Genomic DNA, 71,842 nt, shown 5'->3' with positions numbered 1-71,842 from the left:
TATAAGGGGGTTTAATGAACACAACAGTCTTAAAGAAGCACAAGGAAACAAACAACAGAGGGGTTAATGTATTTTCATCTGATACTGTGTTCCATAACAAAAAGACGAAGTTTAAAAGAAGTTTAAAACTGTTATGTGCATAGTGTGATATTTACTAAACCTATTCCAGATTACTGAGTAAAATACTGTAAAAAATGCTTTAAAAATAAATAAATAAATAATGATGTAGTTAATTGTCTGCTTGGACTGGAACTGTTAGAAGCCATTAATAGTCAGGGAAGCTGAAGCTGAAGGACACTTGGAAAAAGTGACAAAAAAAGTGTGAAAATATCAAGCTGCAGCTTCTTTGTCTGTGGTGCTGAATGGACAGCTCCTCTGCTCCCGTACTGCATCCTCACCAAAAATACATTGAAATGTTCCTGAACACAGACCAAAGCTGTAAAAATGTCTTCAAAAGAAGGTGTATTTACATTGTAGCAGGTATAGTTTATCAGTATTTAATACAAATACATAAAAACAGTTTCTTCTACATCTTGTTTCAGTTGCTGTGTCTCTGCATGTGTCATATCATATAATATGCTGTGTTTCTCTACTTACCAAAATTAATCTATCCTCGTTCATGGTTGTGGCCCCTCTCTACTGGTTAGGATATTTATTGTAGTAGCTCATTGTATTTTGAAAATCGACCAGATTCTCTCTGGTGATTTCATGTCTGACTTCTTGCTGCTTGGTTTGGTTGGTGGTAGTAGGGTCACTTCTTGGATGCTTCTGAAATGCACTGCTGTATGTCTGGTGGGTCCACACTGATGTCAGTAGAATGGCAGCCATCAACAGCAGGTGTCACTATGCAACGCACCCAGTGGGACTCCAGGGTTAGGCATTAGTAGGAGGATGAGGCTGAAAAAACTGAGAGGCATGCATTGATAGTCATTGAGGAGAGCAATGCAGAGCTGCTTAGCACTGGCCAGGGGTAGCTGGTGAAGTCACTGTCTGTAGCAGCCATTTTCCTTTGGATGACAAACATTTGTAACATTACAGAAAAGCTTTGGGCCACATATGGACAGTTTGAAACAATTATTAAAAAAAAAAAGAAAGTTGTCTTACGCTGAAGAATGAGGAAACATAATCCATTTTAATCCATTTAATGAAATCCAAAACAGTTTACAATCCTCAGAACAACAGGTAGAAAATCTGTGTGCTCCCATACCAGGCATAGCTCACAACTGAACAGGCCAATGTCATGACATCACATGCTTTAATATAAAGGGAGCGACTCTAACAATAGATTTACAGATTTTAACCCATTACATTTGAACAGTTTTAAACTTTTTTTTTAGGTTTCAAACATTCTGTGGAATCCACAGTGCAAAGGACCTAGTGTATGTTTGTGTATGAAAAAGCAAATAGCTGTAAATAAATATCATTTGCTGAGGGTGGAGTTGGAGAATTTGCAGGTACAGACAGAAATATACCAAAGTTCTGAATAAAGGCATTCTCTTTGACATCATTATCAAAATGCTTCAACTGATCTTTATCATCACAATCTGATCACACATTAAAACAGATTATCTTCAGTAAGACCTTTCAGAGTTTGTAAACATATTACTATATTGGCAGCATTGTATTGGCAGCCTTTAGCATCGCTCAGACTGTGTGTGTCTGCAGTGTTTCCCTTTACTGGTGATGTCACGTTGAAGCAGGCCCTACTGTAATCGGGAAAACCTGCCAAGTCATTTTAGAAAGCCACAGCTTTGAAAAGATTAAGAGGATTAAAAACAGAACACAGTTTTGCCCAAACAGCAGAGCTTCAAATGGATAGTCCTGTTCTGACAGCGTTTGGACAATGTCCCCTGGGGGCTGAAATCAGCGCTGCCTGTCTCTTCTCTTTCAAACAAGCAACACAGGCAAAGCAGGCTTTTTAGTTTCTCTCAGACTCATCTCCAGGCTGCTGCTCTTTGTTGTGGATCTGACTCAAAATGCAGCACCTTGAGGCTGTGTTTGTCATCCTGCACTTAAAACACACAGCACTTAGACTTCACCGCTGGGAGGCTGACTGTAGGACTTCCAGGCCTGAGTTAATTCAATCAGAGCATCAGGGTATAGATTCATTCAGAACAATTATTGACTCTGCTGCTTTCTGAATGAGGGTTCTTGATCCTGAGGTGAATAGTAAAAATCATCTCTCCTTCACTCAATTCAATTAATGAGTCTTTGAATTGTATACAGTCTCCAATACGCGCAGATGTGTGTGTACTTACCATGGCAGGGGCTACATGGAATCCATCACCATAGTGACATGGCAGACTTTTTCCTCATCCTGTTGCTATGACAACCTTACAGACACAGAGCGTTTATTTAAAAGAGAGGGAATCCTCCCCGGGACTCTGTCAAGGTGTTTTACTGTAAATACACACACAATTAAAGCAGACATACACACACACTTGTTTAAGACATAGCTTATATAATTCCCCAGTTGCATTAGGATCACCTTCTCCTCACTACTTTTCTCCTCTGGTCCTTCTCATGCCTACCGACGTCTGCCTGCCGTCATCAACTGCAGCTAATTGAAGCATTTGCGTTGAAAGACCTGGGGAAAGTTCTGAGGGGGTTCTTCTTTAATAGGATCTGATCTCATTAAAAGATACAGCGTCCAGTGTGAGCGCTGTGAGGGAAAACATGGCGGGACAAAGGAGGAGAGGCCAGCGAGAACATCAGCAGCTTGTTCTCCACATAATGAAACACCTCTATTAACAACGTGTGAATTGACAGATAATATGAACTGAATTGGCATTCTCATGTCCAAATGTATGCTGTCTACTTTATGATGATGTTTTGATGCAAACAGGAGACGCGATGTATGTATGAAAGCCTGCGGCATCTAGCAAGGGTGTAATTTGTAGGAGGAAACAAGTCCTCCACCTTCTGCAGATTGTTCATAAAAATGCTGATATGTTCACATGGGTGGCTTTCAGTTACAACCACACACTGACAGAGATGGAGACCCACTGTCAGTAATGGAGTGGTAAGAGCAGCCAACACCTGCCACTTGGTGAGAATATACTGAAAGTCTCTAAAAAAACTTTACAGTTTTACCCTCGGTTTTGTCTGTCAGGCTGTCACTCTGTTAAAGTGCATGACAAGCTGCTGACTGCTGTTTGAAAGCTAGCGAAATATCATGACTAACATTTTCTGCTATCTTAGATAAGATATAAAAGTTACTTCTCACTGTTGTCACCATAGGCTTTCATCACACCTAAAACACACCCATAGTGATTTGTCATAGTGTCTATTCCACCCCACAAGGTGATGTCTGATTGGACATCCACCAACTTTATTTAAATGCTTCATTAAAGTGAACTTTATTATGGTTTTCATGCGGACTCTGGTAGCCCTTTCTCATCACAGTGTCATTGATAATGTAAGTATAGCTTGCTTTTACAGTATTGTACAGATAGTCAGTATGATTTTTAATGTTGTTTGAACTGAACTGAATTACATACTGAATATGGCTGGTGCAGGCTCATTAGGACTCTATCAACATGGGAGGATAGAAGGGAAATAATGAAAGACCAAATAAGGCAGAATCAGGGAAAGAAAGCTTGACACATTCACATTTATCCAATCAGCCTCAACAGAAGTGAAGGTTTCCACCTGGTGGCAAAGTGACCATTTGTTTTAAATCCTTCCTCCATGTCTGCAATGAAACCTGTCACCACCAACACTACCTCCCTATCCCTGTTTTTTACCAAGCACACACACATTCCATCCTTCACATGTCAACGGGCTGACACTTGATCCTAATTGGCCACTACTGCAGTGAGGGCGTCTAGTCTCCCAGGCAGAAGTGTTTAAATTCCGCCTGTGAAACCTGAGCTCGCCCACGGGGTCATTTCTCCTTGGGTGGGGAATCAAGAACTGACAAACAAAAACAACAAGAGTTCCCATTTTGGCCCAGGCCATCAGGCATCATGCCCTTATGGTTGACACATCAAACAGGATCTCCCGACTGTCTTGCTCCAGTTGGACCGGACCCAATTCCTGACAGGTCACAGGAGAAGCTCACTCCATTCCATCATACACACCGACATCCTAGCCTGTCAACAAATTGGGTGAACAGAGACCAGTTTATGTTCCTACACACACATACACACACACAGGGCAAGGGTGGTTAAACACAGTCCTCCCTTATTCTTGATAATTGTGCGATTATGAGTGTCTAGGGAAATCTGTGATAACCTGTGACTGGCAGATGTTGAAAGGTGCTGGGAGTTCAGTTTCATAGTTTTCTATTCCTAACTTTTGGAGTGGAACAGTCAGCTACACTGATACCTTCACAGTGAAAAAGCATCTGACTATTGCGCATTTTAAAGTTAGCAGGTGGCTGTCCTTGGTTGGTGTTTAAAACCCTAGCTTCTCCACATGTTGATGTGTTCTCGGGCCAGCACATACTGAACCTTATCCCAGGGACAGTCACCACAGACCTTGTTAAAAAGTCCAAAGCAGAAATAAACACGTTTACAGCCTGGTATGAAATCTCATCTAATGGTGTATCAGCATTGGATGACTGCTCTATTAAATTAGCCTATATTTTGAATATTCTTACTATATTAACAAATCATTCAGTGTTGATTTAAAATACAGCATCCTTTAATGATTTGGATGTCAACCTGACCAGAGATCAGATTGCAAAATGCAACAATTGACCAACCAAAATAGAGGATTTAATACAGCTGTGTAATAAAGCCAATCTGAAGTTTTTAAGACTTCCTTCATTCTGCAGTTCAACTGGTAAGATAAACTTCAGAGCAATTTAAACAATAATAAGAGCTGTCACAGCAATACTCACACTACACACGGAGTGTGATAAAACATCTTTGTTTAAGACCAGAGGAGAACAGCAGGAAGTGCTGCTGACCTTGTGGTGGCCTACAATAATGTGGGTGCAAATTGCCATACATTACATGTGGCAGCTGGTAATTTGTAACTCACAGAAAAACAGGTTGGATCTGGACATAAACAAGGACAAGATGCCTAAGAGCATCCAGAGAGCTGCTCAAGCTGGACCCAGAAGCAAACACACTGTTATAACAGTCAGATTGTCCAAATAATTATACTTCTAGCCTGTCACTTTAGAGAAAGCCTATCCAAAGTACTTTGAGGCAGGAGATAACTGACTTTCCTCAGTCTATTTTACAAGTTAAAGGTAGGGTAGGAGATCTCATTCTGATGCACTTTTTGTTAAATTAGTGTAACTTCTCTTTACAATCCGATAGCAACCAGTTCGGCAGTTTCGCTTTAAAACGAAGAATATTAATCATCTGTGGAAGCTATAAAACGCTAAAAACATCAGCCAATCCTACGAGGCGCACATGCGCGGAGTATTGGCTGGTTGTCACTTTCTTCCTGCTCTGCGTGCACCAGAGAGATACGTGTATGATGGCCGAAGTCACAGACTGGTTGGGAGGCGTGGCTTCGGGGTGAGCTCCGAGAGAAAGGGGCGTGTGTTTACTTTCAAAATCTGGCTGACTCTCTTTCAAAATCTCCTACCCTACCTTTAAAATCAAGTTTATCATTGTTAGTTAGATATCTGAATTGACAGCCAGAACAAAACACTAAATGATATTTGAATTGCTCTGACTTTTAAATCCACCCTACAGCCTTTTATATTCTGCACTGCCTTTGACTCATCATGGTATCTTTTAGATCCTATGATACGACTTGCAGCAACCATACTGATACGCTTTACTGACTCACTTGGGGATCTACAGGGTTGAAAAGGTGAAGTGTTCAAGGCTGTGTTTTGACTGGACCCAAAAGCAGAGCTGTAGAATTGTAACAAGGAGCTTGAGGCTTGAAGGGAGATGATTCAGTGGGTCAGACAGGCAGTGAAACATGAATGAATCCACAGAGTTGACTGGCATGCAGGTGAGCTGGGATGATGTGGGAACCTGTAAACATTCCGTTGGTCAAAACAGGAGTCATGAGTCAGATGCGACTTTCAATCAGCAAATCATAGTATAGATGGCTCAAGAGCCATCGCCATGGTAACCAATCCCCAAACTATAACCTTTTTTCAACCCTAAACCTAATTCGTTCTAATAGACAGCTGAAGAGCATCAAAGGGTCTCCTGGATGAAAGTCCAGCTTCTCTACATTCCTAACACTGTAACCTTTGAATGTTCACTTACGACGAAAGAAGCACTACCAGGATCATCAAAAAAGGGAAAATAGAGCACCTGGTCATCAAACTTTAAGGATGAAGCCCACCTGATCAGGCATCCAGACATGGTTAGAATGTGAGAATGTGTTGTCTGAAATTGATTTGACCTGTGGTGTCCTTGAATTTGGGCTGGTTGACCCACAGTTACCTACGAGAGATGGCAGTGATGAATGAAATTAAAAAATGGGTTAAAAGTCACCCTCTTCACCAGACAACCCTCTGATATATGACTGATGGTACTAATAGCACATTCTTCCTGTTATTTCCCTTTACACAGGCGTATTGTAAGTGGAGAGTGTCCCTAAGTCATACTCGCTGTGACAAGGACGAATTAAACATTTACCCTAATGGAAGAGGAATAAAAGCGGGATGATGGGTGACTATAATGCCATCCAAGTCGATCTCACACAGTCTTTAAAGAAAGCAACCATAAAAAGATGATTATGAGATGATGAGTGGGAACCAGATGGGATCGTTGCCTGGATAAAGACTTTGGAAAAAACAATCCACCCACCTCGGCCATTACCTCTTTTTTTAAAAGCTCGGTGCTGGTGGTGTGCAGCATAAAATCACCCGAGAACAGCAGTAGTTACAGGACGAGTCAACAGTATCCATTCAAGAAAATCTACCACTGATGAATAATGTAATGGGATGAATAATTAAATAATTTGTCCTGGTTTTGGGGCTTTTTGAAAGTGTGCTCCTCACATGGGGACATTCCCTAAAGTCCGAATGACTTTCAAGCCTGACTGAGAGGTACCGGTGAGCATGTATATATATCTGCTCATCTATATTTTATTTGTATGACATTCATATGTAGTTCTGCTGCCCCATGCAACCTGCAGAATAATGCTCTTTTCCCCTGACCTATATCCCTTAACCCCAATGTGTACCATCTCTATCATTGTTTTTAGGGACTGCATGAAAATTGTTAGAAAAGGAAGTTGAAAAAAGCTGGTGTTATGTGAAATGTAAACAAATGCTAGCACAAACACAAAAACACACAAAAACAATAATTTTAGTCAAAATGTTGTTGATTAATGTACTGGATGCAGAGATATACACATACAGTATATATATATATATATATATATATATGGGAGCTACATTTTATTTAGGCCGCAATTAATTAAGAAAAAACAAATATATGTTAGAATTTTTAATATATACATATATTAACATACTGGTGCATCAAATTAGCAATGAGTTAGTTAAATTCCACTAAATCTGCTTCAGTATTTCGAGATACTAGGTTTTTAAAGAGAACTATGAACCAAACTTTCTTTTTGTGTCCAAACCATTCACCACCAAATACATAAATAAATAGATGATTAATTTTCATACTGTCCCTTATCTTTCTTTCTTTGAATGACAGTGACTGTTACTCAGAAGGGACCGGAGGCCACAGAACTGGAACAGTGAAATGGGTCACCTACTCCTTGCTCATGAGTAATTTAGACGAGCTGTGCTCCACACTGAGGACTGACAAGCAAACAGAAGACATATTCTTCTCTGAACAAGACTTGGATATGAGAACATGCGCATATACTTGCACACATACTGTATATTTAAATACTGAAGCAGCATTATTTTGTTGCCTTCACCCATGGATGACAAATTATTGTCTGTATTCGTGCTGGGTTACATTTGTTGTTAGGGTGAAGCATTGCACCCATACTAATTCAGCTGGAGAAAGTTCAAGTTTCCTAAGTGGGCCTCAAAAAATAAATGTGGTGAATTAGCCTTCAGTTTCTCCCTGGCATTGCAGTCACATTATGGGGTGTTTGAGACAGCTCAACATGTTTTGAGGTGAACATCAAAGTCCTCTCTATAGCAACATGGTCAGCTGTCACCAGTCTAATTAAAATGCAATGTTTGCTTTGGAGAGAAAGGCGCATACATCAAGTGAAACCGTTAGGAACAACCAAAAAATACAGAGGTGCCGAGCATATATTTGTTCAGCTCTGCGCCTCAGCCAAAATAAACTCTCCAAGGCCAACTCCTTTCTCCGAACATCTCTGCAGCTTTTTGCTCAGGCTGCTGCAGCTGCATAATGACATCAGATTACTCAAAGCCATGTCGCACAGCATGCTGCTTCAGATGTTGTGTGCAAAGGAAACACTGGAAAATAAAGAAAAATATATTCAGAGTCGTTTTAGTGTTAACTGTTTTTACCAAGGTAGTTTGTAATAAAATGGTTCTCAAGACGAAGAACGAACGTTGTCCACTTTATGTCAGTCAAATAATTGTCCGTTTGATAGTCGTTAAATCTCAATAATATCAGCTAAAAAGTCACACTCCTCCAGGACCTCCAGCTATGACTGAGTGCTCACTTTCTTGTGAATGTCATTAGTCTGCCTTCCTTCCCATCCTTCCTTGATGCCCCTACTTTATCTTAATGGTGCCTGGCGCTCTAATACCCAGAGTGTGATTGGATTATTAGCCACAATTAGGTACAGGCCAGCAAATAGCTTCCAATGAGGCATTAACTATCAGAGGAGAGTCTGTGTGAGAGGACATTTTTAGGATGTGCCAGTCTGGACGATATCCGCACATGGCTCCCTGTACACCTGGGAAAACACACTCCAATTGAACATTGACACTAGATATGCTGACGAGTGTAGCCAAGCACATGCACAAGCTGTCACAGATCCATGCGAGTGCACCAAGATGGATGCTAGCATCAATCATATTATAGCATAGCATCTATCATAGCATTTTGCTCCACTCTTGCATCATATTGTTTTATTCATCTCTTTATCCATTCTGTAACATGCATGATGCAGCTATCCACGTGAACAGCTTACAACTGATGTACGGCACGCCCTTGAGTGACTTACACAAAGAAATAAAATGTTCCACACTGTTACCAAGCCAGCAGGCAACCAGAGTAGCATGATCATTAAGGTTACATCCTATATGGGCTGCTGCAGTCTTTTTTATGGTGCATTAGGGAGGACACATTTGTGGCTTCAAAGAATAGGAAGACACTGAAATTAAAAATCGTATTTCAAGAGGATGATGGACTGGATAGATTTTTGCCAGGTCTACACTAGGGTTATGAAACATACATGCTGACACAGACACTGAGCATGGGTCAGCTTCATCGTTGTACAGCTGGTTTAATGTGTGTCTGAAGAAGAAACAGTACTTAGTCCTCTGTTCCCTTCAGTTAAGACAATAGAAACATGGGGACCTTGTTACCAACAGGTAACCCCATTTTCCATAGTATGGATCTATACATCAGGTCTTTATCGGATGCTGGCAATGATTATGAAATATATGCATTTAATGAATGTTTTAACCTAAGGCTATAGACTATAGCAACTGGAAATTACGTGACTGATCACTGATCACAAGGAAAACTTGAACTTAAGGGAAACCAACAAACACACTTGAGAAACACTTTACTATTTAAATGGAAATATCTACACTTTGTATTCCAAGAGCATTGTTTATGTTTAGATGCACATTTAAACAACTACATTTCCAATTCTAACCCCTGCCTACAAATCTAGATGCTGCAAACCCTAATAAGGGCTGCATTAAATTGTTCAATTGTTGTTCACTCAGCAGGTGACTGTGTATTTTTTCTGCTGTGTAACTCTCAGAATCTAAACACCTCATTGTGAGTCACACAATACAGTCTTTGTGCTGCAGGTGCTTTTGAAAGGCAAAGAGTGGTGATGGAAGTGAGTGACACCAGAGTGTTGTGTCCCCTGGGATGAACGGGTACTGAGAGTGGTGTGGCTGTCTGGGAGGGGCAGTGGAAGCAGCTGATTGACAGAATGAAAGGAAGATAAAAACAGAGACAGCAGTAAGAGTCCGAATACCTTAGCAGCTGCATTTGCATTTGACATTTCAGGCTCCCGCAGATGTTCATAAGAACTAAAAATGATTGCAGCAGTAGAAAAAGCCAAGCTGTGCAAGGGAAATTTTATAGCTTAAAAAACCCTTATTAACGGTCTAAACCACAAATGAATTGGCACCACAGCAGAAAAGAGCATCCCATAACTCCAGACTGAGATGTTACAGATTCATCGATTTTGCCAAAACCTATTTCAGAAGTCAGCAATCATTGTTAACGGGAAATTTCTCAGCACAGAGAAAGTGATGCATGAAAGCTTAAGAGGAAAAATACAAAACAGTCTCTTTACAAGCTGCAAATGAACGCTCCGTCCATCCAGAGGAAGATGGATGCAGCAACAATGACACAGGCTACCTGCTGAGGAAGCTTTTTTCTCACACAGTCTGAGCTTCCCATCCAAGAAGTGTGCAGTTTATGTCACAGTACATGAGTGCAGCTAATTAAATTCCTTTAAACTTTAAAAAAAATTAAGTTATCTCTTGCTGACAGTCAGTGCCACCAAATGTGCCAAGTGCAGCCGTGAATTTATAACTACTGCAATGCGAGAGAAAGGAGGGTGCTGTAGACACACTGCATTAATATAATCTGCTCCGAGGACGAGATTGAAAGGATGAAAAGGAGGCAGTGATAATTGGGAGTTGCATCAGGTTAGTGATTCTGGATGGATCAGTTCCAGCTTTATTAGCTTGAGTTTATCTAATGTCAACCTGACTCATTAACTTTCATCAAGAGCTTTACTTCTGTAAAATGCCACCTATTAATGTGTCAGCACAAAAACATGGGATATATATATAAATGTTTACATTACATTCTGCATGACATGAAAAACAGGCTACAGAAATGTACCCAACAAATACTCAACAATACTCATTTATATGAGTATATATTGCAGCTCTGATACTACTTTCATATTGCATATTTTTGTATTTCACCTTTTTAAAACATGGACTGAGATACCACAGCTCTGTGGGTGTGTGTTCTTTATGCTGCCATGAGTCTGTCAGACTCATCCTGCAGCTCAGGAGACACTAGCTGGTCCATCACCATGTTTATGTGCATTTTGACAGATCACAACACAAAAGTAGAATGAAAATGCACATATTTGAGAAGATTTGATGCATAAAATAGGAGATTGAAAAGATTGGGAGCTGCCACCTGCCATCATAGTGAGAGAAACAGTACCACCTCTATACATACACAGTATAACAAAGTCAGGCAGCCATTTTTAATTGTTAAAGCTTACTTTATACTTCTGCATTACACTTACACAAAGAATCTGCCTCAGACTGCACAAGCAACCTGCTCCTGTTGTTTATACTCGTGTGCACAGAATGGCAGTTACTGTGTGCTGCGTTAGTGCTTGTTTACTTCTTTCACTTCCGACAGAACAGAAGCTATGCCAATGATGTTGGAGCTGATAAATGTTGAAGGGATTCTTCTTACTGCAGTGCAGGGTTGTTGAAAGAGATGGTATGGAGGGTGAATTTTATTTGTCTGACTACCGACAGAAAGGAATGAGGAAATACTTGTCCAATATTTTCAGATCAGATCATGATCTTCTATTCACTCCAAATACAACAGCAAATGTGCATGAACCAATCAGGCAACAGGCTATTGCTGTTTATCATGTCTACCAGAGATATACTATGGATTGCAAAATTATCAATGAACTAGTTTGGTTGGAGTAAGGATGTTCACATTGTGTATGTGAAGTCAGAGCATATATCACTGCTTGTCATCTGTGTCATCTTTGTATGTATGTTTTTACAAAAGCTCTTGAGAGTGGAGAGCGTTTATTTTATTGTTTCCTTTCTCCAAACTGCAGTGACTTTTGTTCTGAGAGACAGATTGAATGTCTGTTGAGTTTTCTTTTCTCCTCTTGGCTTTTGGTTCTTCTCCAGCCGTGTGTTGGCAAGAGAAAGTGGCAGGAACCATTAGGATGAGAAATGGCAGTGAAGTCTGGGCCAACCTTCAGGGCTCACACAGAGGAGAGTCTTAACAACCACATGCACTCAAACACACACACACAGGGCAGAGTACACACATCTGCACACTCTGCATACAGCACCAAACGTCATGTCCTTCCTCACTTCACCGGTGTTTTAACTGTGCTAAAAAAAGCAGATTTCACCAAACCAGTGGCAGTCAAACTCCTCCCTAAACAGTTAAGAGAAAAAGTTGACCTTTATACGTCTGGACTTTTATCTGCAGAGCCTGTGTGATCCAAAGTGAGCCAAGTCATCCAGACAAAAGGAGAGAAGCACTTAGGGATAACAACCACAGCAGACTTACTTCACAGCTGTTTCAGTGCTGTGATGAATTATTTCCAGGCCATGGTGATTCACCATAAAGCAGACAATGAATCCACTCTGACAGGCCTCTTCAAGTCTGCGCACTATAAGCCCTTTATACTGTCGGCTGGAACTCCCTCACTCATTATGGAAATTGAAAGCATCGTTGCAAATCAGTGTTCAAATTGCAAATGAGTGCTTTGAGAAGAATCATTTGGAACTATGATTCGGGGTAAAAAGTTAACAGTACAGCTTGTATGTTAGAGGTACAGGAAATATGAATGTGGCCCAAAAATTACCACATCAGTGTGCTGAGTTGTTTGGAAATGTCTGTGTGTGGATGTCACAGATGAGCTGGGTTCATGTAATGTTCTCAGAAACTTACATTCTGTTCCAGACCAGTTGGCATAACATCATCAAGTGGAAGATGGATATTTTTATGAGTGGCTCACAGAGATAGACATCCAGCCAAGTTAATATCTGTGGAAGATCTTATGGCCTTGCTATGCACTGCTGCCAAAGTGGATGATGGAGCATATCATATATCCATCGCAACTGCCATCATTTTCACTTAGTGTGTGTCTTCCTGCAGAAACCACAGTGTCTTCAAGTGAATGTGGTATAACAGGCCATCTGACAGCACGGCGCGCACGACTTTTGGCTTTTACATTGAACTCTGAAGCTCACACTCACCTCACATTGTGATTAGGTCACTGCCCAGAGGAAGAGCTAGGTTCTTGCTCTCTCATTTATGATCATGTAATGGCCTCTCTGAGGACTCTCCGAAGGCCGCAGGTGCAGGTAGAGGCAGGGGTCCCCGGTAGTTCAACCCCCCTACACACACACACACAGTGCTGCGGTCTCAGGGACTCTGGGATACTGGATCAGATGGCCTTGGCAGCTTTACTGTAGTTGAGGGACAGTATGAGGATGTGATGGAGAGCAAGCTGAGCTCCAGCAGCTCTGCTCCGACATTGTCCTGGTGGAGTTACGCACCGCTTCACATGGCGACATGGACAAACACCACCACCTCTACATGTGTGTTTGGATTTCATCATCTCAGTACATGTGTGAACACAGTTTTAAATTCCAATAGAAAATGTGCACTTTTTTCCCAGAAGTGGCTTCAGCCTAAGCCTTTGACATTAAGATGGTTACATCAATTTGTAGTGTTTAGATATCGAATTTTGATAATACAGCATTATTTCATGTAGTATAAAATGATATTATACAAAAGTTTGATATTTCTGTTGAGGCACAGTCAATAACACACAAACACACATACAGTATACATTACCCTGTAATGATTAATGAACTAGAACCAACCTCCATTCATCTTCCTCCCCCCTTCTCTCTTTCTCCATGGCTTGTCTGTGTCCTGTTCCTGACCTGTCCTCCCCTTGACCCCTTCTTGAAACCCTGTCCATGTCTGTTCACAGTCCACGGACAGGAAGTCACAATGATCTATGTTTCTTTGTGTGTTACAGCGTATTACCACAAAGTACGGGAATAACTCTGGCTGAGTTGCAGCCAGTTCCAAAAATGCCAGCATGACGCTAACTGGAGCATAGACACCTAAAATGAAGTTTCTGCTGGGTCTTGTACTCAGCTGCACTTTTACTGTGGTGCACTACTTGAGAAAGTGACTGATTGAGAACCACTTTGTCTCTACTAGCAGACTGACTTGTGGTTAAAATACTTTCTTAATTGACTTTGATATGTGGAAAGTGCCACAGTACAGTCTTCGTCAACAACACAGCTTCAGTATATCTAGCTGAAAGAAGACAGAAGTGGAGGCTGGTTTTAAAATAATCTAAACACCACCATCAATACCAAACAATGCTGCATAGTTAATGCCTGACTTTAGCCAAATAATCAGTCATTTAGTTTCTGTTATGCATCATGACAGAGAGCTTTAGTCACATCATCAGTTGGAAAATTCAGTCTTATAACAGCAACACGGCGTACAAGTGTGCATGTGTGCATGCGTATGTGCCCCTGCCAAGGTTGTTAACTTTTCCATCCAGTGTAATTAATGGGAAACACTGAGTGTCTGTTATCACCAGCAACTTTACCTGATAAAATATTTTTGCAATATTGCAGGCTGAACCCCAGGAGGTGAATGTCTGTTATCCAGACTACTTTTAATGCAGTTTGCTTGCCAGCTAGCTGTAACTTAGCCAAACTGTGGTTATCTTCTTCGGTAGGTGATAAGCCAGCCAATTTAGTGGCAAAATCAGTCCTGAAAGTTTCAATGAATTTATTTATGTAGTGTTTTATTACATCAAGTAGCATGCATCCTAAGCAATCATAAACTTTTTGAAGCGCTGAGAATCGTTAACATTTTTTTTCATTAGAATATTGATATATATTTATAATTAAATTATAGATATTTAATATCCCCCTAATTAGGTGGAAATGGGAACCTAGGTAGCCTCACCCTAATGTTGACCCTGTATCTGTAAATTAAACACACCCAAAGACAGAACTACTGTCAAATCATAACAAACATAATTACCAAGCTCATAAATCAATATAAATATGTCCATACAGTATAATTTTGATGTGGTTTGGTGCTGTCAGTGGCATTGCCCCCTTTTGGCCATTTGAATGAATGCAGGATTGGAATTACTTCATCAACATCAGTTTTCAGAGCCAGAGGCTGATTTTACAGTTTGTTAAAAGCACAAAGGCAACACTGAGGACAAAACACTGAGAAGGAAGCAGAGAAGACAATAAATGATTTGCTCATGAACACTGATGACCTGTCCAGAGTATGCTCCACCTCTTGCCTATTGACAGCTGGGATAGGCTCCAGCCCCCCAAGTCACCCTACACAGAACAAAGCAGGTTAAGAAGATGGATGGATGGATGGATGGATGGATTTCCTAATGAGTTTTTAAATGGTTTTTAATATTTGATCATTGTGACACAAATCAGACTTGTGTGGGCAAATGAAAGGTCAAAACCAAGTATAGATTTTACAGGTGACTGCAACCAGTAATCCTCCTTTCTGTTCTTTTGTCTGAGAAAAAAATCTAAGACCAAGATGTACATGCACTTGAAAAGCTTCATACATGTAAACACAACATAAACTATAACAGCTATTTCCTGCCTTGAACCTCGGTGGTCTGCTGTAAGGAGTCTCAGGTTCATTTGTGGCATTGAAATTTCATTATTGTCAAAGCCTGTTAGACATGATTTCCACTGATGCTTAGCATCCATTTGTACTTCAGAATAATGTCATTTTTTAATATCCTTGCCAGGAAGTACAAGAGAAAAAAAGTACAACGGTAAGTTAATTAAATCTGGAACATTCCAGATTTTAATCTTTGACTTGAGAGGTAACAGAATGGAGAGACATGCTAAACAGTGATTTTCTGCCCAAGTCCATCTAAATAGAATAAGAGAAGTGTGTGTGTGTGTGTGTGTGTGTGTGTGTGTGTGTGTGTGTGTGTGTGTCATTTACGAGAAAGATCTTTTTCCATGAGCTTCAAAGAAAAGCGGAGGCATTTTAAATTAGGCACGGGCCCTGTACTTCATGACTAGTTTTATCAGTAATTACATTACTCATCTCTAAATCACACCTTCAACATGCTTAATCGAGCAAAAATTGAAGACATAAGAAAAAAATAATTAAGGTGCCCTTTTCCATCAAAGAAATTCATTACTAATATATATTGAGACATTTTCCAGGATTTTGCACTGAGAGCACTGCTTATTTCAAACAATTTTAGACTTTTTCTTACAAGGTCTCACACAATTATACTCAACACGTAACCTTTAATAAGAGGCTTTTTGGTGGCCAGCTACAGGCACCACTTAAAGTATTCTATGCAGACTTTACAGCTTGTTGTAATGAAACCTTTAGTTCTTCAGCTGTTGTACACACACACAAGGGAAACTTGGAAATTACATTCTGATGGTGTGTTATTAAAAGACCCTACACAAAAAGAGGAAGCTGTTCCTCCAGTGATAGGTTCTATGTGACAAAGTTTCTGTGGTCTGGAAGCACCTTATAAAAGTAGAGAGAAATTCAGAAAACAACATGCTTAGGAGTGTCTGTCTGTAAATACACCAGGGGGACAAGAGTGCAGTACTGTTTCCATGGCAATGGGTAGCCAACGGGAGTCAGCCAAGTGACCATTGGAGCACACTTCCTGGGCAGAGGGACAATTACAGTGGCTGTTAGAGCAGCAAAGGCCATTATAAAACTGTCTATGTAACCCTTACAAGCAGAGGAGCGAGGGAGGACAGGGCTGTAGCAAATTCACATCTGCTGTCTTTGAGGAAAGGTGGATAACATGTAAGAGAAAAGAAAACACCGTTTCAATTTAACAGCTTTGAGCACATCTAATAATTAGTTCTCTTTTTACAGGCAGCATTAGTGTCTTTCATCTCACAAACACAGCTTCTATATGAGGTTTTTATCATCCTTTTTTGTTTTTTTATTAATTAGTAGACCTTCATCCTCACACGCTTGGGTTGGAAGAGCATTGTAGTCTATTAATTCAACCCTGACATTAATTCTTCCACTCCTGCCTGCCCTCAAAGCCACCGAATCCTATTCATTATTCACTTCTCGCCCTCTGAAGCAGTGGGCACAGTGTCACTCTGAAACCTACAGTACAGACAGACGTCAGGAAAACCACAACTTTCTCCAGACTCTGGTCATATTTAAGTATCTTGACTTTCAAAGTAATTTCAGCGTGATTTTTAAAAGTGGATTTTTAATGTGTTTTTAGTGTCTGGAGGTCCTACACAGATCCTAGCAACTGATGAGACCCTGAGCAGCCTGAGCAAGCCATGACAAAAAAAAAAACAATTTGACTGCTAACCTCCAGGTAATTTCAGAGAGTATTTGCCAGATAAAGTTGTGTTGTTTTACCGGGGTCCTCTTATCAACAGACAATAATCTTCCCTCCTGCTAAATTACTCCTCCTGTCGTTCTGTATCTGTTTCACTGAGTGGGATGACTTTTAGGTTGTGACAGGAGCACAAGCTGCCTCTCCTCCCTAAAGGAACTCATCTTCCTCCATTTACTTTGAATTATAAAGCGAGGAGCACCTAACGGCCCTAATCTGTTCTTTGGCAGGGTTTAATGTTTCAGTGCAGAGTACAAAACTACTTATAAATAAATAACTGTGAACAGAACTGGTTTCTAAAACAAAAGCAGATTTTGTGTTACCTTGTGAGGCAGCTGGATTCTCATGAGAATCACCATATCAAACAAATCCACACAAAATCCATTCAAGTTATGTTCTTGTGGTGATCCATGAGTGGTTTGGACCAATCAGCATCCTGTGAAAGTTGTAGGTGTGTTTAGTGTGTGACAGGTTGGAGGTAGCCCTCATAGATGGTGACTGACAAATGTTTTATCCAGTCACATGCCCAGGTGATCAACTGTGAGACATACAGTGTATATCCTGTCATCAGATACTGTGTCTTATGATGTAGTTGTGGGTTTCTAAAAGTTTGTTTTTCTGCACTAAAAACTTCAGTGAAAACTGGATGGAGTACAGAAGCCTGGTTTTGCAATGCCCTTATCTTGAACTTGAGCAAAAAAAAAACTGTTCTTGGTGGCTGTTCAATGCTGGTTCAGTTAAATTAAATTTTAGGTCACTGGGTCATCTTTTCAACTTTTTCCCCTCGAGTCAAATCAAGTCTTCAGGCATTCAAGACTTTTTATGGCCTTGTTCTCTCACAATCTGACAAGAACAGCTGTGACATGGTTTTCACATTTTATATGTACTTTTCTTAGCGTGTACAGTAACTGACATCTCGGGAATGTACATGTGTGGGCTGTTGATGCAGGATGTTTAAATTTTTGGTTATAATTCTTTAAAAATCGAAACAGCAGATAAAATACAGGGTTAAATAATTTCTCTTAACTCCTTAAAGTTTCATTTCGCTGATCAAACACTGTCGTCATGCTAATATGATGGTGACACATGCGCTGTTCCCATTTGTGGGTGCTGGCAGCCTTGTCTCAGCACCACAATTAGGATGAAAAGCAGCCTGATGCTGGGGAGAAGGAGTGACGAGTGAGCGAAGTAGAGGCGTACCAGGAGGAGATGATGACAAGGTCCCTAGCCACATTCTGACTCACGCCCCCACCTCCTGTGGGAACTAACTTCTTGGAGACACAGTTCTCCACCTCAAAAGGCCCCAGACTCTCTGTGTTGACGGATATCCAGGTGGTTGACCATGAGGGAGGAAGGGCCCATTAACAGATGGACAGTGGACCCCAGAGCTGACAGGGTTAGTGTGAGATGCAGCACAGCTGAAGAGGGCAGCAGGGCTGTCATCAACACAGTCAGGCCAAAATGGACCCTGTTCCCATGCTAATTATCTGAATCATAATGATTAGATGCTGCTTGTACTGGCGATTTGCCTTTGTAACAAATCTAGTTTTTTAAATCATTTCTTTCAAAAGTTTTTGGGTATATATACACACTGCAAAGTCTCTCTTTACTGACTACTAAGTGATGTTTATCCATAGCATGTCACAGAGTCCAGACTGACTGTAAACATGTTTGACAGCAGGACCCCCTGTCAGTAACACGATACCAACAACATGGAGCGTCCCCTAAAGCCCTTAAGTCTTCCTGTGGGGACCTTTTCACACCTGCAGGCCATGAGCACCACCAGCCCAGTCACAATCCATCCACTCCTTTCCTAGGCCAAGGTCAGGAAAGGAAGCCAGAGCTCCTGGGATTATTACTCAGCTCCCTCCCTGAAGGATGTTCCTCCAGTTTGGCTAATGCTTTAAACACCTGCCTCTGTACTGTGGGGAGAGACGAGCCAGGTTTAGACAGAAAAGCACAGCGGCTGACTCTATGTGTCACACAGGGCTTGGTAAGGATATGTTGGCTGAGGCTGACTCAGACAGTAACAAAACTTTAAAATTTACTTTCATGTTAAAAAACTTAAAGTCCATCCTGCAGCTCAGGTGCTAGCAATGTGACCGTAAGAACATCACTAGCACCTGTGTGGAAATAAAAGACTTTTAAAATGTCAATCTTTAGAAATTACTGAAGAGAATTAGGGCCACTGAAAAAAAGTTTGTGGCTTTTTCTGAGAATGAAATCAGAATTCAGACTATTCTCAGAAAAAGCTATGCCTTTTCTTCTGTAATGTCTTTTTAATTTGGTAAACAAAATCATAATGATTTAATAATGTTTAAATTATTTCTGTTCACATGAGCTAATGTGTCTTTTTTAAAAAGGTAAGCTTGTACTAAAATAAAATATGCTGTACTGTATTAATTATGGGCATTTATACACCTTTAGCATTATTGCTGTGGGTTTAAGTTTTGAAGTTTTTATTTATTTATTTTCTGGCTAAATCAGAAAAATACACACTTTGATTCTGGTGTTTTGTCTCAGCTCAGATGGTTCTAGTAAAATACACAGGATTATATCCCAGCTAAGCCCTGGATCATATTCTCAAAGAGGCTTTATGTGAAATATACAGCATTTTAATTTAAACATTGTAGGGAATAAAGCTATTGTTGATGGTGCAGGATACTTTTAAGATGTAATCTTTCCTTACAAATTATGCCAGAGGCTGGTTGCCATGGAAATAAGATTAACTCATTTTTTCATGTCAACACAAAAGAAAAAAACAAGCAAGTAAAGGAGCCTCCATCAGATATGGCTCTCCAGCCATTTATATGTTTCATTATCGACCAAGTGTTCAACAAAAGCTTAAAGAATCCAGAGGTCCCTCTGTCGCACAAAAAAGGCAGGAAAAAAAAAACATGCCAAACAACTTAGTACAGATACAGAACAAAACGGCACTTCATTTTGCCTCTAATTACACTAATGGAAGTCCCTTTGTAGGCCCCAGTGCTTCCAAACCATGGAGCTAAAAGAGGATAGGCACTCTGCTAAAGGTTCCCATTGTGCTGGGTAAGCCCCTGGCTTAGACAGAGAGGGAGACAGGGCCAGCTGTAATTAGTTTAGCTCCCTTGCTGCTTCACATCTTGCCAGGAGAGGGCTTTGCCCAGTGAAAGGTGTCTCCACAGGGCTCTGTGGCTAAAATGAGGGCGGATTGTCTACTAACGGTCCTATAGAAAGGGGTAGGGGATCCCTAACCTCCGATCTGACATGCTGTGACTAAATTGGACGAGTGGTTAGATGAGTGAAGGGACCTAATTATGAACGTAGTAAAAGAGGATAGTGGGGTGTTCACACAGCCGCTGAGAGCAGCAACCTACTTGTATAACTCTTGAAATAAAGGTCAAGAATCCATTAAACAGAGCCTGGTTGCACAGGACTCTGGCATGTGGTAACTAAAAAGCAATAATGAGCCCAGATGAATAAGATTAGGCACATCAGGACAACTCAGTGTTACAAACATTTTCTATCTGGAGTCACACACACTGTAAATTCTCCTATGTGACTTTCAGAACCATGTGACACACATTTGATTAATCCATTAAGGAAATCCATCTCATCTGGAGCTCTAATGCACTGATACCAAACATAAACATATCTGATATTACTGTTACAATATACAATGCTGACTGTTGTCCATAAGGGAAAAGGATTCATGGAAAACTGTGTAGGAAACCATGAAATCCTGCCACAGTTTTATTGGATAGGCTGCTGGTTCCCAGTGTTTGTCTTAACCCTGCCATTTTTATTTAGATTTTTTTTCCCACTGTGTATGTTGTCTTTGGGAGGTGGGTTGTTACACCTCAGTGAGCAGCCTGAATGGTTCCCAACCCAAAGTCGGCCATTTTTCCCAGCCCTTTGCCCTGTGTGAATGGATACCCTCTCCCCTCATTTACTCTTGCCATGAAAGAAAAGGGCCTAAATAATCCCCCTTTGCTCTAATCAGCAGAGCTCAGGAGGATTGTACAGAACCGGGGGGGTTCGTGTCTTTGTGCTGGCCTTGACCGTCTTGATTTCGTTGGCATTTTCTGGCAAGGTCTGCCACCTGGGGGCTTTTTAATTTGCTCTCTATTGACTCTGTGTTAATTGGGTTGGGGAAGAGATGCATCCAGATTTCAACCCTGAGTTCAGTCATCTTAAACCTTTATTGTGTTTTTCACACATTTCACAAAAGATTCACAGCCTGCTGTGACGCAAACTCTGTGAAGGAACGGGATGAGTGGGAGGACACAGGAGGGGAGGCACTGCACAAACAGGAGGACTGATCGTGAGTTTGAACACATGTTTGACCAAATTGAGAGAGATCAGACTACCGGATCTTTGACACGTTCCTTAACACAGTTTTCTTGTTGTTGCCATTATTGTGACAATAATTTTGATATTTGGATTCATTTGCAAGGCAGTGAACATCACACAGTGACGACACTGAAGAGAAGATCTAAACTCCTTAGATGGCCCTCTTTAAATTGAGTGGCAGCACAGACCGTGTGCTAAATGTGCAGTTTGAAAAAAGCAGCCTCATGTATCATTTGTCTCGTCATTAATTCAACACCATATCTCATCGACTGTCTCTAACACTGGCCAAGCATACCATCCTGGGTGGCATTTAATTCATTGACACTTGTCAGAAGGCATTCATTTCATGCAATTTGTCGTCCAGTGCATAATTCAGTACCATCTGTCATTGGCATATTGCTAGACAAGCGCACCACAATCCATGCATTGGCAAGATCTTTTCAGGATGCTGGTATTCAAAGGGTGATATAGTTTGTGCATTGTCATGCATGTACTTTTTTAACCCTTCGAATAAGGTTATAATCATTTTCTCTCTTCAGGTTCATCATGGATTCCTGCCCTGTTCCACTCCACTTTGGATAACAAAGCTATAGGTCCAGTGCAGCAGTGACCATCAGTAAGGTTTGGTTGAAGTACATGCTACAGTGTATGTAAGTCAGGTTTAGGTAAGGTTGCATCACGTTAGGTCAAGTCATGTAAAGTCAAAGAATGTTATAGTCTGTAGATTTTGTAAACTGTCTCCACCTTGAGCTTGCTTGTAGCAGCACTCCCTGATCTCTTCATTATGTTTGATGGCAACTATCTTCCTTTATTCTGCAAACCTATCTATGTATCTCTACCTGTGTTTCTGTTGTAGAAAGCAAAGAGCCTGCCTATTGCTGGCTTTGTCTCCTCAGTGGCGGGAGCACTGGGATAGCAGGGTTGGGGTTTGGAGGTTTGACTGTAACAAATGAAGTGCCCTGGTAAGAGCACTGGGGTGTTTAAGTGTGTAATCATTTGTTGCCTCCCTGTAGACCCACTAGCCAGACGGAAAGAAGTCAGCACTGGAAGACTCATGAAATCTTTGCAATTCGAGAATGCACCCCAAGGAATCTCATTAAGGAGCTCCACACGTCGATGGTGCAGCCTCACACTGCTGTTTTTCTTACTGAGCAGGAGCAATCCATGGTGGATTTAACTGGATAATGGTATTGGTTTCACATCAGCACAGGAGCAGGAAGACAACAGTGGATAAGCTGTGAGGACAGTCTCTTGCTCTCCCTCCCTCTCTCCCTTGTCTCCTGTTTCTTGACTGAGTAATTATTCCTTAAGCCCACCTACCCAGGCAACAAAAATAGAATTGATTTCCCATTATGTGAAGCATCGCTCCTGCTGGGGAGGTCCTGTCAGGGTGACCAGGCAGTGAGCAGACATGTCTAACCCAGAGGTCTGGGGCTGGCTATGTGCTGCAGCATGGGGTTATCCTCTGTTTCATTCCACAAAACAAAGCCAACACACTGGTACACCTTTTTGCCCCAAACGGCGATCACAGCCAGGCTGAGATAGAGGAAGGCCGACCCACACCAGCGCACTCTGTGGGGTTTATAACAACTGCTACTGCTAATGCAAACACAGCCTTTTCTGATGCTGCTGCTGCTTCACAGTAAAAACATCCACTGTGAAGTCTGTACAGGTAAAAGAACACAATGAATCTGATATGATTCATGTATGTTTCTGGTTGGTGAATCAGTTTTTATATACTATAAATAACTAACCTTGGTGAGTGCCATTGTCACTTACTATGTAATGAAGCATGTGGTGTTCAGCATGTGCAACCTCTCTGAACTGGGGCTGCAGTTAAAAGGCGTGTCAGTGTTAAAATGGAAAAGAAATGATGGATAGCACTGAAGTTTTCCAGAGAATATTTTAGTTTTTTGCCATCCTGGATTTTTGTGACCACTGGTCCAGATGTTGAATCTTTAAATATTCTGAAGGGATTTTTGTCAAGTCTCTGCCACTTAGTTAGAGTGACTGAATGTTCCTGTTGCTAATAAACAGTGTGAAAGTCAGTAATCCAGACCAACAGCTAAATGTGAGAGAGTGAGATTTTCACCAAAGCACTGCTGGTGGTTCAGGGTCTGGATGTGTGAGGATGATGTGATGGTGGTGCACTTTGTGGTATGTGGAAAAATTGCCCATCATTGATGATGGGCTGCACATTAAGTGCTTTACAATATAGGGACTGTTTTTGTTTTCACTGAATCCTGGAGTCCTCACCCAACTGGACACAATAATACATGTCTGCAAGACAAATGTAATTTCTAAAAAAGTAATTTCCTCAAACAGCAGGATACTGCACTTTTTAAGTGAATTGACAACAGAGGACCAGAAGGACAGTGTATGTGGGATCCAGCAAAAACAATGTGTTTTTTCATGATAATGATAGGACATGTCTGCTACAAGCATGGCTCATGATGTGTTGGTAATAGTTTTTGGACAACAATAGAGCTCTGTGGCTCAGAAGAGCAAGATGTGTCACACAATACTTGAAGGATGAAATTTTCATGAACAGATTTGATCATCATCGTCCTCTATTTGTCATTGTGACACACATACAGACACATAGTAGACTGCATCGAGTATGTAGCTGCAAGAGCTATAAATAGGTTTGTCTTGTGTCCTCACTTTGTCATTTCACTTTTGCTGGACTGTCTCTAAACTCCACATCCTCCTGCTTTACAGCCACATTGTCCTCTTGAGCAGGTGCCAATCACAGCAGGCTAACTTGCCCAGAGCTCAGAGCAGCTGGAACTCATTAGAAAACACAGGGCAGGTTTTTGGTGGCGGCACAGCCCATATTCACCCAGGAAACCCAATGTGTGACATTCCTTGGGGCGGAGATGGTTTAATCAGCAGGGCAAAAACAATGAGCTCAGGTCTTGCAGGTAGGGGAGGGGTGGAGAGGAGGAGAAGGAAGAAGAGGAGGCGGTGTCCGAAGGAAAGCGAAGGACGGCGAGGCGGGTCGACTGTGAAATGAGGGAATGCATCAGGAAATGCACAAGGACACCTGGGATGTTGCACATTTCTGTGTATGCAGCAGATTTCTAAAGCATACAAAGTCACAGGAAGTCTGCTGTGGATTTGGAAAGAGTTTCAACTCGACGTCTGGGACAAAGTGAGGGATTTTGTTTGAGTTCGGTTCAAGTAGAGACTTGATGAAATCGAGGAAATGTGCAGCTAGGTCATTTTTACTTTGCTCCATTTTTAATACGAGGTTGCATTCATATAATGTGAGAGCAGATCTAAAATATAACAGAGAGTGGATGGAGCTCACAGTTGGATCCGCGCACCACAGCCCATTTGAACCACTAATGGCGTGGGCCTTGAGTCAGTTCGCGGCCAGTCCAGCTGTAAGACTCACTGCGGTCTGCTTTTTATGAGGTGCCCTTGGCCCCGGCCCATACCAGGCTGACCACACTGCCACTCACATGAGACAAAAATACAGTGCACTGACCAGCAAACACAGTTATGAAAAAGAATGATTCAAATGAGACAGCAGGGAATAATCAACACAGCTTCTTTTTCATAGCTCCAGGGAAGATAATTTATTTTTTAAGAGATAACATCAGGTGAGGGAATGAGAGATAAATGTCAGGACAATCTCACTCTCCACCCCCAAGGATTTTGAAAAGTTGTTGATAGCACCCACCTACCTTTCTCTTGTTCACCTGCTGCTGCTGCTGCTGCTGCTGGACACATTCATTAGCATATCTGGTCATTTTCCCTCGTTAACATGCTCCATTCTTATGCCTCACTTATCAGCCTGCACCATATGCTGTGTAGGTGTTAGCAGAGAGAGTCTAGACAGATCCTTTGCCAGCTCTATCTACAGCCCCCTGAGACTTTCCTCTTAGTTTGACTGCTTCACGACACAAGTTTATTCATCCCCTTCTATGTTTGATAACCTTCCCCTCCTGGCCCTGTGCATGCACATGCAAATGTGTTTGTGTATGAAGGTGCCCGCATGTGTAGGAAAAGGCCAATGATGCACAGCCCTCCTCTACAGGCATTAATCATTTTTTGGCAAACGTGCAGTGTCTGAACTGCATTTGCTTGTGTTCGGGGCTTCGGTTATCTCACCTCTTGTAGAGCTGAATGAACACGTTAAATGTTTGTCCAGCACTGTCCCTCTGACTCTGTGGATTTCAGTTTGACTTTTTGTTGTATCTGAAATTGTCTGTCTGACTCTTCCTGCTGTCTGACTGTCTAACCTAAGGTGTCACCTTATTGAAATGACTTTGTGAACATGCTACAGCATGCTATTAGTGTCGATGGCTATCATGTACACTTGTTATTCAAAGTGAAAGGTGGACTTCCTTTAATTTTATTCAACATCCAATAACATTATTTACATTTGATAGCATGTGTTGACTTCAAATTGCAATGTAGTGCACCACTCAGAACTGGAAAAAAGTGTCCCACAAACAGCCTAATGCTCCCAAAGTTTGCATGTTTGACAGCTTTGGACCTGCAGAAATGAATTATAGGACCTCTGAGGCCATTTCTCTGTTTATGTATGCACAGTGTGTTTTAGTTGAAACATGTTTCTGTCACTCATCCTAATGTCCTGGCTTGCAGTTCCATTGTAACCCCTTCATGAATCCATGAACTTCACACATATGTCATTTTACAACAAATAAATATGTGCACAGGTCATTTAGCGTAAGTCATAGTGACCTTATATTTTTAATAATTACTGATTTGGTTGCTTTTCACTAGAGTGTTATGATAAAAGCCTAACTGGAGCTTAGCTATGGGAGGTAACGATAGATTGACAGCAATTCCTTGCTAAAAAAAAACAACATACAGTGGATATAAGCTTAATAAACACTTGTGGTCAGATCAGTGTTCCCAATAATTCATCAAAATGTTATACAGCTAGTGCAATACTTGATTTTCTGACTGCAGTGCGGTGGTGGGACTTTCCTCTGTGTGAGTGCAGATGTAAGTAATTATATGACCACACATGTCCAGTTTTCACACCCCCCCTCCTCATCTGTAGGGGGCAGCAGCTGGAAGTCGCCCACCACCAGCAGCAGCAGAGAAGTTACCAACGTGACATCAAATCTGACCTACAGTGGCGCCGTGATCTTCAGCCAGATTTCAGGAAGAGGGGACGAGTTGCCCAGACAGGCTGCTTGGGCATGAGCCAACCCGCGCAAGCTGTGAAAAGGTCCTGCGGCCTCCCTCACATTTCACCAGCGTTACATTTGTTCTAGCTCCTCTCCACTTCCCCTGCCATCTGTGGTCTTAATGAAGCTGTCAAGAAGTTGTCATTCACGAGTGGCTGTGCCTCACAGCATGACGGATAACATTTAGCCAACAGGGACCCAAGGAAGTCTTGAGCTGCGGTGAAAATATCCAGAATCACTGTGTGAAGAACTTTTTACCACATCACAAAGTGAGGTGTTTACCTGTGACGACTCAAGCAGTCTGTACTTCTAACAGAATGAGCAATAACATATCACAGTATGCCATAAAAAGTCTTGGATCACAGTGAGATGGAAGAAGAAGAACAAAAGAAAAAAGTCCTATTAGGAGAGGAGCCATGGCAACAGCAGACCACTGGGAGGCTGATGAATGACAGAAGGGATTCTGATTCTGGTTCACATGGTGTTGCACATGGCGACAACCGCAAGCTTTGTGTTGCTGTGAGTGCCCACACCCTCCTGGTTACTCACTGCCAACATCCATTGTTTTACAGACAAAGTGCCTTCTGCCTGAAGGTGTAACAACAATCAGGAGGTATTGAGCAGAGGAGGGTATGGCATCTCACTTTATTTAGCCATATATTCACTTCCATTCTCAAATTACCACAACGTGGTTTCTCCGGGGGAAAGAGGCGATAATCCCGAATCCATGCACTGAAATGTCAGGAGCTGAAAATAAAAGCTATTTCACAGAGCAAACAGGATTGCTGTGATTTTCCATCAGAGTTTGACTCATATCAACTAAATATAATCAGAGGAATCAGCTGAGGAGGGTGTAATAAAAACACCCTCATGGTCATGATTATTGATTTTTACCAATGGTAAATGGCAAAATGTTCATTCTGAATCATAAAGGAAAACAATTTAATTTTTAATAAGTGAGGTCAGCTATGACATATGCTTCTATATATTGTTATAATGCCAAACAGCTAGCCATAGGCTGTAGCTGTCAGGCTCCCATGGTTTGATTATGTATTTTATTTTGAAAGGTTTCTGGTTTCCTGTTTTATTTTGGTTTTCCATCGCCCCTCTCAGTTCAGGTGTCTTGTCCTCCTTCCTTCTTGATGCCACTCCCCCTGCTGATTACCAGCTCCGCCCTAATGTGTGTCACCTGTGCCTAACTGTCTCCCCTCCCTCCTGTACTCAGTCTGTTTCCACTCTCCTGTTGCCAGATCGTCTTGAGTGTTTTGGTGAGAGTTCCAGTCTTTAATCTAAGTTACTTCAAGTGTATGACCAGGTCTGTTTTTGGATTCTCTGTCTTTTGCCTAGCCCTTCAATTACCTTTGCCTTGTTTGACCTCCTGCCTGAAGTAACTTGTGATCCTGCCTTGCCCTTTTGGAACTGTTGCTTATTAGACTGACTGACTACCTGTTACTGACCCATTTTTCTGTATTCAAACTTCTGACTTTTTCCATTTTAAATCAGTGTCCAACATTTGAGTCTGCACGCAGCAGTCAAACGCAGTGACATTGTGGACTGTAACCTTATAAAACCTCCAGATGGGCTTGTGAACTATTGTAGCATCCAGGTTTCCCCTTTAGGCTGACAGCAGCCATCATTGATGAGACAGTGTCTGATGTCGATGCTGGTTTGGTTATGTCAACTCGATCCTAAAATTGCAACTTTTATACTTGTGCCTGTTAAAAATGAGATAAGATGTGGAGGGGCATCAGGAAAATGGAACCCGATGCTGTTTGTTCAGCTCAGGTTTTGGATCGGGCCTTTTTAAGCCCGTGGGTTGGCAGCTTCATGGATGTAGATTACTAAAAAACAGAGTTCTTTTGACGGTTCTTCTGTGATTCACAGTGAACCTGTCCTTTAACCTGTGGTGACAGTTGCTGTTTTAGATGTGATTAGAGCCTTAATGACAGATCCCAGGTCAGGACGTGTTGGAATTATCAGTTGTTGAGCAGTCACATTGTGGATGGTGGCATGTGTTTAGGAACAGCCTTTATGCAGTTCTAATTCAGTTTTATCTCTCATGACCATAATGTTCACACTGCTGTCGTGATCACCCTCAGGCTGCAGCTGTTCTGTGACGCTGCAAAGGAAAATGACAACAAGATTTGGAAACAACTTCAGTGTGTTCGAGGGGAGAATTTTAACCATGAGAAAGTGTCGCTTTTTCCACCACAGCCTGTTGGGATTGTGAGGGGTGGAAGGGTTGGAGGCTTTTTTGTTCATGCCAAATTGGGATGAGTAAGCAGTCTGATGAGCCAGAGGTTGTTCTGGGCCATAAGGAGTGTGGCCACACTGACGTTAGCCAGCGCTCTCCTTTTATAGAGGAGAAGGGTAGCGGCGAGCCAAAAGAGGCAGACTGAACCGGCCAAAGCTAGCAGCACATCTTAGCGGCTGTGGCCCATTCTCATCCGCAGGCTGCTAAGCCTGGACAGACACCCACAACCGCAGAGCTTGGAGCGAACCACTCGCTCAGTCCCTTTCATTTAGCCAATCACTCTTTCATTTCTCCAGCTCCAGCCCCTCTCTAAACATCTGTCTCTGTCAGTTTCTGCCTCCACCTTTGGCTCCTTCTCTATCCGTCTTTCTCCTTGATCCTTTTTTTTTATTATTATTTTTGGCTCTCAGACTTGTCAATCTGCTAAACCTATTAAGCATTACTAAGGGGGCAAAAATGTGCTGTAATGAAATAACATAGGGAATTACACCCTGTCGTGGGTGAAGATGAATCTGGTCTATTTATGAGTGCAGAACAAATAAACGAGCTCTGAGGGTGCGCCTGGACTGTATCTGCCGCAGCGCAGTGACAGGACTTCTATCCAGTGAGGGAAAATCCATGTCACACACATCGCTGTTGGCCTTTGCTTAGCACTGTTCTTGCCTACTGTGCATCTTGATGCTCTGATGTTTTTAAAACGGGTCTGCTTCTTTTTAACAGTCAGCTTTAATGTCAGGCAGTTAGCAGGTCCCATGTTAGAGCTGCTGAGTGCATCATATAGAAGAGATTTCATCACTGGGCTCTAGATTTTTCAGCCACATACTTATTGCTTTTTTCAAAGAAGAAAAAGCTTTTTAATGTTGACAGTATATGATCACTTTCCACCTGAAAGCAAAGCCAGGCGTGCTCTTGACAGCTGTTGAAAGGAGTTATAAGAGTAACCTGAAATGTGGCTTTACACACAAGTGTGGTTGCCATGGTTGCCTCTAAACACTGGTTGAGAGCTGTGGTTATAGTATGTTTGAAGTGTATTTATGTGCTGGACTCACCTGGGTTAGTGGGACGAGGAGGACAGACACATCAGGAGACAGACACAGTTAGAAGCTCTTCATTTCTAGTAACAGAGATTAAAGCCACTCGGGTTATATTACAGATTAAAATACACACAAAAGCAGTTTCAGCCTCCATTGATGATTTCCTTAAATAACCTGTGTGTATCACTGGAGTGTGTGTGTATGTGTGTGTATGTTCGGTTGGTCCCTCAAATGTTTTTGACATTTTGAGTTTTAAAAAGCTGTATGTGGGTATGTGTTGATGAGTAGGTGTCTTCTCTGTGTAGAAGTTGAGTACACACACTGAGTGCTGTTATGCATAACAACTCCTTTTATGAGGCAAAAATTTGGTGGCTGGGTGCCACACATGTGAATTTGGTCATCATTCTGGTCTAGAAACTTGAATGTACCATGTAAAAATGTTTGTAAATATTTTTACATTTGTCCAATTTGGACAAAGCCAGTCCCAGTGCTCAGCTCAGTACTTCTCCCTCAGACACTATACTGTCCTGTCGTTTGTATTGTAATCTGTCCTCCATTATCTTCCTATGTCGACCTTTAGAAACCTCTGTGTTTCTAAATAGTACCGCCTCCACCTTTGCTGTAGCTTAGTGTGCTAGCACAGGACTCAGGAGATAAAGCTTACAGCTACAGGTCAGATTTATTCCAAAATGGCTGACAGGTACAAGGCCAAACAGGATCCTCATCTCCTCCCAGAGCTCCGCTGTCCTCTGGAGCGGTGAGGACAAAGGAGGGGAACAAGCTCGCAGAGCCTCACTGGCACCAAAGCATGCTTTCAGAGCACAGACCTTCTCCACCAGCTCCGTCTTTCTCATTATACACCTCCCTCACTTTGCTCTGACTCTCTTCCTCTGACAACTTCTTACACATACAAGAAGTGTTAATAAAAGTTTCTTAAGCCAGAATTTAATACATACATACAAAACTTCAAATTTAAATAAATAAATTAAACAAAGAAATTGATTGATCCTGAATCAGTAATACAACCATTCAAATCTGGGGCTGTAATTTTCCAGCATGACATGATGACGTAATGTACATCCAATTGTATTTTTTGATAGGATGTCTTCACGTTTTCTTCCTTCATAGGTTACAATCTAAAAAGTCATATAGGTCAATATTAATCTCAAAGCTAACCATGTTATGAAAAGCAACTGTTTGTGCGCTCAGAAAACCCCTCAGAGATTTCCTCTGTCTGTGTGACTGTAAGAAGAAGAAGTGCATTTTCTGAGAAAACACAGGCAGCTTTTTCACACAGTGGCTTGTTGGCATGTTGGTTGTTTTTTGTTTTTCATTTTGCTTGGCACAGCCCAGAATCCATTAGATTCGATTAAAAAATAATCATAATAATGCTAAGCTATCATTAAAAGGAATTTTGTTTCATGAGGTGTTTTTTTTTTTTCATGAAGACTTAATTTCATCCCACTTCAGTCTTGACCCCAAGATATGTGAGTAAAAAGCTTAGCTTGTCGTGCTGAGAAATGAGGAGATAAATAATAATAAAAAAATATTAATAAAAACTAGGATAAGCTTGAGTAACAAGCATGAGGTCTACCTCCCGTGTCTGGCATCTCCCGGGAACTCTTGCAGAGCAACAGATGGTAAACTCTGAGTGACTCAGCCACAGCTCGTCCATGCGTGGTCCTCTACTGGCACCTGATGGTCGCCTGCAGCAAGGACTCAGAGCACACTGAAAAACAACAGGAAGGGAAATGATTCATAAAGATATTCGCCCTAATGTTTAAATGCCCCTGTTTCAAATCACAACGCTACCCTCACACATGTCTGAGAATAGCGTAATGAATCCATTTATTACTATAACAGAAGTTTAAATGTCTATTGTGAGTGATGATGAAGAGATCTCCACGCAGGCTCGGGCTCTAATGATAAACACATGTGAGTCTTCCCAGTATCTGGGCCAATTATAGGCAGCGGACACTAAACAATCTATCATAGCCATATAGAAAAATGACCCCCCTGATACAAAAGGAGGATGAAAAATGACATGGAATGTGAAGAGGTGAGACCAGATGGATTATGAACTATAAATGTATAACAAATGAACTGAGCAGGGGGCTCAGGACTGCCAGACCCGCTCAATCAATCACCGCCCTAACAAGACAGTGGGCAGCGTTTCAAAGACAAAGACGCAGGCGGCAAATTCCACAATCACACCAGAGTCGCATACATACGTCCAGGCAGACAGACACATTTAGTGGAGATCACATGGAGCGTCTCTTTATGGGATGTTGGTTAGGTTTGGGTTTGTGAGGTTGAGCCCAGCGGCACTGCTTGATTTCTACCTCTCCTACCTCTCCTTCTCCTTCAGTCTGTCGCCATTGTCCTGCTTTTTTTAGCTCTGGCCTTGCAGATGGCCCTACAGATGGCAATTGTTCGGTCCACCACTTCAGACCAAAGTCCAAGATCTGAACAACCGCTTCTGTTAAATGTAGAATTGTTATGCCACACCAGCAGGTGAAATATTTTGACAGATTGACTGCCATGACATTTTGTTACAATCCCCTCAGGGTGGGCTGTAATAACTTTGGTATCCTCCTAAAATTTCATCTATTATTATCTGTGCAACTTTCAATATGTCAACAACAGAAGCAAAGCAAAAGGCTCTGTTTTGTTTCATTTTGCTTAGATCTTTCAACATGCTAAATCTGTAGCATAACCACTTGCATAGCAAACAAGCTGCATTTCAGTCTTTTGAACGTGGTCTGGTTTGATGGTTTCTTCTCGACAGAGTCTATTAGTGTCTTCAGTGTCTTGTGTGACTTATGCACTGCGGTTAGAGGACCTGTACAGGAATACAAGTGAAGGCCAACCACTATATTTAGGTCAGCCCAAAGTCCAAGTCCAGGCCTCTGGGTTTTGCTGATTTTATATGCAGTAGACTATACTTGGATCCATTTTACTCACCGTCCACACAGCCAGTGTCCTTTAGCCTCTCAGTTTGGCCTGTATCATCTCCCCTGCCTCTTTATTGTCCCCACGCAGATGACCTCACCCTCCAGTCCCCCCTTTGGTGTGTGGGCAGGAGTTGGATGGTGAAGCATCACATGCAGCCGTGTCCAATAAACACATTGTGCGTGCTGTCAGAGTCCAGCAAGTCACAATGGGCCAACAGTGCGATCCTGTTGTCAGGATTTTCTTTAGGGAACAGAGCTGTGAAGCCCCACCCTCCACTGCATTAATATCCTCTCATAGAGTCACAAAGGTGTGGTGTCTGATAGCACAAGACACACACAACTACATGACATTTTAAAATCATACTACCTTTAGATTTGTGCTGATGTTTGGTGCTAGAACTACCAACTGTGTTACAAGCAGTTATATGTTTATTTATAAAATGCAAAAAGCAAAAAATGGCTCACCTAAAAATTAACTCTGCTTGTATTTATTATGTGGAAACAACAAAACCTTGCATGGTCTTTTGGGGTTTGGGTCCAAAAATGAGCCAAGTCTACCCTTTCCTTTCCCATTCATGGCAGAAATGTCCACAAAGTGCAATAAAAAACTTTTTTCTGCATTATTTGTTAAACAACTTCAGCCCTGCTCAAAACTACCAAACATTAAATCATTTTGAGGAATTTAACCCTTTAAATACCAGTTTGATTGCTTAATGTCATGGTTATTTTTTATCAAAAAAAGAAGAAAAAATATTATTTTGAACGGCTCCCCTTCACCTGCTTTGCTTCTTGAACATCAACTTTCAACTTTTGAAAAATCCACATCTTTCCAAACAATATGACATCAAATTGATGAGAAGGGGGGGGGGGGCATGCACATACTGTATATGCCTGGCTCTTATAACCAGTCTTGGTTGTGAGAGCCAGGCTGAGAATACCAGGCCTATCAACTGTACACAAATAATGATTTCCAGCATTGCACTGTATTGGAAAGTGGAAATGTCATGGACAGAAACCTGAACAATGGCAGTAGTTAAACTCAGTGCCACACGTACTCACATTGCCTCTTCAGCCTTCTCCTGGCTCAGCTTTTATAAAGACAGCAGTGTGAAACTGAAACAGCCCATTATCTCTCCTGTACCACCCGTCTCCTCCTCCCCTCCACACAACAGGGATGGGAGTCTTATATCTGAATGAAAGGACTGGAACCGCTTTGTGAAAAGATTTTGGTTTAAGGTCACTGGTCGGGACGTGAAGTCATGCAAACACCAGCATGGGTTCAAAGTCAAGTTGGTCTTGGATCAGTGGTCAGGCACTTTGGGAATGTGACCCACACAGACTAAGCATTTCAAGTCATTGTAGGTTTTTTTTTTAATTTTCTTTTAAGATTTTCTTCAAAAAGATCCCATTGATCCTTTGTCTGCATTACCCAATAAATCCCATCCTCCCACCTCCACTCTGTGACCTCCTATAGTTGGAACCACTATCATTTTTGGTTATGAGAGAATGGACCCTCAGGCAGTGGCGCAGGAAGTAGGTACTGCAGCACCCCCTAGTGGCAAAGCTTTAAACCGCATGACAATAAAATTATATATATCTTTTTGTCGGTTGTTTCTGTTCCACAACTTTTTTATGTCATGTTTGGGTTGTGGGATGAAGAGAGGGATCATTTTAGTAAATAATTTCATTATATCATCTTCAATGTGATTTTGGCCAATCAGATTTGTCTTCTTGACACGATTGTGATTCAGCCTAGCATGCGCTCACACTCACCCTAATTTAACCCCCCCATCAAAAATATCTTCCTGTGCGCCTACCCTCAGGTTTCATTATTTTTCGCTACTTATATTTATACCTGGGGGTCAACTATGAATCTTCCTTAGACAATTGCAGCCAAGTGGAAACCTTCCTGCCAGCAGTCGTGTCACCTCCCAAGGCTCCTGTGTTATAACTCAGAGGAGCCTCTGCAGAGGGCCTTGCTTTGCTGCATCACCTTCATTAAGCACCGTGCTGGAAGCTTCTCTGTCATCCCTGGGTCGATGACTCTCCTCTCAACTCTGGCATAGCTTCCCCCAAGTTTATTTTTCCACTTATCTGTTGTGAGGAACAGAGGGAGGTAGAGACGGAGGGGGAGAGAAAGGGGAGATACTCTCGGCTCGGGATGTGTTTTTTAATCTGTTATTCTCCTGTATTGGCACGGGCGTCTCCAGTGGAGGGATTAAGAATCCAGACAGAGTGATGGAGCTCGGCACTGACCCTGAGGGCGGCTGAAGACTGGAGGAGGAGAGGGGAGAAACAAAATAAATCATCTCTGTGGAATGAAAGAGAGACAGACACAAAGAGGATTGTGAGTTTGTGTGAGTGCATGTGTGTGTGTGTGTGTGAAGCGATACAGAGCAGAGAAAGTGAGGTGCTGGCAGTGGTAATGGTCTTGTTGAGGTGTGGAGCAGACTAAATCCTGGAACATGACCTAATAAATCTGAAGGTTACCTCACATAGTTGCACAGTGCAGCGCTGTGCTGATAACCAGCTGAGGGTTGGTGTGTAGGAGTACCACTGTGCTTTCACACTTCATTTCCACACTGACGAATGGATCAGATGAATAAACATGATCATAATTTTCATGGATTCAGGCCTATCAGCACAGAGGCTGTGTACTTCTCCCTTCTACAGCAACAGACAGGCTGGAACGGTGTCCTGTGGTTTTTAATTGGTCTCGGATGCATTCTTTATATGACCCAGTAAGAGACAGACCAACTTGTTGTTTCAGGTGTTATTTATTGTTGGAGCATGTAAACATCAGTTAGACTCCATTTCCTCTTGGCCTGAAATAAAATGTAATGTCAAATGAGCAGATTAAGGCTAATGCCGCTGGAATCTGAACATGAGGTCAACTATAAGGCAGTAGTGGAAACAATGCTTTAAAAAAAGAGCTTAAAAGAATTAGTTGTTACTATAAGGTAGAAAACACTCAGTGTCAGTGCAACAATACCTCAAAGCTTATGTGAGACCAGTCTGTGGGTCATTCTGGGCTATGAAGGTCCAACTATGAAAGAGATCCATCTTAAAACTACAGCTGCATCGTCCTGAAGGTGCACTCTACTGAGGTCTGTGTGTCATAGATTGCAGACGTAGCCCTTGGCTGTTAAATGGGACAGCCTTTATGGTAGTGTGCTGCCTGTGTTGCCTAGTAACTTGCAGATGATATTTAAAGTTTACTTTACAGCCATTCCATCCATTTGTGGAACCTGCTGTAAAAATTATCCCACCATTGCTGGTGCACAATGCTTCTGGGGATGTGGTGAGCTATGCTGGATCCACATACATCCTACAGAAAAAAAGAGGATTTGAAATCATCTGCAGTTCCTCGAGTTGCCACTAGAGGCAGTATAACTGGCTCCTCTCTCACCACAAAAATGGTTGTGACAAGCAAATAGTCTATTTCAGAAAGGTGTTTGGGGGGAAGGGGAAGTTTCTGATGCTATTGGACCAACCATCTGTGTGATGTCTGGTGGGTGAGATGCCCACACCTTCCTGACATCAGAGGAAGGACTGTGTGGGACACTTCATCATTAATCATACATTCTGTGACCTAGAAAGTGTTTCTCTCTTTCTTAATTTTTGAATTTAAGATAAAACCACCGAGCATCAAACTGAAAACAACACTGCATAAAAAATGCAATAGGCTGTGTTTGTGGTGCGCTGTTATGAAAGTTAATACAATGGTGTTTGTGGTAAAGAAAAAAAGTGCACTTTTTTGCATTATGCAATGCCTTGCTTGGGTTTTTTTGGTTGTACAACACTGCATTTTTCATGCAGGACTGGCTTAAAGCACTGAAGAATGAGAGAGCCGCTTTATTCATGCAGCGCTGTTTGTGTTGATCCGTCAGTGGATTTATACTGTCTGTAAGTAAGCAAAGGTTACATAAAGCTCTGCATACACACCGAAATGTATACCTCTGGACACCATGCACATGTGGGTGTGTCTGTTATACTAGTGTTATACTTTTGCCTAAACAGGTGTTTGGGGAGCTATCCTCCTCAGATGTAATTCTTCTTTCTAAATCAATAACAATTGGAATAAAAAGCCTGCTCCAAACATCAAATATTCCAAACACTTGGTGTGTTTTTCCTCCACAGTGTCACGCTTGTCTCTGCACCCTGACATCTTCAGTGTTTTGTTTCCCTGTATTTCCTTCCCCAGGCTTTATTTGTCAAAATTGCTTCCTGGCTCAAGGTCATTTCTCCTCATTCAGACTCCTCTCCTCGACGTATCGATGCCAGTAGAGCCAAGGTTCTTGGCCACTAAAGCAAAATCGATATCCCTGAGCGCTGGGTGCTTGTGCTCTAATATCCTCCAAGCACCACCTGCCAAAATATTTATGCTGTATTCATGGGAGTTGCTTAGAGAGAAACACAGAAAGAACAAGGAAAGACACTGGCGGCGGCTCGCTAGGATCCTGAATAGAACACAGTGCAGCTCATGTAACAGAAGCTCATGATTTATGTTTTTTTTGTTTTTTGCAGTTCTTATTCAATGTTTCAAGGTCAGTGCTGCTAGCTTAGTGCAGTTTCTCAGACTTAGCCCAGGTTTGGTGCCGGCTTTGTGAGTACCACTGATGTGCAGGCCTTTTTTCTTCTCCTTTTTCCACACAAGTGAAGGCAGCCATTCCTCTGATTGTTCTGTTTACTTAACACAGACACTGAGAGTAATGAGAATGGGGAGGGACGTTGTGGGGGGGAGCAAGCTCAGGCGTGATTAAATGATCTAGCTTCCACAAGCAGAGTTGTCTGCGTACTGACCGCTGGTAGATGGAAGATGTTTGCCACAGGTGTTAGGCCTGCCAGATGGGCAGCAGAACAAATACAGCCTGTGTTAATCTCTAGTTTTTTTTTCTTTTGCCCTTGTGGCAAGTGTATGTGACAGCCGAGGGTGTTTGTGTGAGGTGTATTGATGGTTTGACCTCCTGACTTGATAAACTCCTCTACACTTCATCCTCCTCAACAAACAAAAGCAAGGAATGGATGAGGGGGGGGTGCGGCTTCAGTTTTCTGCCGGCGCATGTCCCATTGTGGCCCCGTCACATTGCAGCGGGAGGAATCAGAGGTCAGATGTGGGAGGAGGGAGAGAGGCTGGGATCGGGCCTGGGTAGTTAACATGCAAATGATCTGTTAAATGGGTCTAAAAAAGGTCACAGGGGTCAGGCTCTGCGATAATTGAGTGTGATATTGCGGTGTGTATGTGTGTATGTGTGGGTGTTTGTGGGTGTTTGTGGGTGGCTGGTCAGTGTTGCAGCTGGACATGTTTTCCTCAAACAATATAAAGAATAGCACCAGAGGCATTATGTGGCACATGGCTGGCCTGATGGTGTGCAGGTTATGTGGGGGGACGATCAATTTTATATGATATCTTTTTTGTTGTTGTTTTATTTTATTGATATGCACCCTGGGGAGCTAAATGCCATCATGGCCGCTGCTATAGATGTCTGTTTGGTGAACGATTGATTGGTCTGGCATTTGATCCTGTGGCTCACAGTGAAGGATGAGGGGACGGTCATGAGAGCACCAATGACCGCCCCGCAAACCCCGCCTCTGTCTGTCCCTCTCACCCCCCCACCCCCAATCATTATTCATCTGTTCCTTCTGCTGCTACATATTCTTCAATGTCTTGTTTCCCACAGTAAGTCGTGGCCATGAGAGGTTTTAAATGTTTTGTTCTGGTTTTGTTATGCTAGGCTAAAAAGATGTGCACCTGCTGGTGTTTGCCTCTGCTCTCACCTTTCCGTGAAACAATAAAATTTCTAAAGTAATGCAGCTTTTAATTTGCTAAGTAACATGAGCAGCACGTATCCACGCTCCCTCTTGTTTCATTTGAACATTAATTTAACGATGTGTCGAGGAGCACACGTGTAATAAAGAATTCAATTTCTCATCTTCTGGTTTTTATAATAAGTGTTTGATGCACACGCACCACAAAAAAAATCTCCTTAAATAGGAGATGAATGAGAAAGGCGCAGGAATAACCACATAAATGACTCCGCTGTGAAAGGATGGGGAGAATGAGAGCTGTAACTGTGTATCTGTGAATTAATTTGTTCAGTGAACATACTATGAATCACATCAGGTCATAAAACCCAGATGGAGCAGCAGGAGGACTGGCACAAGGTGATGAAGGCTGATATTTAGCAGCGTTTGAGCGGTCTGCACTGCCACCATGTGGAGAATAATAACATTTGATATAGAATATTTTTAAATAAAAACTATTAATCACAGCTGGGTGAATATTAGATTGTCTTCACAAAAAGGGAAACGTGAAGGATACTCTCATGGGGGAAAGTGTGAGAAGATTGTGTTTAGGTCCATTTCCTCTTCGGAGACTCAGTGTGAAAGAATGCAGAGGGGGGGAGAGACTCTTATCACTGCCACCTCCTATAACCAAATTTATGAAGACGTTTCTCTGGCGTGCTCTACATAAACGTCAGTGTTATAATCCTCAATAATTCCCACCAACGGGGTGACGGAGGATGTACATGACAGCCGGAACACTACTTTTCCCTGTGGATAGAAGAACGGCGCAGGAGTCTTTCTTTATGTTTCTCCAGCCATGCATCAGTGTGAGGAATGTACCTAAATCTAACAGAGAATTCATGCTCATAAATAATGTTTCAATGACATATGTGATATGAGAAACGCACAGGGATGGAGAGGTAATCACCGCACAATGTTTTACCCTTCACTTTTATGTTCTCTAATTTCACAGGAAATTGCAGAGGATGGTGTTTGAATCACACTGTTGACTCAAACACCAACAAGTCTGATGCAGCCCCCTCTGTGTGGCCTTCCCTCTCAGAAGACCAGATGTATGGTAAGTTAACAGTGTGGCACAAAGACCATCCCCTTTTCCATTATGCTTGTTTACAAAATGTTAACATTATGGCTACCATTGACAATCCTGCTTCCCTTAAGCCTGACATAATTGTATCTATATTAAGTTAGGCTACATAGTCAAGATTTCCTTTTTGAAGAAAAACACATTTGATTCGTGCACAGCTGGATCTTTTTTTTTACCTTTTTGGTGTAATTTTTAATTTTAATTCAATAATCTGTAATGGCATTGTGAGCTGGAATTACAGTAAAAACAGTTGTGTACTACAAACATGTGTGAACACTAAAAGTAAAAATTATTGCTACTGTTACTACTACTAGATATAAAAATGGAAGTGTTTAATTTCTGTACAGATGAAACAAGCAAACAAACACAATCACATAGAAAACCGCGAACGCAGCGGAACGTTTAGCAAAGCCACGTTGGTTCAGTCGGGCTCATTTGAGCGCAGTACACAACATGGAGGACAGTGAAAAGTGTGTGTACTGTAGCAAGCACCGCAACGTCTATAATAACACTTTGTCGACAAACCTAGTTTCGTTCTTTGAGAATACGAGCAGAAGATAAGAAGTAGAGGTAAGTCATTAACAGAACCCACATTTGTAAAAGTATATCGTTGGTTTTAAGCGTGTTCTGCTAATGTTTTGCTAGCTTGCTAACATGATCGATTTAGACATTTCAGGTTTGAGAAGGTGAAACTAACAGTTGACACAGTGTATCTTTACGCAATATAAAACAAGTAGTTTGATACTGTCGTGGTGTTCGAACACGGGATTTATCATTGGTCTTTAAGTGCGTCTAAACAAGCCCTCATGATACAACCTTCAGCACCCTACAGCAGATCATTGCAGTCAGTAATCATTGTGTGTCCTGCTCTGCAGACAGGCCTGAAATCAGCAGAGGAAGATGTTTTGTCTCCGGCTGCGTCTGCGGCTTCAGCCTGGGACTGGAGTTTGTGCTGTTACCAGGCAGGCGGTACATAAACTGGCCTCACTCCAGAATGTCACAAGTCTTCCCCCAATGAAGATGCAAAGTGCACTTTACCCTTTCAGTGGCCTGGAGGGTTATCTGGCCAAGTACTGTGGTTTGTATATTGTCTGTTTTATTTATTATAAATTATGCACACAGATCAAGCTTTTATTCAATTGGAACCAATCTTGTAGGTCTGTGGACAAGACGCCGTTTCAGCTCTTTCACCCCAGTTTCAAGGACATGGTTGAAGCAGAGAAGCTGTTCTACTCTTCATCATCTCATAGGATTGATTACTGCAGCTCTGCAGAGAGAATTGACCATGCACCTGCTCTGAAGCAGCCAGAGGTTAGTGAGCAGGCAGCTCATGCTTTCTTAGATAAGTGCTATAAATACTTTTTGAATAGTTTGTGTTTAATAATTTATTAGTAAGTCCCAGTATGTCACAGGATCAATTTAGTTATAAAAGGGCTGGACAAAAAGCTTTATTCTGAACACCACTTTAGCTTCTGCTGTTTGCACAGCTTTCCATTTTTCCAAACTCAAAACACACTTTGTTATGGTGGAATTTTTCCCTAAATGAACTTCCTGCTCCTTTTTATAAAATGAAATAAAAATTTAAGTGGTTAGGGTTTAAATAAATAAAGGGATGATTGTAACAATTCAGTGTTGAAGGACAGTTCAATAATCCCCTTTACTCCCTTTCAGAAAGTATCCAGTGTGCACAGGTAGCTATTCAAGGGGGAGGTTTTTTTTTTTTTTTTTAAACATTTGTGACTTAAATAATGGATCACCTTTTTGACCCAGTAAATGCAGCTGTTGGTGTTTATAGTGCTGTGAGAGGTGTACACTGCAGTGTCTGCCCAGTGCAAAAGTTTAACTGCCCTATATTAAGTAAGGATGGTCTTATCTTTTCTTATTTATTTATATGGAGGTAATGAGCGGATTCATAACCTTACCAACTGTAGTGCTCACCAGAGGGCTCAGAATGGAACATTGTGTTGACATGGCAAGTGGTCATTTTAGCATGCTGCTCTGCTTCTGTCGGAGGACGGTGTATATACAGCTCGGTGGCAGCATGAGCTGGCATCCATCTGTCTCGTGATGAGGAGCAAATTCAGTAAATGAGTCAAACTCTGCAAAAATAGTCAGATCCACCAGCTAAGAAGATCATTTGTTTCTTTGCACAGTGTCATCAATACAACACAACAATGCAGTGTCTGTAGGTGATATCCCTCTGTCTGTGTGTATTTTCAGGTATGCTTCATTGGAAGAAGCAATGTAGGCAAGTCGTCTCTCATCAAAGCTCTCTTTTCTCTGACTCCTGAGGTAGAAGTACGGGTCTCCAAAACTCCAGTAAGTAGCACACGCTGCTTCATGTATGCATGTGTCTTTTCTGGGTTTATAATTGTTTTTTATCACATATATGGATTAATAGTGTAGGCCATATAATCTATTTTCTGTTAATTATTGTGCTAATACACGTCACCATGGTTACTGCTACACCTCGCACAACGCTTGAACTATTGCTTGATGTAGTCTGAGCTTGATCCAGTTCCAGGAAACATATTTATTTCTGTGTTAAAAGTCATTTTGGAGCATGATTGAAGAATTTGATAACAATTACACAATAAATTAATATACATACGGTACATCGTCTTTGTGTGTCTCTTTCAGGGTCACACAAAGAAGATGAACTTCTTTAAAGTAGGCAAATCTTTCACTATTGTGGACATGCCAGGCTATGGACACAGAGCACCCAAAGACTTTGTGGATATGGTGGAACCTTACCTTTACCAGAGGAAAAAGTAAGATATGGGTCTTATGGAGGTGACAATGTAGTTGATTGTGACAGAAACAACACTTTTATTAAATTAGTTGGTTCTTTATTATATCTGCACCTGCTTGTGCTAACCTTGTCCACAAGGTGGTGCTGTTTATCACTATACGCTTTCACACTTAACAAACTTTTTGCATTTTTTAAGTAAGCCAGCCATATTTTGCAAATCACTACCAGACTTTTTTCCCTTCAGTCTCATGAGGACATTCCTGCTGGTTGATGGCAGTGTTGGTCTTCAGAAGGCGGATCTGATCGCCCTGGAGATGTGTGAGGAGACCAGATGTCCGTATGTGGTAAGACATGTCCACACTTCTTTGGAAGCAGCAGCATCTGCAGATTTAATGGCAGTCGTTTCCCAGATTATAAAACAGCTCAACTACCAGTAAGCAGAACATAAAATGAAACATGACGAAGCATAATCTGTTTTTAATATTGACTTTCACCACAATTGAAATTAGTTATTGATCATTCATATGGATATCATACCAACAGATGTTTTACAAAAATGGATCTGAAGTCAGCTCATTTTTCTTAGTTTTCTGGGATTTCGCAAAATATCAAAATTAAAACATATGTATGAATGCTGTTTGCAAAGATACTAACATTACTAAAATACTCTTCATAGCTTTAACCCTCTAAGCCCTTCCTGTGCCTCAAAACAGCACAATCAAGACTTGAAGCAGAGAGTAGTTTCTGAGTAGTAAAGACAAAAATCATATAAAGAAAAAAGTTGAATTTAGAGTAGTAAATAAAGCTGTACCACCATAGTCTGCTCTGAGTGAGACCTCTGCCCAGCACCATCTGTTAAAACAGCTTTACATCATGCAGTCTGCTTGAAGTAAATCTGTCCCTCAGAAACAGCAGAATTCAAACTATCCATGCTGGAACTGCAGCGTTTTACTCACTCCTTTTTACATTTTACTCATTCTTCTTATAAAACCTCATCATTATGTCCACACCAAATTAATGCTGAACGCTCCCACTCAGCTATTTAAAAACTGCTGTTCCCTCTGCCATGCCACCGCTCTGACAGTATAATGAAGCACCCCCACGCACTCTGCAGTCAATTATTCATGCTCTCAACTTATTAAACACTATTATGCATTAAGTCTGTGACAGTACAGCTTGTAACTAAAATAAAAAGAAAGCATGAATGTATAAGCTGAAAACATCAGTTTTAAACCTAAGACAGACTTTTCTTGGAAAACAGTACGGTACGTGACTGAGTTTGGGCAACTACTATATAAATCTTTCCTTTAATTTTGTCTCTGCAAAAACAAAAAGAATGAGGGCATGGGCACACCTTAATAAACATTGAATGCATCTGTATCTACAAATTACTACACCATTTACAAATATTTAGATTCTCTACCCTCAAAAGAATCCCAATTTTTGTTTATATAAAACACTTTGGTTTGATTTTGAAACCTATACTGATAGATTTTTTTTCCATTTTTTTGTTTCCTGGTTGTATTATTTGTTGTGCAGGTGGTGGTGACCAAGATTGATAAATGTGGGACTGGGACACTGCTGAAAAACTTAATGAGTCTTCAGAACTACACCACAACGCAGACCACAAGCTGCTTCCCTCAGCCATTTCTGATTAGGTGACAGTTGCACTTCCTCTTTAAGAAAAAGGCAACCAGTGATGATTGTGTTCTCTATTGTAGATCTGTTTCTTTAGTGTAGCACTCACAGACTGTAGTTCCACAGTTTTATTTCATTTAAATTTCATATACTAGCAATTAATGTGTATTGGTAGGTAAACAATGGGGAGCGATTTGAATTTTGTATTTTTTTTTTTACAGCATCCTGTTTTCACCACACGTCTTGTCAGAATGTTATTATGTTATCGTAACGTATTTTTATCCAGTGAAACTCATCACACGTGATTACCTAGTTTAATGTTTACTTGCAAAATGAAAATAATTGCTTACACTACCAAATTTACAAAATATAGTTGTTGACATGTGATTGGTGATTAATCCATTTTGCATTTTGATTGATTGCCTCAATGTTTTCTGGCTTGTTTCAGCTCTCCAAATTTCTGGGGGATCTACCTACTGAGATGCTTCATTGCACATGTAACAGGATGTATGATGTTAAAGGACACCTCTCAAAGCTGAGGACACTGAAACAGACTCTACAGGTCACCTTATTTGAATGTAAGACAGACTGTAGGACACCAGCTCTGGAGACTATTTTGTAATAAAATTTAAAACACTTCCTTGTTGCCCTTTCCAGAATTCATGTATCCATTTCTTCTTCACAGCAATAACAACATTTGTTGTTGTGTTATAACAATATAAAACTCTCTCACCTCTCACTTCAAGCAAAAGAAGGCCTTTTTAAAGATCCCACTGTGGTTGAACAACAAAATTTAACTGCAAAACTCACTTGACTGCAGATGAGTTACAGGAGTGCAGAAGAAACATTTTGGTTAATTATTGTAAGTCTGCAAACTGTGTCCCTGCTGATTTTTCCACCATTCATATAAGAGTAGGATTGTTCCTAAGACCTCTGACCAGGTGCTGGGAATTGTCTGTACATGATCTTATAAGCATTCTCTGTGAGAGCTCTTACAGTTTTTTCTGATTGCTTAAGCACATTTCTGTAACTATTGGCTATTTGTGCAAAACTCTACACACAAATAAAAAAACCTTACACCAAATCAGCAAAACATTGTAGATCTCTTGCAAAAGCCAATACATCTTGCTTAACTCTTCAAACCTTTGTAAAAATGGTATTTTTGTACCACATAGTTAACACAAACCATCATATTACTAAGCACACAATGTGCCAACTACACACTGATGGTATTAACTGAAAACACATCTGGCTTTTGCTTTCTCTGTGCATAAGGTATGTCCATGTGAGGTCAAACTTTTGTCATAAATAGTTCTAGAAACACACAGGGATTCAAATTTCAAGTATGAATGTTTATTCACACACATCAAAACAAACACAAGAAAACATACAATTTCACTGAAAGAGAGAGAGAGAGAGAAAATCAGTCTCATTGTCTCTCTGGGTCCGGCCACAGAATTTCATCAACATCACATGCAATGTCTTCTAGTCCAAGGCACCGGGGAACATGTCTCCTGGAGTGCCGTATCCAGGCCTGACATGATGCCTGGTCCATATCCTCGCATGCCTCCTTCCAGATGCTGGATGTCTAGCAATTCTATGGAGTAACAGTTTCAGTTTTACATGTACAGTATTGATGTTTTTCTCATTAGAGTATGGTACACCTACAAAACTTAGAGTGAAGGAACTGTACTAACCCATTCTCATCAATATGTCCTTATGATGCTTGCTACAGTGTAGCGGCTCAGGCTGAACCCGTTGTCCAGCTTCCCTCAGGGTCATTCCATGGTTGATCACATGATCCACTATTGTAGCTCCGATGACATCAGTAATTCTATTTCTTCTTACCCTTCCTCCTTCCTCTTCACCTCCTCGTCCTCTTCCTCTAAATTCACCTCCTAGTCTTCGTCCTCCTCCTCTTCCTCATGTTCCTCCTCTAATTCTCACTCTTCTCAGTTTCCTTCTCCCCACTGAAGCTTACCTGTGGCTTATTTACAGAGCTCATGCTGATTGCAAAGTGAACTAATGATGTAAAACAGTTCTCACATGTGACAGTGTAGCCAGACAGTTGGCAAAATAGTGTAAATACCAGCCATAAATGTGTGTAGTTTTAGTTTTATTTGGAAATTGTGTGTAAAGCAGTGAGTTGTGTTGTTGTTGTGCAAAAAGAGTGCTGTGAAGTTGATTATATTTATACATTTGCAAATTGTGTGTTACAAAAGTGCAAATTGAGTGTAAAGCAGTTTTTTTGCTTTTAGTTTTGCAAACTCAGTGAGTGATTTTGCTATAACTATTAATAGTTTTAGAAATTGTGCTATAAGAATCATTGTTAGTGTTTAAGCATTCAGAAAAAACTGTAACTACTGTTCTGTACAATGTAACGGGTATAAGTTCACTGCAGTGTACTCCTAATGTTTGTACTCTAAGTAAGTGATTGTACAATACTATAAAACAATAAGAGTAAAAGCCATTAAGATAAAACATGACAAAGGTTTCCAGTCTGTAAAATATGAGGAAAAAGCAGCACAATTACAGTTTTTTTCTGATTGCTTAAGCACATTTCTGTAACTATTGGCTATTTGTGCAAAACTCTACACACAAATAAAAAAACCTTACACCAAATCAGCAAAACATTGTAGATCTCTTGCAAAAGCTAATACATCTTGCTTAACTCTTCAAACCTTTGTAAAAATGGTATTTTTGTACCACACAGTTAACACAAACCATCATATTACTAAGCACACAATGTGCCAACTACACACTGATGGTATTAACTGAAAACACATCTGGCTTTTGCTTTCTCTGTGCACAAGGTCTGTCTGCATGTGTAACTGAGGAGCACTGCTCAGGTGTAACATTTTCCTCCATAAATTCCTGAGGATAGCAGCCTCTAGCTTTTTGCAGGCATCTGTTTTTTTCTCCTTTTTTGAAGCGCCCATTGTTGAGATTTAATGAGATGCCACGTCCTGTTTTATTGGTGTGACTCCTCCTGCTCTGTGATTGTTACTGACATTCAGGTGCATCATCATAATGGCCTATAAGAACCACACCACTACTGCTCACAACAGTAAAAGCAAGGATCAAGGACATGGGACATTAAATAGCATAAGATAAAACTACGTAACAGTAACGGAACTGCTTAAATAAATATTCTGTAGTAGTTCTACAATAATCTCTAAATTTGTTTGGTTAAGAAAAAAATGAATATAAAATTGAAATATAAGATATATAAGGGTGGAAAACTGTACAACAGATCAGCACGCATTCTGCCATAAACCTTTTATAGAAGCAACTCTCGAAGAGGTCAAGGCCACATTCTGAAAATCTCTTTGAGTCCTCCCTTTTTTTGTTCTCCCAGTCCTCTCGTTACATGAAAGACAAGGGAGCCAGCGGGCTCATTTTACAGCCGAGCAATAAGACGGTGTGAATCAGCTTAGATTATTATCTACTATCAGATCTCTTAAGATAACGGCCATGACGTGACACAAAGCTTGACATGCTCATTCACACAACAGGAGCAAAAGGATCCTTAAAGTTTACTGCAGTCTGAATGAAGGACAAGTCAGATGGAGACCGAACGATAAAAGCTGATGGGACAGATAAAGACTGATAAGCCTCCCTCTCTCACACTATCCCTTTCCTCTTACTGCAGACCTGACTTATACATTTAGACTGACACACACCTTTATGAGATGTGAGTAACATGAGTCAGTGCATGAAGCCTTTACAGAGCGGTGCCATTTTGTTCCTGGACTTGGGCACAGCTCGTGTCTTTGTGCACCTCCCTTAACATCTATAATGTTGAATCAGCAAAGCTGAGCATGACTGTCGGTTAAAACTTTTCTTTCCTTCAAAACACTGGGTAACTATGGTAACGGCTGCACGTGTCATCTTCGCTTTTTACTAGTCTGGCCAAAGTACTGCCTGCATTTGTGTTTTAAATACAGTACAGTACATGTAGACATGTCACTGAGGTCACAATATCATGTAGTAACATGTTCTTATATATTGCTCCCTAATGTGTCAGGTTGATTGTTAAAGCATTTTCGCGGTCACATCTTTGTTGTATGACATACCTACTCATTTAGCTGGTAAATTCAGCATGCATGTAGCTGTGTCTGCTGTGGTGTGAGCTTCTTGTCAATGCCTCCGGCTCCCATCAGCTCATTGAAGACAAAGCACTGCAACAAAATATAATACAGCCACGACTCATTAAATCAATATTTATTATATTATTATATATTTATATTTGAAGTAAATCTGATAAACACTGAAAAAAGTGACACAGACAAACAGACAGGTAGAGTTACCTCACTCATAAATATATATAAATAATATATACTTTGAATTTTGTTAAATCCAACCAATCCAATCCAATTTACAATATTGTGCTTGATGCTTGTACCATTGTTTTGAGTTTCCACATGTATCCACAGAATGAGACTGATGGGGTGGGGGAGCTGTAATGGACCCATGGGGATAGTTATGTCACTAAAAAAGATGAACCTGTCATGAAGGGACTATAGAGTATACAGGCATCTTTTACAGGTGCTATAGGTCCTGAGAAAACAGACAGCAGCAGGCAGACTGCACCAGCTGTTCCTGCTCTAGGTCACGTTTCTTTGTTGTGCTCTTCTACCTACTTATGTCTTATTCCTCTTCTTCAGTAGTAAGCTATGAAGTCCAGGATGAGCATGCAAAAATACACATAAAATACATATGTAAAATCTGTCCACCATACACATAATTCTTCACTCTGCAGATACACATCTATTCTGTATTGTATTTATGTTACACGGTTGCTTGAGTAGCTTTTATTTTGAATAAGCACATTCCTGCATGCTGGCTGCTGTCCTTAAAAATTAAGCCTTAAAGTTAAGCATTACCTCTGGCAGACACAGGCAGACATCCAGGTTTTCAGCAGGAATCGGAAGGTAAGCAATTTCTAATCAATTTGGCTGAATGGGAAATTAAGCAGAACATTTTAAAAGAAACAAATTCATCTGCAAAACAGAATAACAACCTTTTTTAAAAGGTCTCAGCTTCACTTTTCTTTTCTTTGCTTCCTATAATGTCATGTGGAGCACGTTTGAGTTAGGTAACTCATTCACTCCTTCTTGAGTGCAACATTTTACAACATAATATATAATATTTATAAGATTTTCTGATCATTAAAAACTAAATATACTAAAATATCAGTAAGTTAAATGCACAAGTGTCCAAACCTTTCAGTCACTTCAGATTTTTCCGTTTTGTTGATTTTAGTATTTCTGGAAGAAAAGGCCAATGAGGGTGATTTTTATAGGAATTGTGTAAAGAATACGAACATGGTGTTCTTTGTCTTTGAGATTTGTAAGCATCTTCCCTCCATGCTGGCAGTGAGGGGTGATGATGCTGTCTATTAAAGTTTTACCAGCCAAAGAGCTATAAAAGCTGGAGCCAGGGTGCAATCACACTTCAGACATGTCAGAATGATTCTCTTTTTATATGCATGCGCTTCTGATCACTGACCCCATAAAACATTAAGCATTGGTTAATTTTTTATTTTTTTCTCCCCCATCTGACATTCCCTCCCAATTTTATTTGGCATAAAGAGCAGTGAGCAGGACCCTTCTTCTCATTGTCATCATCTGGGATATCTGAGAGGAGGCAACGCAGTCACCTGGAATCTAACAGCCGCAAATCTTCCACCATGGCCATGTTTAAAGCACAGACTGTGGTCCCATCTACCTGTGACCCTTCTGCTACAGTCTGCTCAGGCACAAACTGCCTCGTTCCTCCCAGTAACTTCAACGCCATCCTGAGTCTGGTGCTGAGCACGGTGCTCACCATCATGCTTGCAATGGTCATGTTCTCCATGGGTTGCACCGTAGACTCCAAAAAGCTGTGGAGTCACATCAGGAGACCCTGGGGGATCATCATCGGCTTCCTCTGCCAGTTCGGCATCATGCCCTTCACGGCCTTTGCCTTGTCGCTGGCCTTTGATGTGATGCCCGTGCAGGCTATTGTCATCATCATCATGGGCTGCTGTCCCGGAGGCTCCGGCTCCAACATTATCTGCTACTGGCTGGATGGAGACATGGACCTCAGGTTTGGATGACTTGGATATATATTTATATTTTTTATAATATTGTAACATATATGCACCACTCCAGCAACTAAGATGAAACATTAGCCTCTGGACCAAATCTGTCCATGAGAGGGCCCAACAGCTGGGTCACCATTACTCCTAACAGGATTAACTCAAATGTAAAGTATGGAGACTAACAGTGTCCATGTTGTCTGCTCCTCAGTATCAGCATGACTGCCTGTTCCTCGATCCTGGCCTTGGGCATGATGCCCCTCTGTCTGCTCGTTTACACCACCCTCTGGACTTCCAGCAGCACCATCAAGATTCCATATGACAGTATTGGTATGTGACATTTGTTCCACCCTCAGACTATCAGATCCAAAATTTAGGCTGTTTAGCCAAATTTCAGCTTAAAACCCTGATTTGGCATCACTGTTGTATGCTTTGGTTAAAATGCACTCATAATCAGCTTGTTTGCACTAACAAGATTCTGTAAAAACAACAAAAAAGATTTGCTTAAACTGGGAAAACATGATTTGCACTTGTGACCAGCCATCACATGACTTATCTGAAGGTTTTCTGCAATGGATATGAATTTAAAAACTTAGAGGTCTTAAAAATGCATATAACTAATTATATATAGCTACAATGCTTATTTAACATAGGGCCAGCTGGGGACATTCTGAATCCAGTTTATTTACATTTTTGTAAAAAGAATATTAACAAAATTCAGCTGTATTTTCAATGATCTATTCTGATTGTATGTGTGTTCTCAGGTATTACTCTTGCAGCCCTCCTTATCCCAATTGCTGTGGGGATGTATGTTAAACGCAGGTGGCCCAACACAGCAAAAAAGATCCTCAAGGTAGCAAATCTATATTTTTCTTTGTTTAACCAATGAAAACTCCTGGACTGGGTCTCAATAAAGTACTGTGCACAGGTGGGCTCCGTTGCAGGCTTTGGCCTCATTGTCACCACAGCTGTGGTTGGAGGAGTCCTTTACCAGTCCTCCTGGACCATTGCTCCCTCCCTATGGATTATTGGAACTATCTACCCCTTCATTGGATTTGGCCTAGGATTTGTCTTGGCCCGTTTTGTGGGTCAGCCCTGGTACAGGTACGGTGGCAGTATGCCAACTGAGAGAAACCACAAGTCTGATATCAATAAGCCAAAGTGAATCATAACTAACTAACATAATACTTGCAGATGTCGAACCATTGCACTGGAGACAGGTTTCCAGAACTCCCAGCTGTGCAGCACCATTGTCCAGCTGTCCTTCAGCCTAGAGGAGCTGGAAACCATGTTTGCCTTTCCCCTCATCTATAGCATCTTCCAGCTGGTGGTGGCAGTCTTTTCTGTGGGAGGTAAGAGGTTGACAGTCACACAGGCAGCTAATGACAGCTTTCAAATAACAGAAGCTCCCACTTGTTGTCACCTGCAGTTGTGCTGCACTATTAGTGTGTCAGCCTGCAGCACAGCATGCTGGATCAGTGATAGGTTTTCTCTGACAAAAGTTTTCCAGAGTTAATATGTTACCTTCAGTGTTAAGTCAACAAGCCATTTATTCGACCACTTTGCCCTTACTGACCTTTCACACAGAAAACCACACTCTCCAAGTCAGTGGATTGATTTATTTCTATTATCATATATTTAAATGTGTCTAATAGAAAAGAGTGATAAGAATGATACAGAAGGCGAGATGCTGCTTCATAGACAGCTGTCAAGATTAAGAACAATAAAGTATAAGTCATATATGTCAATATGTTGGATGTTGTAGCCTTAGTCATATGTAGTCATATGCTTTTTTGTGCCTCAGGACACAGCCTGAGGTGGCTGCATATACTAAGAGGGGACAAGATTAGCTTTAACCTAGCTGGTTATTACAAGAATGTGAACATTGTTATCTAATCTCATGATTGCAGCCTAAGGAAATGAGTGAGTAGGACTTCTTCTAAAAAGACAACAGTGCAGTATCTCTAAATCTATGTTTTCACCTCCACAGCATATCAGGCATATAAAAGGTCATGCCGCCGTGGATCAGGTGACACAGACAGCGAGGCGCCATCTTCGGAAGGTGGTGAACTATCAAAAGAGAAGGCCTACGCTCTGGAAAACAACGCCTTTGAGTGCGATGAGAAGAGCACAAACAAAAACACCCAGCTCTGAGACTCACTGAGCAGCCCGCTGTGAACACACACTGCACTCTGCAGGCTGGAGGTGTGTGGTGCAGGTCCTGGACCTTCCACTGAAGAAGACTCACAAAGAACACATGACGACCAGGGCCAAGGAGAGCCAACACAGTGCTGATTGTTCTGTGCTTAGGCATGAGGGCCTCTTATCCTTTAATTTATTCAAATATACTATTTAATACTTTCTGTTTTAAAGGCAATCTGCCTGGTGCCGCTTGATCAATATTTTCCTGTACAGTGATTCAAACTGTGTGATGTTTTTTTTAACAATAGAATACATATTAAAAAGTATGAAGCGAATAAGAAAAACAAAGTTACATTTTAGGAAAAAAGTTTGCCCGAGGATCTGGCTGCACCGAGGATGAAGCATGAGAGGGATGTCATCTCTTTCTGAGTGAGCTTGAGGCTTTTGGCGACGAAGTGAATCATGTGCACATGACACAGTGTAACACCTTCAATATGCTGTTGTATTCTTATGTAGGAAATGAACTGTTATAGCAGACCATTTTTTTAAATTCTAAACTTCTACAACCAGACTGTGTTCAGTTCTAAGATTGTAAGGAGTGTGTTCTGAAACACAAGCATGCGGTCTGTCCAAACTGAGGATTTATTTATTGTCTATACTGTATTATTAACAATGTAATAAATAAAAACATATTTAATACTAAACTATTTTTATTCTTCTGATACACTTTTCTTTTATACACAACAGATGAAACTTCTATGCACAATCTGCTTGTGTGTAACTGTCACATCTGAGTTTAATCAAATGACCTAAATGCAGACTAACAAAATCAACCAAAGCCCAACAAGAGGAGAGCTTCATTAACATGAAGCCAAATGGCTAACAAACAAAACCCATGAGAGAAATAAAAGTACCAAAATTAAATGAAAGGAAATACATGAACAAACCTAACACGGGGCGCATGGGCTGGAAACACAGGAATTAACACAAACAAACTGACAAAGACAAAAGAGAGCACAAGACTCAAATACACAAGACGCAGGTGAACACAATCAGGCAATCAACAGGGCAGGAACTACAGGAGGAAGTAAAACAGAAGGACAACAGATTAAAGATGAAATACAAATATACTAAAATAACCAGGAAAGATTTACATGAGAAAAAAACTAAATGAACACAGGATCATCCATCCATTATCTGAACCCGCTTTGTCCTGCAGTGCAGGGTCATGAGAACACAGGATCACGACGTAATAATTCATGTTTTAACGTGAATATGAGTACTTGGATTATTTCAATCATATTTAAAAAATGATTTATTTTAGAATTTAAAAGAGAATTTATTAAATGAATGAAATGGCAATGAACCCTATGCCTTCATAAAAAAGATGCTGAGCTTTTTTTCTTTAATGTCATGTGGTAAAATGTGAGAAACATTTACAGAGCATGTATTCCCTGAATAAAAGAAAGTGGTCCAGCCATAAAATGATCACATGAGATTCCTACTGTGCTTCAAAGTCCAATGCAGTAGTGTGAACAGCACGTTCACATGCACAGACACATATGCAATATATTGTGAGTAGAGAACATGCTCAGCTGTCCTTCACATAACTTTAGAGGATGCTCCTCAGTCTGCTCCACCTTCCATTCAGCACAGCAGTCCCTCCTACTGATGAGCTGCCTTCACTTGCTGTGGGAATTCCGTGTGTCTGGTCAAAACAGAATACAGTCTAACATTTGTAGATTTAACACCTACACCTACTTGTGTTATACAAAAATAAGGTAGGGTAGGAGATTTCATTCTGATGCACTTTTTGAAATTTGTGGGAGGAGATAAACGGCAATCAAACTAATCAGTGATTCTGGACAGTACTAGTTACAGAGTCTATTAATGATTTATATTGAACAAGTATAAGAGGTTATAACATACAGGAATTACTGCATTATGTGCTGCATGTTGATATTTCCTGATATTGCCAGAAATGCAATGCTACTGTTGAAAAGTGAACACATTTGCTCCTCTTATTTATTTGCTTGATTGTTTTATTCACTTTTGTTGTATTTCAGTACTATTTTGAATTTTAGGAAGGAAAGACTTTGACTTAGCACGCGTTACCATTTAATCCCCAGTCGGGAGCATCAGTTTTACGACAGGACCTAAACCCAGCAGAAACCCGGTTACAGAGAGGGTCGACAGGACGTAGAGGCGCGGTGGGTTGCCGTAAGTGATAAACTATACTTTATGTTATTGTTACTTATTTTGTTTTACATGAAATGCGTGTCTTATGGTTTTCAAACTACTTATAAATACGATATGACACACATACGATCATATGACATGATAACGTTAGCATTGAAGCGTCCAAAAAGTTCATCCTCCGTTTTCCTCTTCTTCTCCTGCCTCACCATTCTCACTCTTAGCCTCTTTATTCGTGCTTTTACTTGTCAACAGTAGCTGTATCATATAAGTTATTAATATGGCGTCACTCAAAAAGTCAATATTGTGAAGATAAACTCCGTTTGTTGAAGCTGTTCGGTCACAAACAGGACTCTGAGTTAACGGGTCGCATTCCTGCTGAGTTTGTTGTCACCAGCCTGCAGCTATCACGGACGAACTATCGAGCTAACTACAGGGGCAGATATTAAGATATATGACAAAAAACCCGCGACAACAACTGTAGAACAATGCTGCGAGTCCAACATTCAGCTCATGATAACGAAAGTGACGTTAGATGGGTTAGTAATGGCATGCTATGGTCATGAAATAAGCCTGTAAATATGCTATAGATAGCTATAAAGCTATAGAGGGCTGTGCTGTGTGTGTGAAGTGATGAAAGACGCTGCTGTGTTATTAGTGTAACATTATGACCAACTAACAGTGATCTTACAGTAACAGATCGAATCAGCCCTTATTTATCTGGTGCAACATTTGCCCACACTACAACAGGAAGCCTCAATCAAAGTCTGTTTGCAGCATCATCAGTTTTCTCACAGTGACTCACAGAACAGCCATGGAAACCAATAGCCTTTCTCCTCCATTTAAATAACTCAGTATTATGTCCACATTTTATTATGCGTTATAAACCAGTGCTCAGAAACTGTAGTTTTGAATTGTTGAACAGATCTTCAACTAATGTTAATGTAATGGGTTTTACATTTAAACATGTTCATGAATGAACTTGATGCTACCGCCAGGCAACACATTCTTAATAGTGAGTCGGTAGCTAACATTAATTGCTTAATCATCAGTTTGATTGCTGTTGCTAGGCAATCAAACTATTGTTCTTCACCCTCTTTCTTCTTTTTTATTCTTCAGTAAGTTTTTCAGCGTTATCTTCAGCATACATTGACCGATTTCAGCCATTCAACTATCAAAATGTTCATCTCACAGAGGACACCTTTTCAAATATTAAGCAATTTCGGGATCATTTTTAACATGGGAGTCTATGAGAGACCCCTCTATCGAGGGTCATCTGCCAATCTCCTCCTACAAATTTCAAGCTACAGACTCCATTTTAGTCTTAAAGCGCTCATTAGATGCTGCTCTATCAAACTTGTATTCACGCTGTTACCATGGTGACAGGCTGACACACAGAGGCCTACAAAGCTCTGAATTGCTCTGATTGTCCAGCAATTCAGAGCAATCCTTCACATCAACATTCAAAGCAATGCTTCAGCTGCACCAATCAAACCCTTTTCTAGTTCTAGTTTGGATTATAGATTATAGAAGAAAGTCCTTTTTTAAGTTTGTTGGGAACCAGATGGTTCCAAATGTCTCTTGGAGTCATAACAGCAATATGTTGCCAAAAATGTTCCAGATTGTTCTGATTATCTGTAAAGTGGGAACACAATCATAAATTCTTCCTTTGCTTGCCACATGTTAAGTCGCTGTGCTTTAATTTCCAGAGCAGATCGTCCTTGGGAGGTATTACTGTTAGTATTAGGACATTAGTAAAGCAGCTAGCTGTAACTGCTTTGTTGTGGTTGTGGTTAGTTAAATATTACATTTATTTCTCTAGTAACAAACTGGCCAAAACTGCTTACGATTCAAGAACCAATTTTAGTATAAGGACAAGGCAGCACCAGGTGCTTTACTACATTGACTTGATAGCTCATGTGACAGATACGATGCAGCGATGAGCACACATCAGAGAAAAAAAACTTGTGGCTAGCACCTCTACTGTGTCACAGTCATACATATTGCAGTGTGGAAATTTACTGAGCACATCTACTGATAGCAGAACCTGTTAAACGTCACCTATGTTTGCATAAATATTTTAAAAGGAGGGAGTCATTGTTTATCTCCTTGTATCAGGTTTGAATAGTTAAACCATATAAACCATGTTTTCCTACCAAACAGAACTGATGAAGCTGCTTGGATGAGCAGCGAAACGCCTTCAAGAAAACTCTACGTTTCAATCTTCTCTACGTTTGAATAGTTCTATTTTTCCACCTGCAACAATGTCATTATTTGTTTTAGAAAATCCATAATCAATTGTAAAACTGTTTCCTCAAGTAACTGTGACACAGCAGTTTTCAGCAGTCTACTATATACTGAAGAATTCATAACATTTTAACTGTACGCATCAACCGCAGACCCCTGTCAATACCAAATTCTTGCCATGACAGTATTAACAAATGAACATTTGTGTGAATGATTAAGTGACACCTATCCACTATGCATGCAGATACATAGATCTGTCCCTAAGAACAGCAAATCCATCCATATATCCATGCTAGCCTCTACATCTGTGAGTTTCTGCAACACTGACATTAGACCCATGTTTTAGCTGTGGTGAACACATTTTTGTTCGCTTGCCTTGTACTTCAGTCAGTGTAAGTTTTGTGTTTGTACCTTTAATACAGAATTTCCCCCCTGCACACTGCTACATGAGTAAATCTGTGCACAATTTGCCAGGAAGAATGTCTGTTTGTTTCTCTCTTTGTCTTGTCTCCCACCAGGATAAAAGGCAGACAATGAGGCTTTGTGCTCTTTTGACAGCAACACCAAAGAGAAATCGTGCACATTTTCAACACTATCATGTTGCTTCTTTTAGAAAATGGTCTGGTGATCGAGAGATGAGTCAAAGTAATCCCTGTCTGTGGACCCCGCTCCCCCAGAGCTGTAAATCTCCAAGTGACCGCTACAAGCATGCCTGCTGCAGCTATGGTGGATATGTCTATGTCCTGGGAGGCAGAGAGAACAGCTGTCTGAGAGACTTCTGGAAGTACAGTGTGGGTAAGGGAGCCCCATGTGATTATTTAACTTCAATCTATATATAACAATGGACAGCACAAGTCACAGAAAGAGAAGGAAGAATATTTCAACAATATTTCATTCCCCTGGTGACAGGAGCGATACCTGGAAATATTTGGAAACTGTTGAACTGTTATGTTCCTAAATGGTGTGATTGGTTGCTGCTTTCAATTATTTCTGTAAATGTGTATTAAAGGCTACTAATGTAGCACTTGCAATGCCTAAGTAGAACATTTACAACCACATGAAAAAATTTAAGGACTTTAAAATTGCATATTTACTACATAGACTGTATGTTTTCTAAAAAACAGAGAACAGAAAGGTAAGCTGTGTCACACACAGCTGTGTGACACTATGTGATCATCAGATAACCAAACAATTGTATTCTTTGTTTCAGTGTGCAACGAATGGACACAGTTGAACTGCACCAGCGAAGCTGCACCAGAAGAGTTAGAGGAACATTCGATGGTGGCTCATGAGGTAAAATTGAATTTAAGTTATGCACTTTTTTCATGTGTCGGTCTCTGGAATGATGCTGCAAGTATGTAGCTTTGATCTTTTCAGGGTTTTATATACGTTTTTGGAGGCATGTTGGATTCCGCCTACACAAAGTGCGCCTGTGCTCTCTGGGTATTTGACATTGGTGAGTTGCTGTTGTTGGCATATTCTCAGACCCGTTAGAGAAAACGTGTTGATGCATGTTGATTCCTGTCTCAATCATCCAAGTTATTCACCACCATAGCGTGAAAGGTCTCACACAAGTTTGAATATTAGTTACATGACAGAACTGTGTCACTGTAATTGTTTTCTGGATCTGTGACATAATGATGGGATACAGTGTGCTTCCTGCTTTAAAAATTCCACAACATGTTGGTTCTTGTTTCTTTGTTTGGCTGGCCAGTGTCTGTGCTTCTCACCTTGCTTTAACATGCTCTGTTTTTATTGCTCTTTGGAAATTATTTATTTTTAAAATATTTTAGCTGATCCAATCTGTTTATAACCAACATTGGCATCCCCTCTACTTCTACTGCTGTTATAAAAAAAATGTCAATTCTGGCTAATTGAATTCAACACAAACATAAAACAAAATGTAATTTCAGTTCTGTTTCACTTTCGTCTTTTGTTGTTTGCATCTCAGCAAAGCAGAAGTGGGTGCACTCCCAGGGAAAGACTCAGGTACAGCTTTTCATTTTACAATGATACAATTATGCAGTATGATATTATGAAAACAATTTTCTCTTCACATTCTTTTGTCTGAAGAATGGCATTCCCAAAAAATACTAATCTTAGTAATTTTAAGATCTTTTTTGTAATTGATTGAAAGGCACATACACTGGTTAAAAACATGTTAATCTAAAGGCTATAACCAGCGAATCCTAGTTTTCTAGCTCTTATTCTGTTTTTGAGAAAGCTGGATATGCAGCCTGGAGTATTCTAATAGGAAACAGACCCTTACCAGGTTTCAGAACATTATGGTGATATGAATACTGTCTTTTTATGTTCCATGTAAATATATTCATGGATACTGATTTGCATGTACACAGCAGGGCAGAATCTTGTCTGTTCCCAGTTGTTTCAAATACAGCTAAGCCTAATCTTTTGATAGCTCAGTTGGCTCTTGTCTTAGGCTTCAGAATGTTCATGACTCAAACAATTTCATCAGTCTTATTCATGCTACTGACATCACACACTTATAAGCTGTTCCTGCTCCTCGTCTGTACTCTCAAGTCATAAACACAATGCATATTTTCATCATCCAGCCGCTTATGAAAACATAGAGCAAAAAAAAAAGCTCGATGAATTGCTAGGGATTCTTTCTTGACTGATAATTTATGTTAAATTGACAAACATCTTTGTAATCCGTGGCACAATTTAAACAGGATCACTTATTGACCTCTCTGAAGATATTGCTGAATGGTGGTGCATGTGGTTTTATGTGTCTGTGCAGGATAAAATGCCGACCAACAGAAAAGGACACAGTGCTGTGGTGATTGGCTCTGCCATGCTGATGTACGGAGGATTCATAGACATCAAAGGGTCCTCACAAGACTTTTGGCGTTTGGATTTTGGTAAGTTTAAAATGGCTTCTATTTCAAACTGTAAGCACAGGGCAAGCCCCAGTGTGTGCATTAATTGTTGACAATTGTGTGTCTATCCTCTAAGATACCATGTCTTGGTGCCTGTTGGGTAGTTCTCAGCAAGGTCCAGGCCCTAGACACAGTCACTCATCTGTGGCCTACCAAGGTTGCATGTACCTGTTTGGGGGACTGAAAGGCTTGCGGGAGCAGAGAGACTTCTGGATGTGGAATTCCACTTCGCACATGTGGAGTTCACTTAAAAATATGTGAGTAATGAATAACTGGACAATGAGAATAGAATCATAGTAGAGAACTCTACAAAAAGCGCTTGGTCAGAATATGCCCACACCAATCTGACGTCAAAAGAACTCGATCCACTCAAAATACAAAGGATGTTCCAATGCCTGCTGAAAGGCAGGGATCACTTTTCAGCTGGCACTGCACCATGCTGACATGAAGGCTCCATACAAAGCACAATAAATAATGTAATAATGATTAATCATGATTATAGGCTCCATATTGTAAAGGGACACACTTTTTCAAAGAACAAATTATTCTGCCCCATTCATAAAAGTTCATATATATATATTTTCTTATATTTTCTCAGGTCCGCCCCTCCCAGACTGATGGGACACTCAGCTCTGCTCTATAAGGACTGTATGCTTCTGTTTGGGGGAGGTGAGAGTCAAGATTCTCCAAAGAACTGCCTATGGAAGTACAGCTTCTTCGATCAGACCTGGACACAGGTCGCTACGCTCCCAAACTCCAATCCTCCACACAAGATTCACCACTGCTGTGCTGGGCTGGGTCCCAGCTACAAGTCCAGCACCAGCAGTCCCTGTTCCAGTTTCGAATCCAAACGGACACTGCTGGAAGGGAAACTCAGGCCTTTTAAGAACAAGTGCTTTCCTGCCCCCCTCACTTTCCTGGGGTCAGAGGGTGCTATAGAGCTGGAAACTTTCAGTCCAGATAAGTGCTATGAAAACACAGCACAGAGACACTCTCTAGAACTGAGCAAAGAGATGGGGAAAGATGCACAGTGGATCGGAAGTTGTTTAACCTTTGAGAACAGAGCCGTCAGGACACAATGGAGCTACACAGAGGAGGACCTGCTAAATGAGGAGGATGAAGACATTATGCAGCATCTGCCTGACCAGCTGCTAGTGCTGGGAGGAAGACCCTGCAGCCAACACGGCACCATTTCCATGTGGCAGATGACATTCTAAGACATTTATGAATATTCTCTGTGTTAGAATCATCCAAACAGTGTTATCACCTAATCCTTATGTTAAAGAGTTTACTGACATTCTGTACATAAAAGTTTTACATGAAATATTGGTATATTTTTTTGATTATTTTTTTGATTTTTTTGTTCTTGCATCTATCAAACTTTGGTCAGTAAATGGCATTTAATAAAGCAATACCAGTTGTTTTACACAGCAAGACGAAGACACTGTTCCTACTGAATAAACAACTTATTTTTTTACTCTCTCTAATTCTCTGACTCTAATTTTTCTCTGAATAACTTTTTTTGTATAAACTAATCAGCTCCTATGCAGCAGGTCGATATGCTGTATTCCACTTCTTTTTGTTTGACCTAATGACCTACATACTTGCTTACTGCAGCTACACATCAATTAATGCTGGTATAAAAATCTGTAGTAGGCTGGCCTCCATGGACACCAACCTAGAAGGACCCAACTTCTTCGGCCTAGCAAAAGCTCATCTGGACAAAGAAGAAAGCTTCAGGTCATGGATTCTGTGGCCTGATGAAACAAAACTCGAGTTGTTTGGACACAGGGATGTTGTTTTTGTGTGGATGAAAAGGTATGAAGCATTCACATCAAACTTCTGAAGCTAAACATGAAGACCAGAGCAATGGCGAGGAAGCCTTCTAGCATCAAGAACAAAAGAAGAGAAGTCCACAATCCAGTGGAAATGTGCAAAAAATGTTTATACATTTATAAAAAGCATTTGCCAGCTGTGATAGACAGGTTTGCCACTGATTATTAAACAAGGGTATGAATAATTTTGGACACGGTTCTTTTTGTCAAATGTTGTTGTGACATTTTCTCCCAGAACAGATCCATTAACTGAGTAAAAATTCACTTTTTTATGAATAATATGGATATGAATAATTTTGGGCTTAATGTATCTATGTGCCGTGTGTAATGTGATGCTTATGTCAGTAGATGGCGCCGTTTGTTTGATAATCTGCTCTATTACCAGCCAACAACTCATTTGATTGTGAGTTCTAACTTATGTTAAACCTTCAACACCTTCAACATTTTGTTTTTAAAACGTATTTGTAGTGCTCGTGTGACTGTGTGTTATGAAGCTGAATGTGCTGTGCTTTGGATTTAGATTTTTTAGTTAAATCATCAACTTGTGACTTCACATCCAGTGACACAGCCTCCTTTTTACACGTAAGTTGGGTTGATGTGTCAGGCACAGACTCTACGTCAACTAAGACGTTTAAGTGGAAAAAGAGAATTATGCAACCTCTGCGGGGCAGACGTGTTACCATAATAAAACCTTCCATCAGTCAGGTTGTGGCTGCACAAGACGTAGGCCTAGTAGTTTAATAATCCCTCGCGTCCAGTTGGTGGAAATCCCCACGTGGTTTCGACTCCTGTATAAAAACTTTGGGTGTGCGGAGCCCCTGTTGTCGTGATTGCAAAGAGAGGAAAGGGTCTCAGTGAGCAGCATCTCGCAGGGACGCACGAGAGCCGCGCGCACCGGACACGGTTACCCAGGCGCATATATATATATATATATATATATACACACACAAAAGACACGGGACTTACCGAGCAGCGTTATTCTCCGTGGGACTGCAGCTGTGGACGTGGAGTTTTCTATGTGCTGTTTGAATGGGAGAAAGCGGACTTTGGGGTTTTATTTAGGCTCAGCGGAGAGGCAGCGTCCTCTTTTGTTTTGGCAGGTCTGCTCTGAACGTGGTATGACAGACGCGCGTCAACATTCAAAAGTGCGGCTTACAAATAAAGAGAACTTTTATCTTGTGCAGAGGAGACGCTTTGCTGGATAACAACCTGAATGCACAAAGACTGAAGTATTATCGCTCCAGCTGTTCTCCAGTCCTCTGAGAGAATACAAAGAATTCAGAGGACTTGTTGAGTTGTTTGGATGTTCTACCGGAACTTCCAAATTTGTAAAATAATAGTAGCTTTAAAATCATTTTATTTAATATATCCTCTCCTTTTTTCATTACGTTTGGACTGTAGCTGAAAGTTTACAAAAATGAACTTATACAGCCTGGCTCTGTGCTGTTTAGCTGCGTGCGTTCTGTCCGTGCGCTGCACCTCGGTGACCGGGACGGAGACCCAGAGCTCGCCGCAAGAATCGTGTGCGTCCTGCGGCCTCAGGGCGCCGGATCAGTCGGAGCGGGTGAACATAGACTTTTTGGAGGCGGTGAAGAGGCACATACTGAACAGGCTGCAGATGAGAGACAGACCTAACATCACTCATCCCATCCCGAAGGCTGCGATGGTGACCGCGCTGAGGAGGCTGCACGCCGGCAAAGTGCGAGAGGACGGCCGGGTGGAGATCCCAAGCTTTGATGGACAGGCTGCCTACAACAACGAAGTTCAGGCGGAGACCTCTGAAATTATCAGCTTCGCCGAATCAGGTAATAATCAATAATTCATTGCGCATGTCTAAATCGACCCCTGAGTGAACTCGTGCATCTTTTGACACAGGAGGGCAGGAAGCCCAGTGAGTTATTCATATGAAATCAATCTCTCTGCATTTTATATTGAAGGTTGATGTGTTATCGTCTTATTACATCACATCTCACTCCTGCCTGAAGCCAGTGGCTAGCTGTTCTCCAAATAAAAAAAGAAATGAAACCAAAGAGTCCTTAAATTACCCCTATGTGTTAGGGGATAAAAAGAACCTCTGAATCCAATTTCATCACTAAAGCTGTGCTCACACTCAATACTCCAATGTATAAAGCCCTCTTTTAAATACGGACAAAGTCCCTCAATTGGCCATTTATCCCCTCCTCTAAGAATGTGTATCTAACTAATTCTCAGAAGTCCAAAGAGAACACCCTTTCCTCTCCCTTTCCCTGTCATACACTCCCCTTCCTACACACATACACACACAAACACCTAAAATCAACTGCGCTTGACAGAATCCAATAATTGTTAGTTAGCACTGTGAGAACCACGTCTTTGACACAAACTGTTAGTTTAACAAAAAGAAAACATACAATTAAAGACACTAAAATAGCATGTCTTAAATACACACCATCATGTCTTTTCCCATTGGCCCTACTGCTACAATTAGCCTGAATGGACAGCTAGGTCCTGCCTTCCAATGGGAATGATCTGAGCAGCCTCATGACAAGGGAACAAAAGCCAGGCAATTATTATAAGAGCACTACGTGTTCCTGCTGAACACGACATGTCAACGTTAGGAAGGAGAAAAAAAAAGCAGGGAAAACAAAAGAAATTGCTCAGAATAATGCATGAGACATTTGAGTCCGTGCAGGGTTGGACTAGGGGGGAGTGTGGGTGGAGGGGTATGGTGGTGGGGGGTAATATTGTGTGTATGTGTGCCCATATTGCAGTGTTTTAAAGAATGCTTTTGTAGTTCTAAAGGCTCGCTGGGCTCCTTTGCTTCTTCTTCTTCTTCTACTTCTGTTTTTTTCCCTCCAGCTCTATTCTTTCTCACACCTTTGAGCCTTTGTGTAGCATTGTACCATGGAGCTGGCTTGGGTCCCTGCTCCCTAGACCCCGTCTGCCTCCTGGCCAGCTGGCTCACGCCCCCCTCCCCCTCCCTCCTCCCTCCCCAGATCGGATGCTGCCAGCCGGGGCACGGCTCAGAAGCATGGTCTCCAGAAAGCTCTGAAGCCAGGGGAGCTTGTACCCCAAGCATGAGGGAGCCTGAATTGTTGTTTTAGGACAAGGCGGGTGGGGGGTGGGGGGGTTAGGTTGGCATATGTTTAGCCAACACTGAGCCAGCGAATGGATAGATGTTTTTGTGTATGTGTGAAGCAGGGAGGTCAGCTTGTGTCCCCTGCTTCCCCTCAGCGCAGGGTTAACCGCTGCTCCTTATCTCCGGTTGCGGTAGAGCAGAGGTGAGAGGTCTGCCAAGCAGCCCTGGGCAGGTGAGGGAAATGATGCCAATCTCCCTTCTCCCCTGACATGCTCCCATGGGTCCTTGCTGAGGGATTCGGTGTCCCGTATCCACGGGAGCGAAGCAGGGAACATAGGCAGGGAAGAAGGGAGGGCGAAAGAGAGAGGGGTCGATGGAGAAGTTTAGATCGGCGCTTCTCGATTGCTCACTATAGCGATTTGGACCCGCTGAACTTGTGGCAAGTGGTCCAAGACTCGAGTTAGGACTTCATTATGGGAGGTCATTAACTCCAGCTTGGTTCCTCCAGAGGATCGGGTTGGCAGGTTTACTCCAGGACACAACTCTTTCATGAGGAGCTGTCACTCATGGCAGTCTTGGATATGCTCCAGACATTTTCCACATTCACTCACAAGGGTGTGTTTCAGTCGGTGGGCCTGGCTGCTACTGTATAGCCTGTGATCCTATAAATGATTTATGCAACGTTATTAAACATTCCTCCTTAGCAAAGCTTTAAGTGTCTTTGACCTCTGCTCAAAACCCTAAACCATCATCCTGTCCATCTCCCTCCCACATCTCCTCACCCTCTGTGGAATTCCTTGAGAGCTGAGACCCGGCCTTGCTTGTGTCAAAGCTGTGAACACTCTGTGCCAGGCCCTTGTGCTTCCATGCCGTGTGGTCTTGTTGACAGCAGCTTTGAGTAATGGGCTCTGGAGCTAGCTGTCTGTCTGCCTGCCTGCCTTCCTTGCTTGCTTCCATGGCCTCTTCCCTGACTTGGTGGCGCAGGTGGAGACACGCTGAAGCAGCTCTTTATCCACCCAAGCCCACCCAGGTGTCCTGCCTGCTGATAATCGCTAGTGCAGGGTCAGGTGAGGCGTGTCCAGGCCAGCTCCAAATTGTTTGTAACACTGGATGGAAAGAACAATTCATTCCTTAAAAGGATCTCAGCCTAAATAAATCATGCAACATGGTGACATATGCTCTCAAATGCTCAGAAGTTGTATGATCTGAGTAGTATGCACAGAAGACGATAAATAGGTGAGCAATGCTGACTCTGCCAGTCAATCAATCAATCATATTCACTTGTTTTGGACTTTCAAAGAGGCAGATGATGACACAGTTTCACCTATGGATCCCTGTTCAGGAGCTGTTCATGCAGCAATCTTTATCAGCAGGTTTGTGATTTGATGAAATTGCACACGTTTATAATTATATATTCCAAAGCAGTAGCTCAGAAAACAGAGAAAGGCCATGAGACATGCACAGTTATTTTTGTACAGCAGCTGCAGTGGTTTTATGCATTTGCTACATGACTGTCTTGAACACTCTGTGCTGATCATTTTTTCTATTTTTTTAGGTAGAACAGACCATTGCCATGTATGGCAGTCTGTTGTTATGTGTTGGCCTCTGCTCACTGTGAAGGATAACACCCAATCCACTAAACAAAGTCAAGAACATGTTGTTTTAAATGAATATTCTTTGCTATATTATTGACTTCAAGTAGGATATGGATGTGCAGAAATCCAGTATTTACAGTGAATAATGCTGCAATTATCGAACCTATAACATGACAGTAAACTAAAGAAATCAATACCCTTACACACATTTTGATTTAAAACAATTTATTTCATCCTCTCCAGTGTTCAGAACTGCCTCCATGGTTAGTTCTTCAGAAACAACAGACTGCAGAAGTTTACATAAAAAAATGGTGTGCTGTGAGCTAGTTAATTTGATTTTGAACAGGTTTGTGTAAAAATCTTTTTTGAGTGAGTGGCTGTGTAACAATTTGGACATTTTGCAGTGATCAGGTCATAGTAAATTCAAGCCCTTAGGATGATGAAGAAAATTTGTCACAATATTGCAATTTATGACTTAAATTTTACAATTTACTCTTCTCTCTGAGAACAATCTGTTAGTATGTATAACAAACCTTTGCAATAGTCAGGGTTCTAAACACAATTTTTTATTGTAACCATACATTATCCCGTATTTCTGCTGCTGTCCCTGTATTAGCAGAGGTAGTCAATTAATCAAACAGCTGATTTTTCCCCAGACATTTCTGACTTATAACTTCTCAATTAGAAGGGCCTTTGTCCTTAAAGTCACATGATCTGCCAATTCTATAGATGTGCTACTATTTGTTCTTGTGATACAGTTGTGTGCACATGATTTGGGTATCCTGAGGGAAGCAGTTAGCCAAAAGTCATAAGTAGGGTGTCTGACCAGTTTTATTTTCTGACTCCACTCCCTGCTTGTTTATCACACTGTCACCACTGCTGTTAGGTGGCCCCTTTTTTCTATGCTCAGAGCTGTTGAGGCTTGTAAGACCAAACAGCGCTGAATGAGGCGAGGTTAGTTACTTGTAGCCTTGAGGGGCCTTTACAGCAATCGCAGGCAGGAGCTGCTGTTCAGCTGATTCCTTTCTCTTGTTAGCTTCAGATACATTTCAGCATGTACTCACTTTGCTCACTGTGATACTTCACCCACAGCCCTCTGGTGTGAGAAGGCTGATATTTGATGTATTGCTTACCGTGGGGATGGGTGTGTGCCTGTGCATGGATGGATGCAAATGTGTGTGTGTGTGTGTGTGAAGTGCTTGAGCTCCCAGCTGACATGCTGCAGAGCAGGGAGCTGGTCTGAACAGGTCCCCGCTGTAAAGCTGTGGTTTACAGGAGGAAGAGGCGTGAGGCTCCTTAAAGAGGGGGCCCCGTCTTTGGTGGCCACCTGTTGACACTGACACACACTAATCAGTCGGCAAACAAAGTAATTTAGCCACTTTCAAAGGCGCTGCTCTGCTTGAGCACATTGTACCAAATCTCCTGAAATAGAAACCTTTCAAGTTTCCTCAGGGTAATTTGGAAGACATCATTAGGCTTTGGAAAAAAAGAGAGAAAGGAAAAAAAAATACTGCCAGGGAGAGCCCAGCACCACCTTTAGACACTCGGGATCTCTTCATTGTGCGGCTATAGAAAGTGGCCAGTGTCATGTAAATGGCTTTTATTTTTGCCTCATCATGCTTTTTGCTGGAAAGCCACACGTTTCAATGCCGAGCGGCAGCACGGCTGTCTCCCACTGCCTTACAGGGGGCTTTGTGCTGTCACTCTCAGGGTGCTCCCGCTGGAAGGAGCTAGAGAGGGGTGGGGTCGGGCTGGGCACTAAATGTGAACTCAATGAACCCCCCGCGGGCCTTGGCCATGTCCACCGCCCTCCCACCTTTTCCCCTTGCATCCTTCCTCCTTTCTCCTCTCTCTCTCTCTCTCTTTTTGGGCCTGTCACTTACAAAGCTGGACCCAGTGCCAACTGGGCCTGATCCCAGAACTTGCCTGTCACAGCTGGCCTATCGAGAGCTGCCACTGAGGTCACCTGACACAGTGATTGAGGGTGAACAGAGAAAACAAGAGGGAAACAGATCTTTAAAGACAAAGCTGTGCCCTTCTCAGGGGCTTTCTGCATGACCAAATGTGTGTGAGTGAAGAAGGCAGTTTGGTGAAATCTCAGGTATACATTCAATGTGACAAAAATTTCAGTAGTCAGTGCTGTTTGCTCAGTTGTCATGGAGATGGTCACATGACATGTAAGAACTGGTGGTACTGTCTAAGTGGTATAGGGTTAAGACAAAATTTAACTGAGAATCTGTCAATGTAAACAATAAGCTATAAGTTCCAGAAAATCCTCAGGCTAACCATTTTAAAGGCCAATCCTGACTATATGTGTAGTGTAAATGATGGATTGATCATCTCTGTGTTTTTTTGTCTTCAACAGATGAGCACACATCCTCCAAGTCCAGTCTGTACTTCCTCATCTCCAACGAGGGCAACCAGAACCTGTTCGTGTCCCAGGCCAACCTTTGGCTGTACTTCCGTGTGCTGCCAGCCGGCCCAGAGAAGGGCCTCCGGAGGAAGGTGACAATCAAGATCCACTACCAGGAGGCTGGGGCTCTAAGTGGTGCAGAGGGAAGCCCAGGAGGCGGCGGGGGTGGAGGAACAGGCCGCTGGGCCCTTGTGGAAAAGCGTGTGGATTTGAAGCGCAGCGGCTGGCATACGTTCCCGCTCTCTGAGGCAGTGCGGGCTGTGTTTGGGAAGGGCAGCCGGAGGCAGGACCTGGAGGTCCACTGTGAAGGCTGTGACACAGGCGGTGTGGCTCCGGTGCTGGTGGATCCAGGTGACCCGTCACATCGGCCCTTTCTGGTGGTGCGTGCACGGCAAGTGGACGGAAAGCACCGCATTCGCAAGCGGGGTCTGGAGTGTGACGGCACCAGCGGGGGCTTATGCTGCCGGCAGCAGTTTTACATAGACTTCCGCCTTATTGGCTGGAACGACTGGATCATTGCGCCAGCTGGTTACTATGGTAACTACTGTGAGGGCAGCTGCCCAGCATACATGGCTGGAGTGCCAGGCTCAGCTTCATCATTTCACACCGCAGTAGTTAACCAGTACCGCATGAGAGGGATGAGCCCTGGCTCGGTCAACTCCTGCTGCATCCCCACCAAGCTTAGTACTATGTCCATGCTCTACTTTGACGACGAGTACAACATTGTTAAGAGGGACGTGCCCAACATGATCGTGGAGGAGTGTGGCTGTGCCTGAGCGCGCGGTGACCTTTCACTATCTGAACTTGGAACAGTCAGAAAGGCCTTCTGTACAAAACATTATTGTACGGTACAACATATACAATATATCTAAACCTACTGTATGTGCAAACAGCACACACCGATGTGGTCGCATATAGGTGCTGTGTCCATGTGTGCATGTTGGCGCGAGTGTGTGTATTTAACAGACTGAGTGACATGCTCGCTGTCCGACAGCTGGTCACCGAAGGGATGAGAAGGGAATGATCATCACCAAATGATACTTATCTCTAGTTTGCCATTTCTAGTCAAAAAATAATGGCCCATCATCTCCTCTTGAATGAAGATAAAAAGCGCTTAAGGAAAGTGACAGGATCAGCCAGTGACAAGATTGGCCGCCCACACTCCCAACAACCCTGCTCCTCCAACCCTCTTAAATACTTTAAGCACATGACAGACTTTTGTTTTTACAAAGCACTGACAATTCATCAGCTTATACAATTCAGAACACCAGCACTTCCCTACTATGCAGACAGACACAGTCTGACTGTCCTCTCTGGTGGAATTAGACTGACAGCGCTTAATGCCTTGCAGGATTACAGCCTCCGCGGCAGTGCAGCGGCTAAAGAACGTCCTCCACAGAGCTGCCGCCGTCGCTGCAGCTGTTATAGTCACAGGCCCTGCTAACCATGACAACCAGGTGATAAGTGCACTTCACCTGTGCACTGGGAGTGACAGAAAAAGAGAACTGCTTCCTCCTTCCCCCTGAGGCCTTGCAGATGCAGGGCCTGTGGATGCGGAGACTCTAGTTTCGGCCCAGTGGGTCGCCACAGTGCAGTGCAGCACTTGCAGAAACTGAAATGCACACCATGAATAGCACTTGTATAAATAAATGCCTTCTAAGGGGTACTGAGTGTCCTGTCCCATTGCTAAATAAGTGCCACATGAGCTATGCAATGTATAGTAAACTATACCCATACTCAACACACTCTATTAGACTGAACTCTCTTCCTCTCTCCTTTCTTTAGTCCTCAACTCTTTATCAATACTTGAAATGTAATCTTTCGCTTCCTTTCCAAAGCGAATGATTGTTGTGATGTTTGCACTGAAAAGTTGCGGGATTAGCGAAACAAAAAACTGCCATTGAAAAGTTATTTTTATAGAAGAAAATTGAATTTTGTTTCAGATGTATTTTACCTAATTAATGGAACCAAAGAGGCCAAGATTTGAGATATTGTACTGAGATGGCAAGGCCATTGAGTTACTGTGTACAATACCGTTTTTGATCATTTGCAAAAAAAAAGAAAAAAAAGGCCTACCACTGTATCAGGGTACAATATTATGATTTTCATTTCTTAGCTCTATTTTCATTCTCTGTTTTGTACAATAAGCAACATTTCATTTTTCATCTTTAATTCTATTTTTGTTTCAGTTTTCTATTTAATAAAGTTATTTTTTAGTTCATGTCTAAGAATCATTTAGTCAAATACATGTATGTAATATCTGTACAGTTTATGTAAAATAAAACGTTTTCTTAAATATTTTGTAACTTTAAAAGTCTTTTTTTGTGTGTTTTTCTTCTGGTAAAAATTGGGTGGGGCCACCTAAACAAAAGGGTAGGGCAAAAATACCTAGAAAAATACAGTGCGGTCTTCGTCTACACTGGTTGAAACATAAAACATCTCTCCTGTCGCCTGTCAGGACTGAGTGTCTCCCATAAGCTGGAGCTGCAGAGCAGTAATTACAACTATGATTAACAGCTGCAGTGGCATTCACAGTCAGTGCCAGCTGAACAGGCCTTCGCATACCTGCTGGATTGTCTCTCGGCTGTAGGTGATGTATGTTTGCATGTGCATGCAGATAGTGATATTTGCATCTGTGCACATGCATTAGGACACACACAAGTCTATTACATCAGAGCTCCTGCAACCCAATGTTTTTGTTTCCCAAGCCAGGTTTACAGTTGCCATAATTTTAGGAACGGTGTGTCAACACTTTATGCAACAGTGCAAGGCTTGCCCCGCCGAATGTCTGTCTATCTCTGTCTGCCAACACCTACCAACGGCTGGATTTCACACAGTGTTTCTGCAAGGCTCCATCAAAACACACCACATTTTCCCTGTAAAATATCTTCCAGATAATTGCTCCAAATGCGTCTATTAGGATCTGCCAAGCAGTGCACAGAGATTTGTTCGCCCAGGGCAAATAGCATGTTAGGGAGGGATCAGTGTAAATAACTCTTTACCTGTAGGAGGACGGATGAGTCAGCAGGAGCAAGCAGAATGTGTCTCTGTGAAGAAAAACGGGAGAAAACAAATCAATATTATGGTGTGTTTCAGTGGCAGG

The 71,842-nt window shown here is 41.6% G+C and overlaps 4 protein-coding genes across 4 annotated transcripts; all 4 read left to right on the top strand.

The window, feature by feature from the left end:
- The first annotated feature begins 40,323 nt into the window (after positions 1–40,323).
- gtpbp8 (GTP binding protein 8) lies at positions 40,324–45,325 on the top strand. The gene is made up of 8 exons (XM_028393794.1): positions 40,324–40,451; positions 40,757–40,951; positions 41,039–41,192; positions 42,102–42,200; positions 42,522–42,652; positions 42,878–42,977; positions 44,173–44,291; positions 44,720–45,325. The coding sequence occupies exons 2-8, from the start codon at positions 40,782–40,784 to the stop codon at positions 44,808–44,810; spliced, it is 864 nt and encodes a 287-aa protein (XP_028249595.1). The 5' UTR covers positions 40,324–40,451; positions 40,757–40,781; the 3' UTR covers positions 44,811–45,325.
- A 3,834-nt stretch (positions 45,326–49,159) lies between these two features.
- On the top strand, positions 49,160–52,599 carry slc10a2 (solute carrier family 10 member 2). The gene is made up of 7 exons (XM_028394128.1): positions 49,160–49,205; positions 49,866–50,361; positions 50,565–50,683; positions 51,118–51,206; positions 51,282–51,457; positions 51,548–51,705; positions 52,344–52,599. Exons 2-7 carry the CDS (start codon positions 49,964–49,966, stop codon positions 52,505–52,507), a joined length of 1,104 nt encoding a protein of 367 aa, XP_028249929.1. The 5' UTR covers positions 49,160–49,205; positions 49,866–49,963; the 3' UTR covers positions 52,508–52,599.
- A 2,056-nt stretch (positions 52,600–54,655) lies between these two features.
- klhdc3l (kelch domain containing 3-like) lies at positions 54,656–61,320 on the top strand. The gene is made up of 8 exons (XM_028393865.1): positions 54,656–54,715; positions 57,552–57,733; positions 58,149–58,231; positions 58,316–58,394; positions 58,890–58,927; positions 59,700–59,820; positions 59,915–60,095; positions 60,437–61,320. The coding sequence occupies exons 2-8, from the start codon at positions 57,574–57,576 to the stop codon at positions 61,053–61,055; spliced, it is 1,281 nt and encodes a 426-aa protein (XP_028249666.1). The 5' UTR covers positions 54,656–54,715; positions 57,552–57,573; the 3' UTR covers positions 61,056–61,320.
- Positions 61,321–62,512: 1,192 nt separating this feature from the next.
- On the top strand, positions 62,513–70,802 carry LOC114426740 (inhibin beta B chain-like). The gene is made up of 2 exons (XM_028394327.1): positions 62,513–63,478; positions 68,692–70,802. The coding sequence occupies exons 1-2, from the start codon at positions 63,091–63,093 to the stop codon at positions 69,513–69,515; spliced, it is 1,212 nt and encodes a 403-aa protein (XP_028250128.1). The 5' UTR covers positions 62,513–63,090; the 3' UTR covers positions 69,516–70,802.
- The last annotated feature ends 1,040 nt before the right edge of the window (positions 70,803–71,842 follow it).

This window comes from Parambassis ranga, chromosome 21, assembly GCF_900634625.1.
Source record: "Parambassis ranga chromosome 21, fParRan2.1, whole genome shotgun sequence".
NCBI lineage: Eukaryota > Metazoa > Chordata > Actinopteri > Ambassidae > Parambassis > Parambassis ranga.
This window is presented reverse-complemented; position numbering and strand designations above follow the sequence as displayed.

Coding starts and splice junctions, on each gene's coding strand:
- klhdc3l (XM_028393865.1), top strand. CDS start 57,574: ATGAGTCAAAGTAATCCCTGTCTGTGGACCCCGCTCCCCCAGAGCTGT. Junction 57,734..58,148: donor CTTCTGGAAGTACAGTGTGG/GTAAGGGAGCCC, acceptor TCTTTGTTTCAG/TGTGCAACGAATGGACACAG. Junction 58,395..58,889: donor TCTCTGGGTATTTGACATTG/GTGAGTTGCTGT, acceptor TTTGCATCTCAG/CAAAGCAGAAGTGGGTGCAC.
- gtpbp8 (XM_028393794.1), top strand. CDS start 40,782: ATGTTTTGTCTCCGGCTGCGTCTGCGGCTTCAGCCTGGGACTGGAGTT. Junction 40,952..41,038: donor CTGGAGGGTTATCTGGCCAA/GTACTGTGGTTT, acceptor CCAATCTTGTAG/GTCTGTGGACAAGACGCCGT. Junction 42,978..44,172: donor AGACCAGATGTCCGTATGTG/GTAAGACATGTC, acceptor TTTGTTGTGCAG/GTGGTGGTGACCAAGATTGA.
- slc10a2 (XM_028394128.1), top strand. CDS start 49,964: ATGGCCATGTTTAAAGCACAGACTGTGGTCCCATCTACCTGTGACCCT. Junction 51,207..51,281: donor CAGCAAAAAAGATCCTCAAG/GTAGCAAATCTA, acceptor TACTGTGCACAG/GTGGGCTCCGTTGCAGGCTT. Junction 51,706..52,343: donor GGCAGTCTTTTCTGTGGGAG/GTAAGAGGTTGA, acceptor TCACCTCCACAG/CATATCAGGCATATAAAAGG.
- LOC114426740 (XM_028394327.1), top strand. CDS start 63,091: ATGAACTTATACAGCCTGGCTCTGTGCTGTTTAGCTGCGTGCGTTCTG. Junction 63,479..68,691: donor TATCAGCTTCGCCGAATCAG/GTAATAATCAAT, acceptor TGTCTTCAACAG/ATGAGCACACATCCTCCAAG.